Raw genomic sequence first — 60,948 nt, forward strand, 5'->3', positions numbered from 1 at the left:
AGTAAGAACAAGGCGTGAAGATTTGTTCTGCCAGAATTAGGATAGTGCAACATTAGTGAAAAAATAGAAAAATTCCATAATAGGAAGCAAAAGAAAGAGCTCAGAAACCACCTCGCATCAGATGGCAAAGGTAGTCGTAAGGGGCAGTATACAAAAGCAGTCTTTTCAATGAATAGTTCTGGGAAATTGAGTATCCTGATGGAAAAAAAATCAAACCTCATGCTATACACAAAACACAATTTCGGAGGGATTCTGGAAACAGAGAAATAGCTCCTATAAGACCAACCAGCCCACAGATAATAACCATAAACTTGAGACAAATTATAAAAGACAACTTCTCTGAATGCCTGGGGAAAAAAATCAAAAGCAAACAGAAACACTTGGAAAAGGGGTACGGCACTAGCTATTTCCCATTTTTACAGCTTTTTGCCTGTAGAATCTCTTGCATGTGTACAATAGACAGGAAGAAGAATGCCTCTGGAGGCCCTTACACATGGTTAAAAACTAGAAACAACCAGGGGCACCCGGTGGCTCAGTGGGTTAAGCGTCTGACTTCCGCTCAGGCCATGATCTCTCGTTTGTGGATTCTAGACACCCTCCCACCCCCGTGGGGCTCCATGCTGGCAGTGCAGAACCTGCTTGGGTTTCTCTGCCTCTCTCTGCCCCTCCTTCCCTCTCTCTCTCTCTCTCTCAAAATCAATACACTTAAAAAACAAACAAACTGGAAACAACCCACATGCTCATCACCAAGAGAGTATAAGCAAATACATGTGGTATATTTCCACCACTGAATATTACATGGCAGCTAGGATGAATAAACTCCACGATATGCAGTAATATTAAATTCAAACAATGTAACTAAATGAAAAAAGTTCATTAATAAATATTATATAAACAATTAAAATAAAAACATAATTTTAAAGGACACCTATAAATGAAAAAACTATATAGCTAATTTTTTTTAAAAAGTCAAAGGAATGAAAACAATTACGTCCTGTTAGGGGAGGCAAGTATATTGTTCACTGGGGAGATCATTTGGTTTGATATAGGTTTACTGGAAGATTTTATTTTGAGCAGTGGATCCCTTGTTACATTATTAAACAAACAAACTATTGGGGGAGCAATTCATGGGAGCTTGTCGTAAATCCAGAACTGTGCTTATACCCACTTTGTGTCCTTGGAGTTTACAAAAGGTGAAGAGGCATGAGGGAAGGAGGGAGGTGGATGGACAAGAAACATCCCTTATGCTGAGGAAATGTAAAGACAGGCTCGATATCATGGGTATGAGACTCCCTCTTAGGGGCCCTGGGCTGTCTGAGTGAGGGTGGAAACTGAGTTCTCGATGCTTGCAGTGGGAGGCCGGCAGAGGGAGGGCAGGTGGATTGCAGCTGAGACCCGATCTGTGTTGATAAGCACCGAGCCCGGACTTTGAGACACTACCTCTGGTGATGGGGTGCTGTTGTGGGTTTGGAACGTCGTGCTGGGGAGATTGCCATTGGGCACTCCCTCAGAAGGGGTGTGGGGCACAGAGTGAGTCACAGAAGGCCTGAGGAGGTAGGTGGAATTAAGAATCTGTGCCAGGAAGGGGCTGAGTCTTGTGTCGGGTCTCACGGTGGTGGTGGTGGTGAGGAACGTCAGCTTAATTCAAAGGTCATTTCTTCCACTTTGGGTTGTGTGACTTTGGGCATGTCATTCATCTACTCTAAGGCTCAGTTCCCAACTTGCAAAGTGAGGTAGCTCTTACCTCATAGAGTTCTCCAAACAAACGAAAGGAGATAATGTATGTAAAAGGTACAATATCTTAAGAACTGAATAAATGATAGGTATAAAAGAATCAAATCAGACCCATCCTTAAATGGGAGACCGAATCTGAGGAGGGCAAGGCAGGGTCATCTGGAAGCTGGAAGGGGGGACGGTAAGACAAGAGGGAGTTTGCAGAGCCAGAAGCATGGCTTATTCACCACCCTGCTGGAAGACTGAAGGGGTCCTCCCTCTCTCAGCTTTGTTCTTGCTCAAGATCAACCAGAGCGTGTATGGTGATGAAATTTACAAGAAACCCCACCACACCAGAACCCAGGCTCCTCAGTAGAAAACTACGGGTTGGAAGGATTTTTCGTTACACAGGCCACATGACACGATGAATGTCCTCGTTCATTTCTGGTGTTGTTTCTAGGCTGGCTCCCTCACACTTAAAAAAACCTCTTATCCTTGGAGAGGTAAATCTCTCCATTGCTTTTAAGGAATTCTTGGGATCTGAATCAGTATTTTCTGAAGTTGTCTGTCTTGGATTATTTGCATTGTCTTTTTTTCCCTTAGGTGCTTTTGGCGGGGTCCTCCAAAGGAGGAGGGGGAGAGAGAGTGAGAGAGAGCTGTTTTTTATTTTGTGTTTCTTGTTCTGTCATCTAGGTAAAGCTCCTTTTTGAAAATGCAGTGTGAGCACTGCTAAGGAGGGATGAGGAAAGGTGTCTCCAGAATTGATCTGTGTAGTGCCGGTTTCTAAGGCAGGAGCGGTGAGAATCGAGGGACAGAAAGGTCAAAATGATGAAAATGTAGCAGTCACCAGTGAAAAGTGACTTGTGCAGTTTTGGCTCCTGCCTTGTCGGCTTCAACTCCCCTTTTGTCTCCTCGGCTCTCTGTGGACCCCATGTTTGGGGCGTTCCCCCTTTTGGGGGCTGATGGGAAAAGAGCAGGGGGGGTGGGGGGGGAAGTCAGAGGAGTGGGACTAGAGAACTGTGACAACAGCCTAAGTAAGGTAGCTTTTGCCACAGTTTGCTTGTTTCCTCCTCAACCAGACAAACAGGCTGTATTACCTTTCTACACAGGTATGAGAGCTCGTGAATGCTGTCATTACACTTGCTTAAGACCAGACCCCCAAAGCTCTCTGTCGCTGCTAGTGTTCCAGGTGCAAAGACTTGGCCTGTGCACTTTGAAGGCGTCATCTTTACTGCCCAGCCACTTTTCTTTGGCTCACCTGGTGGTGCCCCACCTCCATGGTGCTAGGAAAATGTGTTGGTGAGCCAGCCGGGTGAAAATCCAGGATGGGAGCAGAGCAGAGACAGAAAGGATGGAGGAAAATGATAGAGTTCATTCTGATCCCTTGTCTTCCTTTGGGACCCAAATATTCTCCCCTCTTTTGTGGAAGAGAAAGAGAGAAAAGGCCAGTCATGTCTGGTGTTGCCAAGGTATTTTTTTTTTAATTCCCCAACAACCTCATTGCTGCCTCCTAGTGAAAGCTTTAGAACTGAACAGAGACCATTTACTGGGGAGCCTTTAAGGGGGAAAAGAAGAAACTGAATTCACACAAACTCACAAACTTTTTTGGAGAGGTTGTCTGTCTCTCTGTTTCTGATTCGATATATTTGTGATCACGGGTATTACGTGGCCGCAGGGAAAATACAGAGCCCACACAGACTCTGCTGATCAAGGTATACAGTTCTCTGGTTGCTCCCAATCAAAAGCTGACAATATAAAGCCCATCGAACTTATAATTCTCTTTCAATTTATTTTGCCTCCCCTATTCACTCAGACAGACTATCAGACAGACTATTCTCTTTCCTATACCTTGGTATTTTTCACCTGCAGGTAAAAAGCAAACAAACACAAGAACAAAAATATAACCTCATATCAATTCAAGCATAAGATCTGTGAACTTTAAAATTGGATGTGCATTTTGGCACGTAAGAAAGAGAATGGCATGAAAACTCTGTGAAAAGCTTGGCCAGATTCAGACAAGAGTACCACACTGCCTTCCTGTCACTCCCGGCTTACTGTGAGGGCCCTGGGTTGGTTGGGAAGGGTGTAGGCCAAGAATATTGATCCCCTAAAAACTGAAAATGGAAAGCAAATCTCTCCTGTTTTGAAATGTGTGAAATTTTACTTGGTGACAAGACAAACAGCCATTTTCTTTTTAGGTGTGGAAAGCACCTTTGTTTTCTACAGTTCAACATTCTTGGACTTAGGGACTTTCAGATGTGGTTCGTGTACTATCACTAAACAGGCAACACTGCAGTTTCTAAAACCATGTCCAAGGAGGCTTATGTATTTTATTTTTTATGAGGTATTGAACATATAAGCATATATTTCAATCACATGTACAAATATTTTTCCCACGGTAATAATTCATTACAATGGATTTTTAACTTTAAATTTGAAAAGAGTAGATTATAATTTACCTCGCCAATATACTTTTCTCAATCCTTATCTGTACGTGTCAAGATAATTTTCACGATTAGACTGAACTTCATTCACAATGTTTAGTGAATGACGTTTTTCGTATCTTGCATACCCGCACATATGTTCTTTCATATGACAGTGTATAATGTTTTCATCCTGAACCCACTACACAAGTTGGGTTGAAAGCTCAGGGATGAGAATTCTGTAGTTTAGCATCACAAAACAGTATATTTAATATTCTAGTCCATGTAATTACACCGGCCGGTGTTTTAACGTAACTTTACACAGAGTCTCTGAATGACAGAGTGGCTTTATGGAGACTGTAAAGGAATATGGTTCTACAGAAATCTGTCCAGTTGTTTGAGCAGCACAAGGACATAATACAAAGTAAACATTTGTAAATGTGATATTGTAAGACAAATACAGACCCTCCCCACCTCACTGCCATTTACATGTCTCTATGGCACAGCAACTAAAATTAAAGCAATAACCACTATTCTTAAAATGAGCAATAAAACAAGCCTAACTTTTAAAATAAATCTGATGGCCCCAAACATTTTTTATTTAAGTTCGTAAAAACAATCGAAGCTTTGTGTCTGTGTGTCTGTGTATGGGATGAACATACATTGCAGGGAAGTTTTAAAGTGTTAACTGCGGATAGAACCCCCTACTTGCACACACCACATGGCTAGGTCAGATCCTAACTGCCGAAGAAAGCAGGCAAGCGAGTTCTCCCTGAAGGACAGGCCAACTTGTGAATAAAACCTCCAGACTGATCACACTATGAGTGTGCTGCAGCATACCAAGAAGTGATAAAAATATGCAAACAAAATCATGCTATTTTTGCATCGTGTCAATTATAAGGAAACTCTTTCTTTCTAAGGACACTGACCACATTAAAGCTATTCCAGTACAGAGTGATTGGTACATTTTACTTTATTCTTTCGGAGACACATTTTTACACTTCCGGATTTTGAACACCTTCACCCTATCTGTGCATTTAAGTGAGACAGTGTAAGTTAACTGTACCTGAAAGAGATCAGCATATAGATGGCTCTGTCGACCAGAACAGAAACAAAACAAAACACCCAGAATTTTCAAAGAGCTAAACAGTCAGCCAAGGATGCCTATTTTCAGCCTGGGCGAGCTCCTTTTCGAAAAGGTTGCCAAGAGCACGCTCAGTTCCTCCTCAGTTATTTTTCACTTCACTACCTCTGACTGGGTGCATCACCAGCGCAAGAAAATGCGAGAAGCATCTGTTGCAAGTAACATCTGGACCTCCAAGGAAAATGAGCACTTTCTTCCTAGGAAAAATCTCCAACATTTTCTAGGTACGTCCCCTCTTCCGCCGTAGTTCGAGAGGCTCTTCTCGTGCGCGCCTTTCTCCAGGCAGAGGATCCCAGAGCCGCGACCAGTGCCAGGGTAGCCGGGATGACACCAGGGGTTGCCAAACACCAAACAGTGCGCAGAATCCGCGGCGCGCTCCTAGCTCTCCGCTCGCCTCAACCTGCTCTCAAGTGAAAAGGGGTGGGAGGAGGAGTATGGAGGGGGGCGGAGGGGATCCGGTTTAATTCGCGGTCCTGGGGGTGTGGGAGCGGGAGGAGGCTCCGCTGGTCCCTCCTCCCTCCTGGAGTCTTGGGCTCCACCTCCTCCGCATGCCCCCAGATATACACACACTCAGTCACCGCTGGACATGCACACCCAGCGCCGGCTCCGGGCGTGTGCACACGCAGGTAGCCACACTTACCTGAGCCCGTGCACGGGGCTCGAGCCGCCTCGGGAGCGGCGGAGTGGCGGCCTGGGCCAGGAAGGGGCCCACAGTGCTACGGGAGTGGGGGAAGCGGGAGCAGCCCCAGCGCGGACCTGCGAATAGAGGTGATGGCGCGTTTTTCTTAAATCCCCTCCTCCAGCACCTCCGCCCAGCGCCTGCTCGGCTCTGGCAGGAGAAGCCGGGAGAGAGGGGCCCTGGGCGCGGCGCACAGGCGGGCGCACGCTCCGAGGCGAGCGCGCGGAGAGGGGCGCGGCGGCGCCGGCGCAGGAAACTTGGGAGAAGTTAGTTGCAAGTGCCGGGCGGCGGCCGAGAGGAGCCAAGAGCGGACGCAGCCGGAGCCCGGCCCGCAGCGCCGAGGCAGCGCCGCGCTCCACGCCCGGCGCGCTCCGGGAGCCTGAGCCAGCCGGTGCCCCTGGAGGAGCTCAGAGCGAGCTGAGCCGGCATGGCCCGGGGGACTACGGGAAAACGCGGCAGCTCAGCGAGCCGGGAGGATTTCCCCTGAGGCCCGGCGACCCCAGGCTTGCTCAAGCCTGCAGCCTCCTTCCCGGACCTGCAGCCGGAGAGGAAGACCCGCGAAGCAGGTGCTGGGGAGGCAGGCAGCTCTCCCTCCAAACCCCCCGGCCGCTTGGGGGGGGAGGGGTTCCCACCAGCGAGCCCTGCCCAGAGTCTGGAAGACCGGCTGGTGCTGCTGTATTTGTATTTATACCCATTGCTGCGCTCTGCGTTCCCTTGCTGTTCCCGGACCTCCTCAGCACCCCCCTCCTCTTCCTCCTCCCGGGCCACCTCCCCTCCTCCCCCACCCTCATCCGCTACTGTCAAATGAGAAAGTCACCGAGGAGAACCCAAACACTCCAGCCGCCGAGAGCCCCCTTTGGCACTTGGCAGCACGCGGCGGCAGACTCCTCGACTCAACTTGGTGGGGTCTTCGCGATGCAACTTTGCGAGCTGCTGTGCATTTAAGAGAGAAAAGACCGAGGAGGAGGAGAGTTCTGCGGGGCAGCGACTACCTGCGGGGAGTTCGCGAGCAAACGCAGCCAGGGAGAAAGGACAAAAAGAAAGCAAAGGGCAAACTGCCACCGTGGGGTGGGGGCACCGCCGAGAAGTTACTGTGCCCCCGCGAGGATTTTCCGCAGCTCGGCCGAAGAGACCAGGGCGGCCCGGGGCGCGGCGCGGCCCTGGGCTCGGCCCCTAGCCCCCTCTTCCCGGGCGGGAGCGACGCCGGGGCGCGAAGTGGGGTGCAGTGAGCGCGGGCAGGCCGAACGGGTCCCCGTGGACAGCCAACATTGATTTCCTCCGGGCGGAGGGCGACGGCCCGGGCGGCGGCGGCGGGCTGCAGCCGCGGCACGGCGAGAGCATGTCCAAGCCGGTGGACCACGTCAAGCGGCCCATGAACGCCTTCATGGTGTGGTCGCGGGCTCAGCGGCGCAAGATGGCCCAGGAAAACCCCAAGATGCACAACTCGGAGATCAGCAAGCGCCTGGGCGCCGAGTGGAAGCTGCTCACCGAGTCGGAGAAGCGGCCGTTCATCGACGAGGCGAAGCGCCTGCGCGCCATGCACATGAAGGAGCACCCTGACTACAAGTACCGGCCGCGGCGCAAGCCCAAGACGCTGCTCAAGAAGGACAAGTTCGCCTTCCCGGTGCCCTACGGCCTGGGCGGCGTGGCCGACGCCGAGCACCCGGCGCTCAAGGCGGGCGCCGGGCTGCACGCGGGCGCGGGCGGCGGCCTGGTGCCTGAATCGCTGCTCGCCAATCCCGAGAAGGCGGCCGCCGCCGCTGCCGCCGCCGCCGCGCGCGTCTTCTTCCCGCAGTCGGCCGCCGCCGCTGCCGCCGCCGCCGCCGCCGCCGCCGCCGGCAGCCCCTACTCGCTACTCGACTTGGGCTCCAAGATGGCAGAGATCTCATCGTCGTCGTCCGGCCTCCCGTACGCGTCGTCGCTGGGCTACCCGACCGCGGGCGCCGGCGCCTTCCATGGCGCGGCGGCGGCGGCTGCAGCGGCGGCCGCGGCCGCCGGGGGGCACACGCACTCGCACCCCAGCCCGGGCAACCCGGGCTACATGATCCCGTGCAACTGCAGCGCGTGGCCCAGCCCCGGGCTGCAGCCGCCGCTCGCCTACATCCTGCTGCCGGGCATGGGCAAGCCTCAGCTGGACCCCTACCCCGCGGCCTACGCCGCCGCGCTATGACCCCCGCGGGGCCGCCTCGCGAGGACCGGTGTGCACACGTGTACATATGTATAGGTACGAGCTCCGCGGCCTCCCCGTGCGCCCTCCCGCGACGGGGGCCCCGGTTTGTATGTACATAAGATGTATAGGTGCAGGCAGAGGCAGAGATGCCAGTCGGGGCGCGAGTGGCAGAGCGCGGGAGTGCTCGGGCGAGTGTGCGTGTGGATTCACAGGATCATTTCAGACCCGCACTTCGGCAGCCAACTCTAAGGAGGGCGGTCGTATCCGACAGCAGTTGATGTTTGCTTTGCACTTCGGAACCTGTTGCGTTTGGGCCCACAGAGGTGGAGGAGTAACTGTTTTTGACAAGTTGGGCTTTCCAGTTTTGTTTGTTGGAAGTTTATTGTCGGTTTTGTTTTTGTTTCTCATCTTTTTTTTTTTTTTTTTTTTTTTCCCCTCCTGGTCTGTGTCGCATGCACTCTGTTCAAGTGTTAGGTCTGAAATGGCTAGCACGAGGGAAAAGCTGATGTGTCATGAGTTTCTCGGAGCGAGATGACTCTGAGCAGCCTTGCTCCCTATTTGTACTATTTGACTTCGCAAATCTCTGTTCTCTCAAGCAGAACCCCCAGACGGGATCCATTCTTGACCAGTGACCGGCTCGAATATGGCCTTTTGTATGTGAGATGATCACGCTTTCTTTTGTTTATCACGTCATATGCAAATGAGAGCGAGAGCTCTTAAAAGCAAGGAATGCAAACAAGAAATGTGTATGAGATGAAAAGTTGTCAGTTGGATTTTAGCCCTTAAAAAAAAAAAAAGACTGCTAGGTTTCCCTGAATCCACTTGCTTGGATTTCTGACACAGTTTACAGAAAGATAAAAGGCACTGTTCCTATTATCCCCTTATGGCTGAGTTCACCTTAAGATTGTAAATGTGTATATGTCCGTGAAAACACTGAGTCTGAAAATGTGTTGTTGGCGTTGCCCTAAATTTGAGTCGGTTTTAGACTCTAAAGCATTTTGAGCAAATGTCAAAGTTAACTTTTAAAAATTGCGGGACTATTTCTAGAATCGCAATTTTATCTTAAGAATAAATCAGACTTTTTTGTCTGAGTGGTAATTATATATTTATTATTTAGCAAAACTGAAAAAAGAAAAAGACACCAGAATTGTTTTGACAGATGTCTCTCATTTTCAGCTAGCATTTCTTCACCAACTTGAACCGCTTAAATGTGTTTTGGAGTTTCCTCCCTAATTAGCTTATTTTTTAGATTACCTGCAATTCATTTGCAAATTATGATAAAACACATTTTAGAGAAAAGAACCTCAATTATAGCTTTTTGTTCCTTTTTTAAATGTATATATTTTGACTAATGTTTGTGAATGAAGTTGGCTAACATGTATTTAGTTTCATTTTGACTTTATGTAATATAAAGTTTTAAAAAGTTTAAGTATTGGTTTTAACCTTTATGTGTAAATGGTTTTCTTGTGTGATCTTCTAATTTAATATTAGACGTCTAAACTATATCTGTAAATTAGAATCTGACTATCACTCTGTTCATTTTTTTTGAACAAAGAGTTTAAATAAAGCCTGAACCAGGGAAAAGAGAAAATCCTCTATTTCTTGTTGAGTTCCTAACAAGATTTTTATCTGAATTGCCCTTACGTGCCTGGTCCAGGTGAAGTGTAAGGTATCCTGCAAAGGCAGCCTTTGTTTCACTTTTGAATAGATTTACTAGGAAATCTAAATCAAGCCATTGTTATTCAGAGCCAAAAACCTGATTTATCACATTTTTAATCGTGAATAGGAAAGAAGATAAAAAAAAAAAAACCCAAGTAGTTGTATTATCTTGGGGAAAAAAAAGCATTCATGAAGCAGTAGAACAGAGCCCATTGAAAACATCCAGACCGTTCAAAGCATTTCACTAGTTTCCAGTAACATTTTAAGAGGGGAAAGTTGCCTGACCACTTTATCTTGTTAGTAGGAGAGCCCCACCGCTTAAGTCAGTGTAATTTGTTCCTGTATCTTTGGCATATTCCTTGTTTACACCTTAAGATTTTATTTGGAAAGGTAATCACTACGCACGACAGTGTACAACTTTTGGCCTCTTTAGGGCTTTATTCTGTCATACTAAATTGCTTTAAAGTAGAAGTATAACAAATTCTGATTCAGAGGGTTGAATTTCCAGGGCTAGACAAGTTTCCACTGGAGAAAGGCTTGAAATCATAAAGGATTTTCATTTTAGAAAAGAAATTATAGGGCACCAGGAAGAATATCAGAGGAAAAAAAACATTAACCGTAAGGTGATCTTGATTTTCCGCCCACCGGGATAGAAATTCTCAAGATACAGGACTCAACTAGTCCTAAACTAGTTTCCCCATTGACAGAGACCATCTCTGGGAGCTGCACGTCTTTATAAGCGACCCGACTCTTTTAAGTCATTGTTTTCCCCCAACGGAATAATATTTTAAAAACCATGCAAAGTTTTGGAAATGTGAGAAACAGGCTCTCCTGGTTTGACCCTGATTTACTAATTAAAACGATCCCTCTCCTGTTATTCCCTGAGCTCTTTGCAATATTATAAGTTAATTCATATGGTTCTGAGCGATTATGCAAAACTAATTTGGACTGTCCAGGGGTAATTATCCCTGACACGGTTAATTAAATCCTTTCAAGGCTTCGTCTTTCCCTTTTGTAGCAGCCCATCACTTCTCAACACGGAACTTCCTGCGGCTTGCTGGAAATCACCCCAGCCCTAAATCTTAGTTACCTCCCTGAGCCTTCCAGCTCGGCCCCACCGGCCCGAAGATTCCCCGCCCCCTCCCACCCCTCCCTTTTTCCCAAAGATCAGCTTGTTCTGGGAGGAAGGCTCCTGAGTGTTGGTGAATGAGAAGAGGTCTGGAAAGATGAGTGAAGGGAGGGGGGTGGGGAGTTGCCGGGGGAGGGGGGGGCGGTGAGCACATCACCAACAGATTGTGCGGCTGTGGGGTTGAGTATGTCCACAGGCCCCGCGGGGGTGACTAGTTTATCACCCCTCCGACTCCAGTGCTCTTGCTAACAAGTTGCGCCTGGAGAAAGCCTCCCTCCAAGTTAGCCTGTGCAGAAGTAAGTGGGAGCGACTCTGCGGCAAGAGAGTGGAGAAGGGGCTAGGTGTGTGTGTGTAAGAGTCAAAGTCGCCCACAAATACAGCGCTGGGACTAGGCAAAGAGCTGATGCAGACTTGAGATCTATCTCTCGCTCTTCATCCATCTCCTCTCCCCTTCCTTCCTTTCCTTCCCTTCCTTCCTTCCTTCCTTCCTTCCTTCCTTCCTTCCTTCCTTCCTTCCTTCCTTCCTTCCTTCCTTCCTTCCTCCCTCCCTCCCTACATTTTCCTTTCCTTTTAAGGCTTCAGAAAACCACAACGACATTTTTTAGGTAGTCACGGTTGCCCAAAGGCTGTAAACAAGCCTCACATCGGAGGGGCCAGACGTGCTGCCTTCGGGCTTTGCACAAACAGGTGGAATTTATTCTGTTCCAGCATGAAGAAGCAGAGCTGGGGGACGCCGCCGTGCGAGAGATGGCTTCCGGGAAGCAGTGGAGGTGGCCGCTGTTGTCACTTCTATTGACAATTTCCTCTCCCCCTCACTCCCCCGCCCACGCAAGAAGCAAGAACAAAACAGCGTGCGCCCCTTCTCAGCCCCCGACTCCGGGCGGCCTCCGCGAGGGGCGCAGAAGCTGGAGAGAAGGTCCGACCCGCTCCCCGGAGCAGATAGGGACCCGCGCGCCAGCCAATCAGAGCGCCGCTCGGCGCGGGCGCTCCCCGCCGCCGCCGCCGCCGCCGCCCCCTGCGGGCGAGGGAAGTTCCCCGCAACTCGCGGGCCTCCGCGTCGGTGTCTTTCTTGAGTCCACAGCCCCGCGCAGGCAGAGAGAGCGCCGTCCAAACTTTATTAATCTCTCCCCCGTTCTTTCTCCCTCAGCCCAGTGCATCTCAAAGGTCAGCCCTCTTCTTTTAAAAGACTGATATTATTAATTCACTGACAATCCCCCCCCCCATTTCTTTTTTCTCTCTTGCAGGGGGAAAAAGGGCGGGGGGGGGGGAGAGAAGGCATAGTGAAAGAGCTTTTTTTTTTTTTTACATCTTTTTTTTTTTTTTTTTTTTTTTTGTCCTTCAGTGGGAGCGTTTAGACAGTCGAGGAGGTTTTGTCCGGGAACAAAACGCAGGGTTGGGAGGTTTTGTGAGAGTGTTGTTTGTTGAAGTGGAGCTAAGAAAAAGCGGCGGCTTTCTCCTCATTGTGAAGAAACCAATCAGTGGTATTTGGAAAACTGTTAGCATTGTGCACTTCTTCTGTGTCCATTGTGAGGCGTTTCTTTTCACAAGGTTTTTTTTTCAGCCGATCCAGCTGGCCGGAATGAATAGCGGCGCAATGTGTACACGCTTTGTCCCTCCGGCCTTCAAGTAGCCCCCATTGAATAGACTAAGTTGACACTGCGTGACAGTGAAACAACATAATAAAAAATACATGAGCCCCTGAATAGGAGCAGGCGCATAAATAAATAAAATGGGTGACCAAAACTGGATAAACTGAATGACAAAACGGTGAAAGGGGAACAAAAAGATATTTAACACGCTAGATTAGCATTAGAATGCGATCTACAAGGCAGAACAATTGATGAATAGGTTTACCGGCCAAGAAAGAAATGGACTAAATGCCCTTTGAATAGATATGCTTTTTGCAAGGGCTTTGAATAGATATGCTTTTTGCAAGGGTTGAATGGGAAAAGGTAAAGATGAAGCTATGCAAATGAGCGGGGGAACTTTTTATATATATTCTTTAAACACACACACACACACACACACACACACACACACACACACAGACACCGCGGGAGGAGAGTGCTGCCTCGGGATGTTTATAGAAGCAATAATTGCCATTATTAGCATTGTCTATAGCAGATAGAAAGTGAACAGGTTGGGATAATATAGGGTAGCAGTAATTATTCTTCTAATTAATGGTCCTTTGGTACTTGAAAAAAGAAAAAAGGAAGGGAGAAGTAGAAGTTATGCAGAAGTTAGGTTTCCTTGTGTCCGTTTGCCCAGCGTTGGAATCTGTAGAACAGCAAGTCTGGCGATCCCAAGGTGTGTGCTGATCTTAGAACATTCCGGGGAGCCAATCCTTAGGCTCTGGGTTTGGGGCCTGATTTACATTAATGCTGCGTTTTTGAGAGTCTAATACAGTGTCTGGTACATGGTAGGTGCTGAATGAAGAATTGTGGAATGAAGGAATCTAAATTTCATGGGGGAAGCCGCGCCTCCTGTGGATGTGGGGGGAGGGGAAATACCAAGGTCGCTTTGCCTTTCACCGCCCCCTACCATCCCCGCCCCCTTTATCTCAGGGAGTGGTCCAGGAGGGAAGATCGCCCCCACTTTTCTGAGGGTTCTTCCTTCCTTTGTCCATCTGGGCTGCTGGAAAAGACCTAAAAACCGAACAAGAGAGGAACAACTACTGCCCCCCCATTCCTGTCCTCACCTCTAAATCCACCCCAAAGCCAGAGCTTTTGAGGCGCCCCAGCAGGCCGCATAGAAACATTGTACCCACCCCTTTAAAGAATTAGAATACACTTAAAGCATGGCTTTCTCTTAATTTTCTCCCCTTGCCCCCCCCCTCTTGTCTGTACGTCTTTGACCCAATTCCACAGGACTAGGGAACCTTCTGGCTGAATTGCCGGCGGAGGCAGGGCGCGAACCCGCAGAGATCTGGGCAGTCCTTGGATTCCTTGTGTTGCCCTGGAGGCAGACGTCGGGAGAACCCTTTACAGCAGACGAAGTCCATTATTTTCGATAGTTGACCGCCAGGCCCACCGGGCCGCTGGGCCACCCAGCCGTCGAGCTTTCCAGTTGCTTTCTGAGTTGCCCCTAACTTATATGAACAATGCAAATTATAGACAGAGCTGACAGGTCCCTGCAAACGCGTGGAAACTCCGAGGGCCCTCGGAGCAGCAGCTCTCCCGACCTCCCCGACGGCTGGCGGGAAACTGGGTTTTGAGAAGCAGTGACAATTGCTTCTGAATTGTGGTGACAATGGGAGGAGGGAGAATCCCAAACTCTAAAAGCAGGGTTTTTTTTTCCTTCTTCTTTTTTAAAGAAGCAATTGAGCCTTACCAAGTGAGGGGGGCCGCGCGGAAGCCTCGCATATTTTAAAGTGTAACCCGAGCCTTCACGGTTTCAGCTTCACTTAAAACATGCAAATTCTTAGAAACTGACAAATCTGAAAAACTTGCAGTGAGCTCTATCCGGGATAAACCCGTTCAAAGTCACTTTAAGGTGATAAAATTCACAGCGATTCGGGGTGATGCGCATTTGAGGGGGAGGCAGCGACCTGTTGGATTGGGGTTCCAGGTTCCAGGTGGCCGCTGGGCCTCCGGCGACCGCCTCGACGCAAAGCGGGGAAGTGGTAGCCACAGGGCAACCGGTAAAGGCATCTTCGCTTTGGTGACCCCCACCGCCCGGTCCCACTCCTCACCCCAGCCCCTTCAGTGCATGCTTTGTCAGGTAGCCTCCGTCACTGTCGCCGCGGCCGCCCCATCATTCACACTTGACTGAAGGAAATAAAATCGGCTTCGGCTTTTTAATTCCTTTTGAAGATGTTTCCACCTGATTTCTACCTCCTTTGGGCTCTTCGCTTGATTGGGGGAGGGGTTATTTAGGGACTTCTTGACAAACAGCACAAGTTTGGGTACTAATTGTAAACACCCCGTTGCTCTCTTTGAATGTATTTATTATCATATTAGCCGAGTACTTGGAGACACACGGCCTATTACTCATTTCCAGCCTCTAGGCAAAGAATTCTCCTACTGAGATCGACCAGTAAAACCAGATTTCTTGAGGGAAATTACGAGGACGTCTTCAGAGTCTCTTCACGGAATGATATTACTGGATTGTCAATTTCACTTGAACAGCCTCCTCCCTACCCGGCCCAGCCTTACTGTTTTATTTCGGGATCACCCCAAGGTAATTAGCCACTCGCAGAAAGCTTGGAATCTCAAAGGGAGAGGCGCAGCCTAGGATAACAGAGACCAAGTGAGGCTTTTCAGATTCGGTTGGCTCCACTGGGGCTCCCTTTTTCATAAGGTCAGGAGTAGAGAGAAGTCTGTTTGCAAGAGGGAATACCTTTAAAAGGGCTCTCAGGAACCCAGGATGTGTGTGTCGGGGGAAGGAGGGGAGGGGGCAAGCTTCCCAGAATATTATCCCCATGACACCGCAGGAAACCCAGTCTGTCCTCTCCAGAGTTCCCCGCAGGTACCGCCAGTGAGTTCAGGGGACTTTACAGCGCTTTCCCCATTTGCTCATTTTATGTTCAAAAGTTCGGGCGGGCGCGCGCGCGCGCGCGCACACACACACACACACACACACCTGCTTTGGAGTGGACCCGGGTTCATTTACCGCCATATATAACGTAAAGCCCGGGTGTGGGAATAGCCGCCGAGATTCCGACAGACTGAAGTCCATGCGAGCGTGCGTCGAGTCGGAAGAAATTGCGTGGAATTATGACTGCGCCCAAAAAACACACGCGAATTCTTCCCACCAACGTTTTCGCGAGCGCTCCCCCTCACTCTCTCCTGCCTAGCTGAAATTTTGGTAAGGCTGTTTGCTTTAAACTGGATCACTTGAATGGTGGCCTACATGGCCTCACCTTGCCAGCATAGACCGGCTCAGTGGCGAGGAGAGAGAGAGCCTGGGAGAGCAGATAGAGAACCTTTTCAGGGAGGCGTAGGAAAAGTGGGTGCTGAGCGAAACGGAAGGTAGAGAGAGAAGGTGAAAGAAAAAGGACATAGGGATGAGAAAACGAATAGAACTGCAGCACTATTGACACTCCCTCTTGCCTTCGGGTTCAACACCTGGGAAAGGTGCAGCCGAGGGCGGGTGAGGGACAGGACCTGCCCAACAGCAGGAACCCCAGACTTCCAGACGCCCCCCCCCCCCAACCCAGACTCCTCTGCAAGGTCCCTGCCGCTTCAGCCCCTACTGAGAAGAGTGGTCCGGTTGGGGAGGGCAGGAGTGGGAGGCGATGATCACGCGGGCTCTGACACGTTCCGCGTGGAACTGAGGGATCCCGAAGCGAGGAAGGGCCCTGAAGCCCCCCCACCCCCACCCGTCCTCAGCCCCTGCAACGCCTGCTCTGCGGTTGGAGCCGCCTTAGAAAGAGGAGTCTCTGGAATTGGGGCCAGCCTCTCCTCCACGAATTTAATCCCTGCAGACCCACAGTGGAAAACGCATTCTGTGCTGCCTGAAACTTACTTACGAAAAATAAACAGCAATTATGATAGCACTTTAGAAGCGGGGTGGGTGCAAGCGTGGGACGTGGAGCTAAAGCTCTTGTTTTTCCCTGGGAAATCTGCCCTTATAGACCTTTAGGACAACCTGGGAGCTCTTCCCAGCTTCCAGCGAGCCTGGGGGCATAAATAAGGCCCTTAGCTAATCGCCCCAATCCCGCTTCTCAGCCACCGCCTCACTTGGGGGCCGCTTGGGAACTGGGCTATGGGACAAAAGCGTAGGCTGCTTTGCCCCAGACCAGGGCTTCCTCGCGCTTCTGGAGCCCAAGCCCAAGTTGGCTGTTCTTCCTTTCCAGGGACTCGGTTTTCTCCTGCAAACCTAGACTTGAGTAAGTAGTTAGAGCGGTTGATGAATATGTATTCGAACGGACTGTTTAAGGCCGCGTGAATAAACATGAGCCCGCGGCAGCAGCGCCCTTCACCTCTCTGGGAGGCGGGGAGACTGCACTCGCGAGTCTCGAATGCCTGATACCACCGGGACGGGGGTCGGCCGCAGCAGAGCTGAGTCTCTCTGAGCCCCCACACCGGCTACACCCCCTCCCCTCCCCCCCCCACATGAATTCCAGAACGCACAGCGGGTGGCACAGGTCAGCGCGCACCCACTCCCCGGGGTCTTTGGAGACCGTTTCCTTTCTCGAAAGCTGCCTTGAGTTTTGTTACTGAGGTGCAGACTTTGGGAACCTAGCGGGTGGGAGAGGCGCTCTTCTCCCTCTCCAACTTTTGGGCTCGCATTACTCAACGCGAGTCTCTGCTCTGCGCAAAACTAGAGAACCCTGAACTTGTCCCCGGGTCTGACGGAGGGAGGTCGTGACCCACCTGGGGGAGAAGAAAACGTCGAGTTTCGGGTTCCAGGGAGGGGACTGCCCTCGCCGAAGGCAGAAGGCGTTTGTTTTCCGATGTGGTCGGGCAGAGGGGAGGCCGCGGGGAACAACTACCCACCTACCACCTTTCCAAAGCCCCCGCCACCTCCCGCTGGGAAAAGTCGCCCTCGGGCCTCTTTGTCTCCCTGGAGCCGGGGCGTCTGCGTCTTTGGAGGCTGTGAGGAATAACAAAGCTGAATGTACACGCAGGCCTCGGCAGCTTCACCACCCGCACCCGCCAAAGGCCCCCACGTCTCTGTTTTCTCCGATGCACGCACTGGGCGACAGGCCTGGGCCGGGCCAGAATCCGGTGCCGGCGGCGGGAGCGCAGCCCGGGAGCTCAGCAGGAGGCAGAGGCTTAGCTTGCCCCTGGCCCGGGCCCTGGAGGACCAGTCGAGATCCAAGCCTCCTCCGACCCTGAGGCCTTCCTCAAGCCTCAGACTCCCTCAGCCTCGGAAATGCCAGCGCCCCACGTTCGCCCTCCACTTCAGTGTGAGAGGAGGAAAGTGGGCTTCCGCACCCCCCACACCGTGCGCCCCGGGACAGCGACCCTTCCCACAGCAAAGAAGCGCTGGGAGGTGGCAAGCGATCCGCATCCCCAGGCCGCGGGGTTCAGTGGCTAGCGCACTCCTTGGAGTTATTTTTGCTAGCGCTTGTCAGAGGCCAAGAAAATGCGGTCTTTGAGATAAAGAGGAGGGTTTGTCTTCCAGCTGAAGCTCTGGGGACTAGATCCAGGCCGTGTTTCTACCCTGATCGCACCCCGGAGGCTTACTCAAAAAGGGTTCCCTGAAAATAAAGACTTGTCCGCTGCAGTAGGCTTGGGGCATCGCTCCAGGCCAGGTCACCTTCATGGGTGAGGCGGTATAAAGGCCGCTCTAGGACACGACTGCAAGCTCTTCCTGCAGGAAGAACAGGGCTGGTAGTTGTAGAAGCAGAGGGCAAGCCTTGGGGAAGGTTTGGAGAATTCCAAATGGTTCCGTTTGCTTTCGGCTGGGGAAATACCCTCACAAGAGGGTCAGGAGTGGGCGAAGAGAAGGTACTCGGGGTTCTGGACTAAAAGATGGGGGCAAAGCTGGACAGAACACATCTGGGATAAATTTCATCCATATAATAGCAAGGCAGAGAACACTAAGTCATTTGGAGATGGGGATGAGCCAATCATAAGAACTGCTCTTCCTGAGCTCCTAATTTGTGCCAGGAGCACCCCATCAGGCGCCTAAGAAGCATCGTTCACATTGTACCCTGTGTGAATGGCGCCCCCCTTTGCAACAGTAAGATTTCCCTTCTGACATCCTGGAAAAATCCACAGAAGTCCCTTGATGATTTACTGTTTCTGATGTACTCTGCTCTCCAAGCTGAAATTCACTTTATCATGACTGTGGGCAGATGGGTCTGGGATGCTGTTAGTCAAGCTAGAAAAGTTCGTCTCCTATTCATTATAGCATTATACACAGTAGCGGAGATAGGGAAGAATGTAAACATCTGTGAATACATGAATGGATAAAGAAGATGTGTACATACATACACACACACATACATATATACCACAGTGTGTGTGTGTGTGTGTGTGTGTGTGTGTGTATCACATCTTCTTTATCCATTCATCTAATCACAGATGTTTACATTCTTCTCTATCTCCGCTATTGTAAATAATGCTACACACACACACACACACACACACACACACACACACACATACACACACACTGGACTACTACTCAGCCATAAAAAAGAATGAATTCTTGCCATTTGTGACAACATGGATGGACCTAGAGGGTACTATGCTAAGTGAAATAAGTCAGACCAAAAAGGAAAAATACTGTATGATTCATTTATACATGGAATCTAAAAAATAAAACAAGCAAACAAAACAAAAACAGACTCATAGATACAGAAAACAAACTGGTGGTTGCCAGAAGGGAGTTGTGTGGTGGGGGGGAATGGGCAACATAGGTGAAAGGGATAAGAGGTACAAACGTCCAGTTATAAAGTAAATAAGACACTGGGATATGATGCACAGCACAGGGACTATAGTCAATAATATTGTAACAACTTTGGTGATAAGGTAACTACACTTACTGTGATGACCATTTTATAACATATATAAACATTAAATCACTATGTTGTACACCTAAAACAATATTGTACGTCAATTATTCTTCAATTTACAAAAAGAAAGAAAGAAAAATTTGTCTCACTTTTCTGCTTCAACAAAACAAGCCACTAAAAAGCCTTTTCCCTTGAACTACAAATGTTGAAAGGCAAAGTCTTCTGGCTTAATAGGGCTTTTGAAAAGTGAGAGAAACCCATGCGTGAAAACCCAGCTGGTGAGTGAATTCCTCAGACGGAGCCACATCTTTTCTCTCACTTCCTTGTTTCCTTCTCCTACTCATGCTTCCTTGTGGGTCTTCTGACATTTTTATGAGTCAAAGAATAAAACTGCTAGTAAACCCTGGTAGTGTGCTTTAAATGCACCACTGTTAAGGATTTGAGAGGGTAGAGCTGTGTCAGTCTAGATTTAGAATCCTGGCTATGCTGAAGGCTCCGACAGAGGAAGAAAGGAAAGCAAAGCCTGGATCTTCGTGTGATCTCCTACCATTCTACCAGGTATTCGGTTGCTAATGAGCAGATACCGCACTGAACCCCCACAGCGACCTACCTACCTACCAATTTCACACCCACAAATGCTGCCTTCTTTCCTGTGACTACAAATGGACAACCACTGCTCACAGCAAGGGCCAGCCTCTCCACTTGGGCATTAGACCCCATCTCCTTTCTGGTAGGTGACCTCTCAGATGCCCCCGAATGACCCCCACTTCCTGGAATTCATGCCTTTGTGTCAACCTCTCCTTTTGAGTGTGGGCTGGACCTAGTGATTTGCTTCTAACCAAAAAGTGATGGGATGGCATTTCCTAATTAAATTATAGAAATGATGACTCCCTCTCCCCCCCTTTCTCTCTCGGCTCTTGCTCTGGGGGAAGTCAGCTGCCATTTTGTGAGATGCTCCATAGAGAGCCCCACCTGGCAAGGATTGGATGGTCCTCTAACCAAAGGCCAACAAGGACCTGAAGCCTGCCACCAATAGAGCAAGTAACATGGAAATGGATCCTGACCCAGTGGAGCCTTGAGACAGGGCAGCTGGGGCTGACTCTTGATTGTGGTCTTGGGAAAGATCCTGAGCCAGAGGTCCTCAACAAGGCACCCCTGGATCTCTAAGCCACAGAAATCATGAGATAATCAATGTTTATTGTTTGAAGCCATTAAGTTTGAGGATGATTTGTTATGGTGCAAGAGATAACTAATATACCATGTGACATATGTAAGGATATGGCTCCAGAAAATCTCTCCCCTTTCTCTTGCAATAGCAAAATTTTCCCTCCCTACTTAATCATTCTTGCCAGCATAAAAATAAATGCTATGCTCTCTTTCTTTTTATTTATTTATTTTGAGAGAAAGAGAGAGAGAGAGAGGTAGAGAAAGCACGAGTGGAGGAGGGGCAGAGAGAGGAGGAGGAGGAGGAGGAGGAGGAGGAGGAGGAGGAGGAGAGAGAGAGAGAGAATCCCAAGCAGGTGCTGCACTGTCAGTGAGGAGCCTGATGTGGGGCTCGAACCCACTAACTGTGAGATCATGACCTGAACGGAAGTCAAGAGTCAGACACTTAACCAACTGAGCTACCCAGGTGCCACAAATGTTATTCTCTCTTAAAACAAACAAACAAAAAAACCTCTCGTGACTCCATTTTCCCCTCTAGCTACCATTCCACTTCTCTGCGCCCCTTTATAGTGAATTTGTTAAAACAACAACAACAACAAATGATGTCTATATTCCCTATTTCTATTTCCCTGTTTCCTCTTTTCCTTAAACTCCTTCCAGTCAGAGTTTGTCCCCTCCCCCAACACCACCCATCAAAACCTGTTCTGACCCGGGTCACTGATGACTTCATAAATCAAATGGTCAGTTCTCATCGACAGCATTTGAGAGAGTTGGTCACTCCTCCTGGGAGCTATGTGGCGGCTAAGCAACCACACTCACCTGGTTCTTCTGCTACATCACTGGACCCTCTCTCCTAGTCTGCCTTCCTGATTTCACTTCTCTCCAACCTCTTGTCAAGTTTTATCAGATAAGATACGGATTCATTTCATATTCTCATCTCATAGCTGAATGTTTGTGTCCTTCTGCCCCAAATTCATGTCAGAATCTGAGGCGCAGTGTGATGTTATTTGGAGGTGGGGATTTTGAGAAGGGATTAGGTCATGAAGGTGGAGTGGGATTAATGCCAAGAGACTCCAGAGAGCTCCCTTGCCCTTTCTGCCATTGGAGAACACAGCCAGAAGACAGCCGTCTGTGACTCAAGCAGCAGGCCCTCACCAGACAGAGTCGGTCCCGGACTTCCCGACCTCTAGAACTCTGAGGAATACGTTTCTGTTGTTTATAAGCCACCCAGCCTACGGTATTCTGTTTTAGTAGCTGGAATGGACTAGGACTTTCTCCAACCTTCAAATGAATTGCAATTGTCTTGGGAAATTATTTTAACAGTGTAGGAAACCACTGTAATGTAAATTACGTATCTTCATAACCAGCAATATGGGTTTATCAGTTAGTATGAGCCAGAGTAAGCGGAAGTAACCTATAAACCCTGAATCTCAGTGGTTTACAAAACAAAAGTTTATTTTCAGTCTGACTCAGGTTAGTAGGGGGAGTGTGCTCATCCAGGCTGATAGAGATTCTTTTGTTTTTTAATTTTTTTAAATTTTACTAAATTTTTTTTGTAATGCTTATTTATTTTTGAGAGAGAGAGAGAGAGAGAGAGCAAGGGAGGAGCAGAGAGAGAGGGAGACACAGAATCTGAGCTGTCAGCACAGAGCCGGACGCGGGGCTCAAACCCATGAACAGTGAAATCATGACCTGAACCAAAGTCAAGAGTCAGACACTTAACCAACTGAGCCACCCAGGTGCCCCCAGGCTGATAGAGATTCTATGTTAATAGACCTCTATTTTGCTGACTGCTTCAGCAGGGGAATACAGCATAACAACCATACACGGGCTCTTAAAGCTCCTCACTAAAAATTATGCACATCACTTCTTGCGTCTGTTTAGTCAAAGTAAGTCTTGTGGCCATACCAAACCTCAAAAGGGGCACAGAAATACCATCCCGACCACGTGCCCAGAAGGTGGAGAGCCAGAAATATTTGATGAACTCAGTATTGACCATCTCAATAGGTTTTATGTTAAACATCCTCAATCTTAAAAGAAAACATTACCAACTGGGCTCCTTTGTATTAAGAGACAATGTTATCTGGAAGAAAATGTGGCTAAAGCGCCCCTGACTTAACCAGTGGTCTTTTTACCTCCCGTAATTGAAAAGAGTTCCTATGGCTTTGCAGGTGCAGCCAAATTTGGGAAAGCCATGTGATGCTTGCTGCTCTGCCTTTCATCTCAGGCTTTGATAAAAAATGTCCATCTCCTCTCTGAATTCACAGCTTGCCAGGCGGTCTGTTGCAGTGGAGGATTTCTGGAAGGTCCATAACCCCACTGAGGGATTTGAAACTGTACTTCAGCAGTACAGCTCAAGAGTTTCTTATTTCCTGAATTTATGCACCCCTCCCCCCCAAAAAAAGCCAGACTCTTCCTTCCATCTTTCCAATCTTGTCTCTACCCACTCCACATAAGCACTCATACATTCATCCTGATACACACGCCCCATCGAATGACTCTCTTTCGGGACCTGGTGTTGTAATTCTACATTTGTCCCCCCCTCCAAAGTCCTTCCCATCATTCAAAGATCTACTCAAATTTCATCTTTTTCTAGATCTCACACCCTGCCAAGTTCTGATGCCATTTGGCTTTTTTCCCCTTCTGTTTCTCATTGTATTTTTGTTGTTGCTGTTTTTGTTCTATTAGGCACTTCCTGGCTTCATTGAATTGAATAATTCTCTGTATGTGTGTGTATCAACACAACTGTGTGAAAAGAAGAGTATCTTACTTAGCTTTGTATATCAAAATGGCCCCCTCTCCTTTCCCCAGTGCCTGGCCTAGACTCTGGTCCTCAGTAAATGTTTGTAATAATATACTCTCTGTGTTGGAATATCTTCTTTCTGAACCTACCAACAATTGGAAACGCTTCTAGCTTTAATCAACTTTCTTTTCTCTTCTGATCTTATTATGTGTGGTCTCACTGTGAGTGTTTCAGTTAGTTCAACTCTAAATGCCAGATTTACTTCCAAGAAGCCTAAATCTTAACATTTAAATATGAGATTATATCTTCTGGGCTCATATCTTGTCTGTATCTTGTGGGATAAAGGGCTGAAGGAAGGAGATCGTTGAACACCCAATATGAGAAGAACCTTTCTGTATTAGTTGGGGTTATTAATGTGAGTTGTTATAACAAAAAAAAAACAAACCAAAATCTCAGTGGCTCAACACAATTTTTCATGCATATCATAGTCCAAGGCAGGACATGTGGCTCCTCTTTAAGTAGTGACTTGGGACCCAAACTTCTTCCATGTTGTAGTGAGGCCATCACCTAGGGCCTTCTGGATTCTCTGCATTCAGCTGACTGACAGGCCCAGACAGCCCATGGAACTTGCAGGGGTTTTATGCCCATGCCTGGAAACAGGAGGCATCACTTTAGCCTATAATTCTCTGGCTAACACCTCCACCTAGTAATAAGGATTGCTGGGAAATCGATTCCACTGGTGTACCAAGACAAAGAAGAGAGGATTGGTAAACATCTACCTTGTTACTTTCAAAGGACCTACAAAGTTATTTCTTCACTGTGCAATATTGAGACATTGTTCCAACACTTTCTTGAACAGGGAGATTTGAATCCATGTAAAGGGGGCACGGGGAGCTTCCCTGTAACCACGCTGAATTTCTAGTCCTCTCCTTTGTCTATAAATCCCAGAATTTACTCTCAAAGCCACCCCTCCCCCCAACAACAACGACAACAACAACAAAAAGAATAAAGAGATAGGTATGCAGTCTCTTCCATCAGGTTATTCTCTTCTCTCCCTGAACCCAGGCTACAGGAAACGTTCTCAGAGAATGTTTTTCAACCTTAACAGAGCATTAGGGTCAATGTGAGCTTCTGAACCATTCCATTGAACATTACTCCCTCCTCCTAGAAACACTTCCTTCCCTCAGCCTCCAGGATCCCACTCTTTCTTGACTTTCCTCCTGTCTATCCCATCCTATCTCCTTTTTCTGTTTTTTCTTCTTTCCACTAGCCTTAAATAGTAGGGTGCTCCAGGGCTCAGCCCTGGAAACTTGTCTCATCTCTGTCCAAGCTCATTCCCTTGATGATTGTATTAGTTTTCTATTTATGGCATAATACGTTACCACAAACCAAGTGGCTTACATGGACATCCCTTGTCGACTCACAGTTCTGTAGGTCAGAAGTCAATGCGTGGTGTGGATGGGTCCTCTGCTCAGGGTCTCAGAAACGGAAGTCAGCGGGTCAGCTGGGCTGCATTCTCATCTGCAGGTTCTGGAGAAGACCTGCTTTCCAAGCTCAGTCACGCTCAGCTTTAGAGTTCAGTTCCACAAGATTGTAGGACTGAGGCCCCCATTCTCCCTCTGGTTTTCAGCTGGGAACTGCCCTTGGCTCCTACAGGCTGCCTACGTTCCTTGCCATGTGGCTCCCATCCTCCAGCTTCAAAGCTAGAGATGGAGACTTTCTTATGCATGTAATCCCTCTTGCTTCAAATTCCTCTCCTCTCCCGTCTCTGCCCTCTAGAGCCAGATTCAGAGGGCTCATGGAATTAGGTCAGGTGCACTTGATTATCCCCTTTGACTAAATCGAAGTCAGCTGATTAGTAACAACTATGGACTGAATGTTGGTATCTGCTCCCCATTCATATGCTGAGCCCCTAACCCCTAGCCAGTGTGATGGTATTTGGAGATGGGACCTTTGGGAGGTAATTAGGGTTTGAAGAGGTCATGAGGGTGGGGCCTTCATGATGGGTTTAGTGCCCTTGTAACAAGACATGCCAGGGGGCTTCCTCTTTGTGCCCTCCCACCCCATCCCTCAGCTGCTCTCTTTCTCTCTCGCTACCAGGCAGGGACACAGCAAGGCAGTGGCCATCTGTAAACCAGGAAGAGACTTCTCCCTGGTAACTGACCATGCTGGCACCCTGGTCTCAGACTTCTATCCTCCCAGTCAGTGGGATTTTGTTACGGCAGCCCTAGCAGACCTATACAGTAACCTTAGTTATACCTGCAAAATCCCCTTTGCCATATACTGTAATGTAATCATAGGAGAAAAATCTCACTATGTTCACAGAATCCACCCCTAGTTAAGGGGAAGAGATTCTAAAATCTCTGGAGAGGGTGATAATGTTAGAGTGGTGTTCGCCTCAATAATCCCACTTAGTCTCATGGCTTTAAATATCATCTATATGCTCATGATTCTCAAATTTATTTCTCCAGTGTAGACCTGTCTCCAAACCTAGACTTTCTATCTACCTCCTAGACGTTTCCACTTGGATGTTTTCCAGGCGCCTCGAACTTCACATAGATGCCACCAAATTCTCCGTCTTCCCGCGCAGACCTGCTCCTCACATAATCTTTCGACCTCAGGTACTGGCAGCACAATCTTTCCTACAGTTCAGGTGAAACCCCTTGAGGCATTCCTGATTCCTCCCTTTCTCTGTGCTGCAGCCATCAGGAAGTCCTCTGGAGTCTAGCTTCAAGGGCCCACGCCGTCAGAATCTCTCATATGAATTACTGCAACAATCCCTGTTCCAGTTCCTATTGCTGCCTAAACAAATCACCGCAGATGTAACAACTTCAAACAACACCGACTTCCTATCTTGCAAATGTGAAGGTCAGAGGTCCCGGGGCTCTGGCCAGATTCTCTGCTCAGGGTCTCGGTGAGACCAGGATCAAGGTGTCCATTGGCTTGGGCTTTAATCTGGAGCCTCTGAGGGGAAAATCCTCTTCTAGCTTCCTTCAGGTCCTTGTCAGGACTCAGATGCTTTTCATGGTTTCCTCTTCCTGCCTTCTCTTTCTGCCACCTTCCTCTTACTCCAGCTGAAGAAAGCTCTCTGCTTTTAAGGGCCTTTGTGTTTAGATTGGGCCCATCAGGACAATCCAGAATAATCTCTCTATTTTAAGTCCATAACCTTAATTGCATCTGCAAAACTCCCTTGGCTATGTAATGTAACCATTCACACATTCCAGGGATAAGGGTGTGAACAGGGTGCAGGGATCATCCCACCTGCCCCAGCCTCCTAAACTGGCCTCCCCACTCACGCCCTGTTCCCCTGCAGGCCATTCTCAACTCGGCAGACAGACCTGCAGTGACTTTCCATCTCACTTAGAGCAAGTCCACATCTTCACTATACCCCGTATGCCTACTGAGTTTGGATGCCCCTCACCTTTCCGACCTCCTGCTCACACACCAAGCATGCTCCCTCTTCCAGCATTTGCTTTTGCTCTTCCTCGCCCCACACTCTCTTCCCTTCAGTACCTCCATGGCTCACTCCCTCACCTCCTTGAAGTCCAGGCCAAGATCCTACCTTCTCAGCCAGGCCTTTCCTGACCACCTGCTTAAAACCGCAGCCTCTGTACTCCCCAGGACTCCTTTAGTCCTTTTCCAGGCTTTAGTTTTTTTCTCCATAGCACTTTTCGCTCCCGAATGTAATACATATTTTATCTGTATTTGTTTACTGGATGCACCAAAGCAAGCTGCACAGAGATTTTTGCTCATTCTGTTCGCTGCTTTATCTCCAGTGCCCAGAACAGTGTCAGACGCGCAGAGGCACCCAGGAAATGTTTGTCAGATGATCGAATCCATGAGTATGAAATGGACATCCTGGCCTGCCCTACATGGAGGAGATGTTGGGTTGGGACCAGCAGAAAGGAGTTGGACCTTCCATCCCGTGGAGTGCCCTCTACTCGTCAGACAAAACTGTAAGTGCCACGAAGACCAGGCTGGTGTCGCATCAGAGGACCTGGCATGCAGCAGATTCTTGGTAAATGTTTGCTGAATACAGTTGATGTCGCTGTGCTGGATTCTGCACATACATGATCTCATCTCACCCCCTACGACCTGTAAATTGTGAATTTCATTTTACCACTTTGACCCTTCTCACAGTGAGCCAAGGGAGACGTTACAGTGTGAGAGCACACTGCGAGGTGTCACAGTATTTCTGGAGAGGAGTTTCGGTCACCCAGTCCACCCTGTACATCCCAGGCTGTATCCCTCTCCACAAATGTGCACACTTTTGAAAGTGTTAGGCCGTGGGAGGACAGCGTGCTGCAGTGATAAGCATGTGGGGTCAGCCCTGGAGAGGTCTGACCGTCATCTGGCCACTGACCGGCTGTGCGACCCTGGAGTAGTTACATAATCTTGCTAAGCCTCCCTTTCGTTGTCTTTAAAAATAGGGCCAATCATCTCACCTTGTAGGGATATTGCGGGGATTAACTGAGATCATGCAGGTGCAAATACCCAGCAGAATGCTCGCTACAATGATAAGAGTTTCCCTCCTTCCTTTTTGAGAGCCCGAATCCACCTCTCGGACGTCTACCCTTTCACGGGAGCCTTGCTCTTGGGAGCAGCGGAGAATGAAACACCTCTCCCTTCCAAACAGCTTTCAAGGCAGTTATCTTGTTCTCCCTCAATCTTCTCTTTCTAAAGGTGAAAATGCTCAGTTCATTCGACCATTCCTTATGAAACCGGTTTTGATTTCTAAGTGGGCACTAGCTTGACAACACAGCTTCCGAAATGTGCTGTCTGGGGAGGACTTCTCCGAGAACCGAGCTCGAGTACTTTTGTTGTGTTTAGTTCCTATCGTACCCCCAGCGCCTGGAGAAGTGCCAGCACATAGTGGGTCCTCAATAAACACGTGTCTATTTAAACAAGGAGTCTACAGAGGTGCTCCGTATTGCTTTTTGTGGGGCTCACACTGCTTTTAATGTCAGCTCTCCTCACATCTCAATGGTCCCGAGTGAAGTAAAAATCCACTTCAAACTAGCTTTTTTTTTTCAACGTTTTTTTTTTTTTAATTTATTTTTGGGACAGAGAGAGACAGAGCATGAACGGGGGAGGGGCAGAGAGAGAGGGAGACACAGAATCGGAAACAGGCTCCAGGCTCCGAGCCATCAGCCCAGAGCCTGACGCGGGGCTCGAACTCACGAACCGCGAGATCGTGACCTGGCTGAAGTCGGACGCTTAACCGACTGCGCCACCCAGGCGCCCCCACTTCAAACTAGCTTTTAAAGATAATTGCTTGGACAATATCCTCACAGTCTCTCAACTAGAAAATTTGAAGTTGGTACCATGTGATGCCCAGGCACCCTTCCAATTCTGGGTTTTGTTCCCTCTTTTTTCTTCTAATAAAAAAAAGAGGTATAATTCACAGAACATGACACTCCCCATCTAAAGTGTAGTTCAGTGGTATTTACTGTACTCATGAAGTTGTGTCTCCATCCCCACCACCTAATTCCAGAACATTCCCAACACCTCAAAGAGAAACTCCACACCTATTAGTAGTCAGTCTTAATTCCCTCCTCCTTCCATCCCTTGGCAACCACTAATCTACTTTCTGCTGCCATGAATCTGCTTATTCTGTCCATTTCCTATAAATGCAAACATCCAGGATGTGGCCTTTTGTGTCTGACTTACCTCACTTAACACAATGATTTCAAGGTTCATCCCGGTAGTAGCACACATTCGTTTTGATGACTGAACAATATTCCATTGTACGGATATGGATACACTGTATTTCATTTCTCCATTCATCTGTTGGGTTATTTCCACTTCTTGGCTAATAGGAATAACGCTTCTACAAACATGTATGTACAAGTTTGTGTGACACATGTTTTCAATTATCTTGGGTGTACATCTGGGAGTGGAATCGACGAGTGATTGGGCGACTCTCTGACCTTCTGAGGATGGCTGCACCATTTCACATTCCCACCCAAAAATGTCTTTGGTTGTGTGAAGGTTCACACACATTCACACACATTTGGTTGTGTGAAGGTTCCGATTTCTCCACATCCTTGCCAGTACTTGTTATTTTTAGTTTCTTTGATTCCAGCTGTCCCAGGGAGTGTGAAATGGTATCTCGCTGTGGCATTCGATTTACTTGTCTCTTTTAAGTCAGGAAGTTTAAAGATACTCCCTCCAAATATTCCTAGCATCCTGTTTGTCTTAATATTAGTCATATACTTGTTGAACAATTATTAAAATTAATTTATGTTCTCAACTTGGACCACTTGTTAAATTTTTTTTAATGTTTATTTATTTTTGAGAGAGACAGAGTGCAAGCGGGGGCGGCAGAGAGAGAGAGGGAGACACAGAATCTGAAGCAGGTTCCAGGCTCTGAGCTGTCAGCACAGAGCCCGACTCGGGGCTCGAACTCACAGACCGGGAGATCATGACTTGAGCCCAAGTTAGGCGCTTAACTGACTGAGCCACCCAGGTGCCCAGCTTGCACCACCTCTTGGTGTAACAAGTTTGTTCAATGTACAAATGTCATTAAAAAAACAAAACAAAACAAAAAACAAAGGATCAGTTCAACTTTTACAAGTTGTGCCTTAGTCCTAATCATCTATTGGTTGAGGGCTCTCATACTCAACCTCTCCTCACTCTTCAAGCTTCTGTGGATATACTTCATCCCCTCACCCCCCAGGGTCCGTCTTCTGAGAGTTCAGAGTTTATCAGCTTGCTGCAAGCTCTGGCAACAGAGAGAGGTTCTAGGTCAGAACCACCGTGCCAGGAGAGCAAAGAGGTGCTGGGACATTTCAACCCCACGTCGCTTCTTGTAGAAATAAAAGTCAAGCCTCTATCCAAGAGCAAGACTGGAAAAGATACCTAAAAATCCTGAGCCACAATTTCACAGCCTGCATAGATCAACCAAAGACCACATACACTTAATGTGACACAATGGCTTTCACCGGGACAACTGTGCCCCCCCCAGGGAGCATCTGGCAATGTCTCAAGACATTTTTGGTTGTCTACTGGCATCTAGTAGGTAGAGGACAGGGACACTGCTGAACATCCTACAGTGCCCAAGACAGCTTCCAATAGCAAACTTTCTGGCTCCAAATGTCAACATGCAAAATTAAGAAACCCTTGTGTAATAGGTTACTAAAAAGGACTTTTCCTATCTTTTGTCTTCAGCATATTTCACAGACTTTGGTTGAAACTATCTGGTTCCACCTCTCTAGCTGAGCCCCCAGGTGACAGTGGAGAATAAATAGTTAGGTTTTCTATACTCTTATTAAAAGAGTGCTCAAAATCTCACCAGTGATTGCAGTGAGCCATGTATAAAAAATATATTTATAGTATCCAGAAGGTAAGTGGAGAGATGGCATATAAATATAGATATATATAATACATGCACACATGTATCCATATATGGGCGTGTATATATTATCACCTATGAAAAACTCATTGTCATATAAAGAAGGGTATCTAGACAAAAGAGAAGGAAAATATTATAAATGGTTAATTATTTATTTTTTGAGAGAGAGAGAGAGAGGAGGGTGGGGGCGGGGGCAGAGAGAGGGAGACAGCAAATCCCAAGCAGGCTCTGCGCTGACCCAGGGCTCAAGCCCACAATCCATGAGACCATGACCTAAGCAGAAAACCAAGAGTTGGCTGCTTAATTGACTGAGCCACCCAGGTACCCCAAGAAGGAAAATATTATACAGGTGCTTCTGGCAGTAAATTAAGAAAAATATTGCTATTTGTCAGATTTTCATTTATTTTAAATTTTTAAAAATGTTTATTTATTTTGAGAGAGAGAGAGAGAGACAGAGACAGAGACAGAGAGACAGAGACAGAGCACTAGCAGGGGAGGGGCAGAGAGAGATGGAAACACAGAATCCGAAGTAGGTTCCGAGTGCTGACAGCTCAGAGCCTGACGTGGGGTACAGACTCATGGACTGCGAGATCATGACTTGAGCTGAAGTTGGATGCTCAACCAACTGAGCCACCCAGGCGCCCCATTATTTGTTTATTTTTTATTCGCGCGCGCGCGCGCGCGCGCGCGTGTGTGTGTGTGTGTGTGTGTATGTGTTTTAAGTAATCTCTATGCCCAACATAGGACTTGAACTCACAACCCTGAAATCTAGAATCACATGCTTTACCAACTGAGCTAGCTAGGCACCCCTTGTCAGACTTAAAATGTGTAACTTATTTTGTAATTTCTCATTCTAAAGAGATTTATACATTTATACCTCATTTTTATTAATTCTGTATTATTTTTCTATGAGAGAGCCCCCAGGCTGTAGACCCTTCAGGTCCTAAAGTCAACCTTCTGAGTCCACGATCTTAACCACTACAACCTTCTGCCTTTCTCCACCCACAAGGCACAGACCTGGTTATCATTAAACTTGATCTGCCCCTGCCTGAGCCCATCCCAAATAAGCTTTGTCCTCACCCGTCCACAGATGCTACTCTAGGGATTACCCACAACTTGGCAAACCCAATCCATGGACAGTTCTCAGTCACAGTATTACCCAATCCTCTGCAGCATCTTACACAGTCGATTGCTCCCTCCTCCTTGAAACTCCTCTCTTGGCTGTCATGACACCACACCCAGAAGGTTTCCTCCCTCCCTCTCTGCCTTCCCTGTCCAGCTCGTCTCTCGCCCAGTGCCATGGCTTGAAATGCCAAATACATCCGGCGGCCCTCAAATCGCCAGCACGGATGTTTCCCCAGAACTCAGACTCGTTCTTCCACCGCTCTGCCTGACCTTTCTCTTTCCTTGTGCATCTAATATGCATCTTAAGCATCGTGTCCAAAACAGAACCTGCGATCCTCCCCCACCTCGACCTGCTCTTCCCTGCAGTCCTTCCCAGGGCAGTAGATGAGACCTCCGTCTACGGTACCTGACTGCTCAAGCCCAAATCTGAGGAGCCGTCCTTTTAATCTCTAGATCCAACTCCACTAACAGCTTCTGTTGCCTCTTCTTGCCAAACATATCCAGCCTCTCTCCTTGTCTCCCCAGCACCACTCTCCTCGTTCCTGGCTCACTGCTGTGGCCTTGGAGCTGGTCTCCCTGCTTCCATTCTTGCCCTGCTGCAATCCACGCTCTATACCACACAGTCAGGGGAGCTCAGGTCATGTCGTTCCCCTGTTCCTCTGTTGGAAACCTTCTGGTGGCTTCCCTTATATTTAGAATAAAATACCCTGGCCTGATTTCATCCCATCTCCTGCTTATCTGCAACCCTCCAGCCACATTGGCCTTTCTTTGACTTGAACACACCAAGCTCATTCTGGCTTAGGATTTGTATTGCTGTTCCCTCTGCCTGGAAACCCCTTCCCCGTGATCTCTTCATGGTGACTCCCTGCCATTCTGGTCACCTCTTCAGAGAGGCTGTGCTAAGCAGCCATCCTGTCACTCTACCACATAAACCTATTTTGTTTTTTTTCCTAAACCTATTTCGATTCTCCTCATTGCACTTACTACTCTCTGTTACATCCTAATTTATCTGTTTATTGCCTTTCCTCTTACTACAATAGAGGCTCCATGAGAGCAGGCACGGTGTTGTTCACCTCTGCACTAGAGGATTCAATAAACATAATAGTGAATGGCTGGGTGAATCCCTGTTTTACAGATGGGAAAACTGAGGCACAGAGAGTTAAGTCTCTAGGCCAAGGTAACACAGGGATAGCGTAGAGTCAAGGTTTGAACCCAGGCAGTCAGTCTTCAGAGTCTGTGACCTTAACCATCATAGCACCCTACCTTTCTCCACCCACCAGGCACACATCTGCTGGTGATTGACTAGAGACCAGAAAGGCAAGAGGACGCAGGGCGGCTACTCTGTCTTGTATCCAAGGGCGACACCTCCTGGGATGCAAGGAGATAGAACAACCTCATGGGTCCATTCTTAAATACTAGAAGGTGAAATATGAGCGGATTTCCAGAACCCATCACTGGGTCTTCAAGTCAAGCCTGCAGCTGACTTTGACCAACTTGCTCCTAAAGTCTTCCCAGGGCCCCTGAGCAGACCTGAAATTCACCCTCTCTTCACTCAAACCCAACACAAAGCAAAAGAGAGTCCACTTCGCAGCAGCGGTGTGGTCGCTTTTAGGAGTAAGCGGGGTGCACCCGGAGGCTGCCAATTTGGTATTTCCAAATTAATGAAGGCCCCTCGTGAGATGACTGTGAATGGACTCCGAAGTTACCTGTCATTCCCCGCTGTGCCCTCCCTGTCCTGTCGGGAAAGGGATTCCCTTCTCCTGCAAGCAGTTCACACTTTTTTTAAAAAATTTTTTTTAATGTTTTTGATTTATTTTTGAGACAGAGAGAGACAGAGTGCAAGTGGGGGAGGGGCAGAGAGAGAGGGAGACACAGAATCTGAAACAGGCTCCAGGCTCTGAGCTGTCAGCACAGAGCCCGACATGGGGCTCGAACCCACGAACCGTGAGATCATGACCTGAGCCGAAGTCGGATGCTTAACCGACTGAGCCACCCAGGCACCCCAAGCAGTTCACACTTTTACACCATGGTCTCCAGGTTCCTGAGTCTGAGGTCATTTGTTTTTGCTGTATTTGATGAAATATTGTGTTCTATTCTTCCCAGGGCCTAAGTCACTTCCTGAAGTTAAATTTGCCTGGGGAGTGGCCCTCTTGTGCAATTAATGTATAGGGAATGAACTTGTTGTTAATTCAAGCGTTTAACAGTATCTTCAGCCCACCCCTCCCTCCACTGCCCTCCCCCCACAGTGACTGGTGGGTTACTTGGTTTTTTCTTTCCCCTGATACCTAATAAAGTAGAATGAATACCTTCCACGTATTGTAGACACAATACGTGTCTACACGTGTCTTCCCCGTGTTTCTTGTTCCGTGTATGACCACAGCAGAAGGAGAACGAAAGGGTTATATAGATCCTTGAACCTGAGTATTTTCAAGCTCATCGCTTGGAGAAATTACTAATCACTTTCACAAAGGTTATTCCTTTGGAATCATGTGATTTAAAAACACATTCCTCCCTTTCAGATGTAATTTCTGTGAAATGATAATAATTCAGCAGTTAGTACAAAGAGCAGTAAAGTCATATATCAAGATCACATTCCAGCCCTCTACCATTTCTATTTCTGACACATAAAAAAGGGCAACATATTAATACTAGAGAAATTCAGAATTTATTTTCAACTAAGAATGACTGAAAAAAGATTACTTTTTGACCTTTGTCTTTCTTTGCTAAGGAGAGCTAAGACCAAATTGTCAACCTTGGTTACCTTGAATAAATCAAGATTAAATTTCTTTATATAATGTCTTCTTATATGTTGCTTAGAAATGATTATTAATTAGCACGCTAAAGCATACACAGATGTATGTATTTTGATACCAGAATTTAAGTTATTATTTAAATATGGAAAAAGCTGAATCTTAGGTATATCAGAAAATTGGGGATTAAATCAAGTGTGTGTATGGGTGGCTCAGTCGGGTTCAGTGTCCAACTTTGACTTTGGCTCAGGTCATGATCTCGAGGTTCGTGAGTTTGAGCCCCACATTGCTGTTTCTGCTGTCTGTGGAGCCCACTTCGGATCCTCTGTCCCCTCTCTCTCTGCTCCTTCACCGTTTGTGTGCATGCATGGGCACGTGCACACTCTCCCTCTCTCTCTCTCAAAAATAAAATAAAATAAAATAAAATTTAAAAAATAAATTAACTAAACGTGTGTGTGTGTGTGTGTGTGTGTGTGTGTGTGTGTGTGTTACTCCCTATTTATTGAGGTTTGGAGCATCTAGCAGACATTTACTGATAAGGACTTCCCAAAATCAAGGGCTGAGACCATTGCTGGGGAGGTCAGAGGCAGTGTTTCCCTGGAGTTCAGAGAGTTCAGACCTATGGAAATGTGCACAGTGTGCAAGTATATTCATCTTAACCAACACTCATAGGATCTCAGAGTTGGGAGGACCCTTAAAAGTTATTTAATCCCTTCTCCTTGCATTCAAAAAAAGATTCTTATCTTACAAGGGGTGGAGGAGGAAGGAGTTCCTCCTTAACCCGACCCAGTCTGGCTGGGTTGTGTGGTAAACTTTTGATTGCTTAATATTTTGTATCTATGAACAAAGAAGTTTGATCATTAATAAAGCAGAATTTCCATATGGGGTTCTGCGTTAATTGCTTGGATTTAACGCATAAGTTTGAGGAATTTAAATGTTTGCTAAATTCAGATGCTTCTCGAGTAAGAAGGGCTTGGAGGGTGGGAGATGTTAGTGCCCAAGAGATCTCAACATTCCCTTCCAGAGTTCCCAGGGCTCTTGGGCAGTTGAGCTCAGGCTTCAGTTAAAAGCTCTTGTCTTGTAGGAGAGGAACACTCCTGAGTCCATCTAGAAATGGCTCAAGGTGCTGGCCACTTCTCCTGGAGTAGTGGAGCTTACCTCTGGACAAGGGCAGGCATAAGCTCTGCTGATGGAATCAACAACAGGAGATGGGATTTTAAGCTCTTTGTGGCCAGGTGACAACCAGATATGGTAGTTATGACAGCCCTGACAGATGAGACACCCCCCACACCCACACCCACACACATTTAAAACACCGTGGAGCTCCTAAATTCACAGATGACAACAGAGCCTTCAGATCCCCCTGGAAGTCTCATGGAAGGGCAAGGACTACTGACATGCATTTGTGAGTTATGATGATTGTTCTAGATTTGGAAGCCAATTGTTTTCCAGTACTTGATTTGCAGGTTAAAAAAAGAAAAAAAAAGGTCTTTCCCGTGATTTTCAGATAATGGCCGATTTGACTGACTTGCTTGGTCTCTTGAATTTCATCGCAAAACTCAAACGATAATCACTAACATCCAAGTCATGTGGGGAAGACTTTGGCAGCTGAGTCCACACACCCAACGGCGAAGTCCAAGGCTGTTGTGTTTCCACCATGTTCACATTTTGATTCATAATATTCTGCTGTTTGAAGGAAAGGGTCAGCTGGCATTTATTCTGGTGGAAATCCAAGTGGCCGCATGCCATCGGCTAAGCAGCACACATTAAAGATGCGTGTGCCTCTTCTTGCTGATTCCTTTTGCTAGAAGGATGCACTTTCCTGATAAATGAAATCTGGAAACCTCTCTTCCCTCTAATTTGCATGAGAGAATTAGGCAAAGGGCCTACGAGGATTAGGAAGGCTCTCGCACCATTCATCTGGAGTCCCGTCGCAGTCACAAAGCTCCACGTAGATAGTGCAATCACCACCACATTCAACATGGAAATTATTCTGTAATTGAACTTTATTAGACACTAAGGCTGAGCCTCCCCGAAGGAAGAAATTTGAACATTTGGGAATGTTATCTGGGAAATTTAGCTTTAAAAAATATTCATTTGAAATATTTGGCTGATTTATTAAAAAAGTACTTTTTCCAGAAGTTTAAAATATTCAAAGAATGACCTGGATTCTTCCTTCCTGTTGATATGTTGTAGGACTCATCCTAAAATATGCACATTCTTAGTCATTGTGTTTCAGTTCTTTCGCGGGAAAGAAGTTAGATTGACTTATAAAAGAGAGAGGTCTAGGTCCCCAGCCTGGCTGCTCTCTAGAGTCTCCATCTTGCATTTCCACCTAACTGCTGGACATCTGAACTTGGATGCTTTGTAGTTACCCCAGAGCCCAGCTAACTCCATGCTCCAATCTCCCCCTTTGCTCCCAAATGACTCACCTCCCTGATTCCCCTCACTGTCTCTGGTACCTACGCTCACTGCCACGTTCCTTGCCTTTGTCCCGAATATCTGTGAGTCTCCAAGGCTTGCTGGGCATTCCCTTGCACTATCTCTCACATTCCACCTCTCCTTTCAATTCCCATTGCCCCCAGACCCCCGCCGCTTCAAGCCTGGATGATTATAATAGTCTCCTAACTAATCGCTTACTTGTTTCTCCCCTCCAATTCACTGCTGCCACGGTAATCTCCCTAAAACACCATTTAATCATGCCAAACCCTTAATTAAAAATCTTCATTATCTCTTCATTACCACCAGGATAAAGTCCAAGCGCCTTAGTTTCCTTCCACTATCTGGCCTCAATCCACATTTCCAGTTTATTGCCCACTATTTCCCCACAGTTTTCGTAGACTGCGCTAAAACCTGTCTAAATGACACCTTTCGTCCACCTGGAATGGTTTTTCCAGGCCTCTAAACTGGGATTTCTGTTCATTCTTTGAGGCCCACGTCAAATCCTTCTGTCTCTTGTGGGGCAACTGTGTCCTCCTCAGAGCTTCTAGGACAATGTCCAGTATCAAGCCCATTCGGAGTCATTACTCAATTTTTGAAGTGTTTGTGTTTTCTGACTACTTGGACTCTATGTGTCTTAAGATCAGGAACTTCTCCAGATACATGTTTATATCTCCTTCTCACTATAATCACCACCACCATTCATTGCCTGCCATCCCCAGTAAATACCAATTACGATATGATTTGGTTATAAGATGTTTGGAGTTTGATGGCCAAAGGGAATAACTGGTGTGGTGTGTCCATTGTGGTCCTTTTTATTTGGGACAACCCATATGGGTGATTGGCATGACAGATTATAAAGGGAATTCATTTTGTATGAACAGGTACTCAGTTAAATTCACCCAATCCCAAAGAGATCTAATTAAAGAAGGAGAATTGCTGGGGAAAAGCATGTGTGGTGAAAGACTGTACTTCTCAGTACCCATAAGGACTAAGGAATACGACGAAGGAAAAATCCTTATGCACAGCCGTTGGACGGGAGAGACTGAAGGGAAAGCAGGCACACTGGTGTTAGCGTCTAAGTTCTAATTTGCATCTAAGTGTTCAGAAATGTGTAGCTCTGCCCTTGTTTGCTTTGATGCTAGACTCACCCAGGAGTAAGCAGAGAATACCTGGGTGGAGAAGTATCAGGTGATTCTCCTGATTCTCTTCTGCATTTTAATTCTGATTAGAATATAGGAACCTTGTCCTGAAAAGACTTTTGTGGTTTAAAAAAGACAACCAGATAGTGTCTTTCCTGCTCTCTGCTAGCCTCGAGTGCATTTCACCTCAAGGACCTTTCCCTCTTCTGCTTCATCTCAATTCACTGTGTTCCTACAGGAGTTCAGTGCTCTCCTCGTCCCCTGGAGTTCTGAGATCGGGCACTTATAATCTCACATGCCATCATTGCAAGAGTGAAAATCTTCCTTAGCGTCATTTGAGTAGAGGATACTTCTTCCTGTCTTCCCCTACTTTCCTCCCACTTTGGGGGGTGGGGGGGAGCTTCATAAGTAAAGCAACATCAGATAGTCAATGATGCGTTTTCTTTTATCTTTTCCTATCTTTTTTGCCCCTTCTTGTTAATTTTTTTTTCCACTGGGAAACAGTGAATCTGGGCCACCTGTGCATTGGCATTATTAGAAGCCAGGGGCACAAATGATCATCACGATTGATGGCATGACCCCGGGCACCAGCTAGTGGTTTCCCATGTTACCTATTCCCTACTGTCGAGCTGTCATTCGAAGAAGCCCCCAAAGATTAGCTGATGTCCTCTAGCCTGATCGTCCCATCGTTCCCAAAGGGTCTTCTGTAACAGGCTTTTGTTTTTCCTAATATAATCATTAAAAGCAATATTTCAGTCAATGAGAACTGAGGTCACCCTATGTGTGCAAGACATTGTTTTCAAAAGCTTGAAATCATTCTGAGCAGGTGAACTGACACTCACATGACTCGAGGTTGCTCCTAGGTTAAGGTGACATATGAATGCTTACAAATTACAAATACAATAGAGTATGTGGCTTAAGTAAGTAATCTGAATTAGAAGGTGACTTAAAGAGGTACATTTGGGCACAATTTTGATGCCCATTGTATCAAAAAGTGGAAGAGAGTGGTGAACAAAAAGACATGGACCTGTTATCAGAGTAATGGGAGGATGAGGGGGTTTGATTAAGAAAGAGAGTTCAGGGACGCCTGGGTGGCGCAGTCGGTTAAGCGTCTGACTTCAGCCAGGTCACGATCTCGCGGTCCGTGAGTTCGAGCCCCGCGTCAGGCTCTGGGCTGATGGCTTGGAGCCTGGAGCCTGCTTCCGATTCTGTGTCTCCCTCTCTCTCTGCCCCTCCCCCGTTCATGCTCTGTCTCTCTCTGTCCCAAAAATAAATTAAAAACGTTGAAAAAAATTTTTTTAAAAGAAAGAGAGTTCAGGGATGCCTGGGTGGCTCAGTTGGTTAAGTGTCCGACTTGGGCTCGAGTCACGATCTCGTGGTCTGTGAGTTCAAGTCCCATGTTGGGATCTGTGCTGACAGCTCAAGGCCTGGATCCTGCTTCAGATTCTGTCTCCCTCTCTCTCTCTGCCCCTCCCCCACTCATGCTCTGTCTCTCTCTCAAAAATAAATAAACATTAAAAAAAATTGAAAAAAGAAGAAAAGAAAGAGAGGTCAGACTGGAAGTTTATTATCCCAATGGGTTTGAAACACATAGTCTCATCTATCTTTGCATCTACGACAACCAGGATAGTGCAAGGCACATAGTAGGTGGGAGATTAGTACGTATGAATTAATGCATAAAAAATTAATGGTTGCAGGATCAATATATCAAATAAAAAGTTAGCTAGTATATTTTTAATTTTCTTCAATCTGGGTTTAAATTTTTTTTTTCTTCCCCTATTGCCTGATGGACTTCTTGACTTTCTGACAGAGTTGATCAATAAATGGAAATCCCTAGATTATTATTTTATGCACATCTGTAATGTTTTACTTGGCCTCATGCTGGGTGTGAGGCTCAGACAGGAAAAAGCACTTTGATCCCTTCTTAGTAGAGAGGCCATGTCAACACCTAAGGAAGATAATACCACCAAAGCATGTTTAAAAGCTTTTTGTTATTGGATGGACATTAAGGTCATCAGGGAAAGGGTGAGGGCATCTTGCAGATCATTGACGTGCCACAGGGAACTTCTCTCAAGTTCTGGTTCAACTGGGAAGTTGAATTTTCCCAGGGTTTTTGCCCAGGTCAAAGTAACACTTGCAATGACCTTTTCTTGCCTGAGTACAAACCTAACATAACGTACCTCTCAGTCTAAAGAGGAAACCACACAACAATTTCACTCCAATTGGAAGGTCGTATATTGCGCAGAGCAGAAATATGAGTAGGGCAATCATTTTTTAGAGAAGAGAAAATATGGAGGCCTTTCCCTCCGCGTGAACTTGGAGGTCTCCTTGGTAACTGTGTGCTAATTGGTGAACCGTGCATCTGCAGACAGCGGGGCGGGGCAACTCCCTGCCGGACCTCCAGGCACAGGAGCGCCACCTAGTGAGGAAATTCCCCTTCAAAACTTTCTGAATAAAACAACCCCAACTGTATTCATGTAACTTCTCTTTGAAAAATGATTAAGTTCACATAGATAAGTATTTAATTTTAACTATTTTAACAAAGAATTTTAACTTAGGAGTTAAGAGACAAGAGCTAGTCAAGTAAACAGAGAAAATTCAAAGGTCCAACCAATACTTTATCACAATTTAAGATTTCTTTCCACCTTGTATATTTTCAAAGTGCTGATACGTTATTTTTCAAATACAAAGAACATCTGCAAAACTTCTGGAGGAAAACAAAAGGGATATGTACGGAGGGCTGGGAATAGTGTGCAGGGGGACAGAAACAATACCTTTCACTCTATACCGAGTTATATTATTTTCAGACCAGGTGAATGTGCTGCTCATCCAAAAATTATATTTAAAAAGAGCCTTTGGCACATATTCATGTTGCAAAGAGCTGTGAAGTGTCGGCAAAAACAATATCACCAAGTTACATTAAATTTGCTAATTTACAAAGAAAAATGGTGCTTCGTCTCCACATGGTTAAAGAATGTTCTCCAAGTGAAAGTATTTGTCTGCTAAATGTAGACTGGTGTATATATAAACTTCATCTCTCTCACACACACACGCAAACACACACACAAACAGTGTGCACACACTTCTCCTCTGAGTTTCCTACATGTTACATAGGCAGACATCTCAATTATTGAATTAAAAGAGAAAACAGACACTCACGTCAATGGTACTCAACTTCTTTGAACAAGGTCTACTGATAACTTTACCCAATTTGATCCTTGGACATACCAAGTGAAAAAGCAAATGGATATTAAATGTTACAAAGCAAACCTCATAGGACATGTCCTTTAGGATGCCACAAGGGCGGAAACGAGTCTTCTATTTATCTTCTGAGGCTTGGAGAGAAAAGATGCATGGAATCCTGCACCCAATGCAGCGACAGTCGCCAAAAAGACCAAGACCCAGGATCGTCAGGCCGGCCTGGTCAATGTTCCCGTGACACCAGGCCACCTGCCCGTGTGTTCAGGAGTGGCAGACTGCCATATTGCCTTCCATCACACTTCAAAAACTATGATAATTTGCTTTGACGTTATTTTATAACCAGGCAGAACTGGATAAAAAATGTGAAAAATATCATGTAGCTTTGGAGGGTTTTTTTTTTTTTTTTTTTTGCCTCTGCGGTTGAATTTTTTTCTGCCCACAGACCACTTTACCGTTAGGTAAAAGACCCTGGAAACTCCACAACTGTTTCCACGGAATTGAAACAAAGTGATACACAAGCAAACTAGACAGCTTTTTGCTGAGCAAGTGGATGCGATTTTTTTCAAGTTCACTTTGAAATTTCAAACCAGACCCTCAGGGAATAAAAACCCCATCACTACCATATTTAACTGTTTTGAATTTTGGGTCAATACTGAGGAGGAAATACATTTCTGCCATATTTAAAGCATAATAATAGAAAATAAAAGTACAGGTTTAGGGTTCTGTATATCTTAGATATACAAACCACAGACTGTGACCTAAATAGAATCTAATATTTTTTCTAAAACGATTTTATTAAAAAAGTAAAAATAAAAAAAAAAGATTTTATTTTTAATCTCTACACACAACATGGGGCTAGAACTCACAACCCTGAGATCAAGAGTTGTGCACTCTACTGACTGAGCCAGCCAGGCACCCTTGCAATCTAACCTTAATAGTGTTCATTGGTGTACCTGATGTCAAGTGTTATCTTTTATTTTCTATAGTTTTTATAGAGAAATAACAGACAATATTAAGATAACTTCAGCGATTATTAGGTGACACGTGTTTATAATTTTTCCTTACTTAGAGTCCCTTAAAACATTACATTGTATAGAGTCTGACAGCTAAGAAAAAGTTCAAGTGAGGGTGTCTGAAGATTTTTAGATATATACATTTCTATCTTTCACTGGATAAGCTTGTAATTTTAGCAAAGAAGTATAAAACAGGGTGGAATCAGTGATGAGGCCATTATCCTGTAAAAATAGACTAAGATGAGAGATTTGTATTTATCTGACAGCTGGTTTTAGCATTATAGGAAAAAAAAAGGAAAAATATGTACAATTGCAACTGCTGAATGATATCCAATTTATAACTAGTCACATGGTTACCAAGCTAAAAAGCAGTGAAATTGAACCATCCTCCAGTAAATTAAACTCATGCCAATATCCCATCTAAACTGTTAGCCCAACCGTTCTCTTCATTTCATCCGAGTTGGCCCAACCCTAACCTGTCCATTGTGAAATTGTTCTTGGAGCGACAACTACAATCCAACATTTAGTAACGGATTATTAAGTAGGGGAAAAACACAAAATGCACATCAGTCAGAACTTGATCTTGGATCCTCAATTAGAAAATATTTGCCTTGCCAGAGCTATAAGTAGTATGAGAAAAATCTTTGGTGTTTTTGTTTATATATGATTTTGAAGTTATTTTCTCTAAAAGTGCCTATTTGGTTGCTTAGTTCTTTACAGCTGGGGAGAACCTAACGTTCTCCATGGAATTTTAAAATTGTTTGCTTTCTCCAAATTACTGTATGTTACAAGATATCTTTTACATAGACTAGATGGGTTTCTGTGTCCGCATGAACGGACTATTTGCAGCTTATTCTTCGATTAACAGATAGTAATGCTGATTGTTTCAATGTGACCATTGTAACAGCTGAATTGTAGCTAATCAATTCTTCAAAATTCTTTCTTAGAACAAACAGCAGATCTATTAGCAAAATTATTTGAATTAGGTTAAGCTTATTAGACACTTATGAGCTCAATATATAATTCTTTGAACATATACTTTATAACATGTAATTACACACTACAAGATTATATATATTTGAACATATATGTAATTCTTTGAACATATACTTTATAATGTAAACACAACATCTACTTTATAACATGTAATTACATACTATATGATCTGAGGTGCTTTAACACTACCCTCAACATATTGTGTGAAAATTCCATAAACTTCCCGAGGAATCTCATTTTTCTCCATAAACCTATTTAAATCATTAGCTAGTCTACCAAATAAATTAACTAGAAATAAAGCAAGATAAGGGATTCTTAGCAAAATTTTCCCTTTCTCATTCATTCATTCATTCATTCATTCGATGAACCAATATTGAATATCTAGTAAGTGCCAGGCACCAGGTATTATAACAGCAAACAACAGAGACCTACACGGCCCTTGGCCTCATGGGGAAGATGAACTAGAATCAAATAAACACAAAAATGAAAACATAGTTACAAGTGATGTGGAGGAAATAAGGGAGAAGAATGGGGTGGTCTGAAAGAATAATGCAATAATTTACATTGGGCCTTCAAGGGGCATCTTTGAGGAAGTGACATTTAAGTCACCGGAACAATAAACCTGAGGCAGCCAGGTGATGAGGAAGGTGGGGTAGGATTTCCAGATAAACAACAAATAATGTTTTAGTGTAAGTTTGCAAGATTTGGGACATACTTCCACTAAGAAACTGCTTGTTGCCCCTCTGAAATTAGAATGTTTCGTTGAGCTATAACTGGCATAAAACATTATGTTTGAGTTTCAGGTGTACAACATAATGATCCAATATCTGTATAATTGTGAAAAGATCACAAAAAATCTAGTTAACATCCATCATTGGATACAGTTACCATTTTTCCCCCTTGTGATGAGAACTGTTAAGATCTGTTTTTTTTTTTAGCAGCTTTCAAACATGTAAAAACGGTATTATTCACTACGGCCACCATGCTGTACCTTCTGTCCCCAGGGCATTACATATTTTATAACCGGAAGTTTGTACTTTTTGACTACCTACACCTATTTTGTCCATCCGCTACCCCTGCCTCTGGCAACCACCCATCTGTTCTCTGTATCTATGAGTTGTATTGTTTCTCTGAAATTTGAGTGTAACTAGCCAGCCTGCGTTTCGCCTAGTGACCCCAGGTAGGCACAAGCCCAAAGCAAGTGGGAAAGCTCTGAGGTGCGCCCCCCCCACCCCCCGCCCCTTTGGACGGCCCCTTTGGACGAGGGGCGGTGGCTCGTGATGGAAGGGGAAGCGGCTGCGCTGCGGCTGGACAACTGGGAGCCCAGCGTGTCTGCACGACCTTGACTTGCAGGTGTTAGTCTTTCATGCCTTGAGTTTGCTTAAAGCAAACTTTTGCAGCACTCCAGTTGGGAACTCGTTGCAATTCAATATGATGATTTCCCAATCAATATAGAAACCTGAGAAACATTCTCAGCAAATACAGGAACTGTACGCTCCAGAAAGATGTGCTTATTTTCTTGAAAGACTAGCTTACATAGGACTTTGGTGGATAAAGCATGCACGTGTTCAGTCTCTGCTTTCCACTTGGCTGTTTCATCCCGAATTGGCGCAGTCTGTTGTGGTGCGCGTAGGGGTCCTGGAAGATGCTTGCTGTCTGCGGAGGCATTGTCCTGGCAGACCGAGGTGCCCTGCAGAGGGATGGGACTCAACTCTTGCCTCTTGAAAGCTGCCCATTTCAGCCCCCTGAGGTAGTCTCCTCACACAAGCCTCTCAGGTAGCACAGAGAATTTAGTCTTTTCACATCTTTGAGTCAAGGAAAGATACTGGCTGCTGTTTGATAATTTTCTGTTTGGTGTTAGAAAGCATATTACCCTACAGCCTCCCCTGCCGGGTTTCCCCCACCCCCCAGGAGTGTGTACAGACGTCAAAAAAGTTTACCTTATGTTCCAAATTCAGTAACACTTAGCTGGTAGCTTTTTGTTCACATGTAATTAAGGAATATGGCAAAGTCTTTTGCCCCATCCCTGAAGTAATCTAGGAAATAACAGAAGAAAATCAAACCATCTCTAGTCTGCAAATAGAATGGGGGTGCCTGGGTGCCTCTTCTTGGGATTCTCTCTCTCCCTCTCTCTCTCCCTCTCTGCCACTACCCTGCTCATGCTTGCTCTCCTCTCTCTCTCTCTCTCTCTCTCTCTTTCTCAAAATAAGTAACTAAACATTTGAAAACAAAAAGAACTAAAATAGAATAAAGTTAACTATAGGTGCTACAGAGTCACATATATTGGCAAGTTGGCTTCTCATATACGTGCACGTGTGCCCCTTCTGTACACATACTGATAAAGGTCCCACTGTGCACCCCACCAAGTATTTTCTAGCACTTTCAAACAAAAGGTCAAATACAGCCTTATGCAATTCACGATAGAACTCATTCACTGAGGGTCTATCATCTTAACGACCAAGCACTGTAACAAATTCCAGGGGTACTTATTAAATCATATTTAGAAATAAAGATGAAGCAATCCTGGAAATTCAAAGAGTCCCTGAAGAACAGAGTGTGGATAGTTACAAACTAAGGGTTGCAAATCTCATTTATTTTTAAGATCACCAAGCGTGCCTTTCTCCAAATACATGTAAGGCCTAGTATCTCTAAATTGCCTTTAGCAAAAGAAAAAGGATAAACACGCATGAAGTAATGCACAAAAGGAAATCTGCATTCTGTATTCCTTTTGGGAGGTATGTTAGTTTCCTAAGACTTCTGTAACAAAGTACCGCAGACTGGTAGCTTTGTGTCAGGCCTGGAGGCTGGCAGTCCAGATCAAGGTGTCCACAGGGTTAGTTTCTTCTAAGGCTGCGATAAAGGATCTGTCCCCACCTCTCCCAGGCCTCTGGTGGTTTTCTGGCAACTTTTGGCACTCTCAGCTTGCAGAAGCGTCACCCAAATCTCCTGTCTACACACGGTGCTCTCCCTGTGTCTTCACATCTTCTTCCCTCTGACTGTGTCTATCTCTGTCCAAATTTCTCCCCTCTAGAAGGAAGCAATCAGATTAGAATAAAGCCCCCCCTACCGACCTCATCTTAACTTGATCATCTGAAAAGATCCTATTTCCAAATCAGGTCACGTTCACAGGCACTGGGAGTTAGGACTTCAGCATCTTTTGGGTAACCCAATTGAACTCAGAATAGGGGCGACTGAACCAATAGTGCAAATTCGTCTGCATTTAAAAACGGAAGCCCTTTGCTAAGCTGGTTTTCCTAACCTTGATTTTATTTATTTATTTATTTATTTATTTATTTATTTATTTATTGTAAAGTTTATTTATTTATTTTGAGAGAAAGACAGAGTACAAGCAGGGGAGGGTCAGAGAGAGAGGGAGAGAGAGAGAGAGAGAGAGAGAGAGAGAGAGAATCCTAAGCAGGCTCCACAGTGACAGCACAGAGACTGATGAGGGGCTCCAACTCACCAACCATGAGATCATGACCTGAGCTGAAACCAAGAGTCAGACACTTAACCCACTGAGCCACCTAGGTGCCCTGTAACCTCAATTTTATTTAATGAAGAGTTGATGTGTGAGACTGAAACCATTCAACCTGGACACGGGAGGGCATGTCACACGGGTAACACAAGATACTATGAGAGCAGACAGTCATGGGGGGAGCGGTAACAACTCATTTTCCTGACCCACCGACCAAAAATAAAGATCAAAAGCTCCCAAAAGATTGACTTACAACGTTACTAGTGAAATCTGATTTTGACACATCATGATCCCTCATAAAGACAGATCGCCTAGTTACACAGTGAAAAGGGGCACAGGGCTAAGTAAGAGACAGAGTCTGCCTTCCAGGCATGGCCTCCCCCAGATCGCTGGTGGTTCGGAGCAGATAATTAACTTTCTTAGTCTCAGTAGCCTCATGAGGGGGTTGGACGAGCGATCCATAATCCCTTCACAGACCTATGCCTTAGTCACCATGGGACACTTGAAGATGTGGTGAGGTGTGTTCATGCATCCCTCAGGTGGGGAAAGAAGTAGCTCTTTCTCTCTTTCTTTCTTACATTTTTTTAATGTTTATTTTTGACAGAGAGAGAGAGAGAGAGAGAGAGAGAGATCAAATGCAAGAAAGAGCAGGGAAGGGGCAGAGACAGAGGGAGACACAGAATCTAAAGCAGGCTCCAGGCTCTGAGCTGTCAGCACAGAGCCTGATGTGGGGCTCGAACTCACTAACCGTGAGATGCTTAACCAACTGAGCCACCCAGGAGCCCCAGAAGTAGCTCTTTCTAATGCCCCAGAGTAAGATCCTCAGGCCCAAATCCGTGCTGTCTGTATACCCCACTGATTTAACTGAGCCCTGCCAACAAATGTTACTTTTGCTTTCATACGCAGTGGACTGTGGGGTCTTGGAAATATCAAGGCCCACTCACAGGAAATGAAGAACTTAGAGCAGCTCTTGCCAGGCCCCACGTCTAGGTACTTTGTTTTCTTTTAATAACTTCCTCTGTACTCACAAGCACGAGGGAGCCACGGTGTAGCCACCATGCTACAAAGGACATGAGAGCGAAGGCCTTTGCCTTTGCGGGACGTGTTGGTCTATGTGGAAGGTTAACCAAAGTCCTACCTGAACCTAAAGGAATGTGAACACATTGGTAAGTTTCCCCGTAAGGATGGAGAAAGAGCCGACGCAGAGAGGGGTCAGGTCTGCGGACACTGGTCACCTTCCCTCGGGTGATTTAGAAGTGCCTGATGGCAGGGCTGAGACCCTGAGTTTTGTCTTCTCAGAACAAGAATCATACAAAGTAGTTCATGGTGCGTGAGGGTCTTTGTGACCATGAACACTCTCATGTTCGGCCGTAAGCCGAACTACTGCTCTAATGGGTTTTCACAAGGATCCTAGTTCATATAGAATGGAAAGCCTGTTGAGAGCCTCAGAAAAGTATCCCAAACCTGGTTTCCTTTTGAATCCTTGACTGCGTCCTGCAAATACACAGAACAGAACTGGACCCATACACACCTGCGAAGGGTGTTGGCACAACGTCTTCTTCCCAACATCTCAGCCAGGCTAGTGCTAGGATTTTTGTAAACATATCCAGAAAACTGTGTCTTTTCACCTGTATCTGCCCCACACATCCTTTACAGAGGGACGGTAAATCAGGCTTCTGGAGGGCTACAGCTCCAAAGGGTGGGAGTGAAGTTAGATTTGGTTTGGTAAATGCCTCCACCTTCCCACAGGGGTTATATAAGAGACCCGCTTTTTTTTTTTTTTTTTTTTTCTTTTTTCTGGCAATATCTCTTGGAAGAAAGCCTTTTTTGGAAACTCTTACATCAGAAGCAGTAACTGCTATTTTCCTACGTATAGTAACACATTTGAAGGGGCCTTCTTTTTGGCCAACAGTCATAAAGCTTCCAGATTTCCATGGCGGGATATGAGTCTTCTTAGGCTGGATGTTTAAACTGGATGCTTCAGTACAAGAATGGAGGAGTGGTTTTTTTCTTGAGAACAGGTTGTTGGTCTTGGTGAGTGAGACTGCTGGAATGGAGTCACTCCTCAAATCAGTAAGGCCGAGATTGGCCAATGATTTGCCCCTTGTCAGTAAGAGCATTCATTGGTGCTGCTGTCAAGACTTTTCCGGCACATGGCACACTGCAGAAATCGGAGTGTTGAGCGTATGTGCATCTTTACAGAGGCACATCCAATAATGTTGATAGAAAGTCACAGGGTGTGGGGGAAAAAAATCTGCTGGGGGAATCACTGCAGTTTCTTTTCATTGAAAATCTTGATCGAATGCCGAGCAATATTGTGGCAGATGTGATTTTGGATTTGCAGTGGGGCTTCAGGCTGAACAGGCCTAAAACAGAGCCACTCAGAGGAGTCCTTTACGAACCTCTGCAAATATAAATCCCTAGCCCCTTATTCCGGACAAGCTGGTGATGTGCTTTCTTTTTCAGTTGTCTTGAATTACTTTCCGCTGCACGTGTGTGCAAGTTACCACCTACGCTTTCTCACTCACTCGGCTCAGCACCGTCAGCAAGGACAGTCCCCGATTACAAACGCACTTAGAGGGTGATTTATGCGTGGAGATAGCAGCATACTCAATGTTGCTGAGGGAGGAAAAACTCCTGATCCTTAAAGGCAATGATAATGATGTGGGTGTAAAGAGAAGTCAGGGTGAAAGAGGAAATAGGCCTTTATCACCAGCAGATCTTTCCCGTCCAAGATAAAGGGAATCCTTCGGACTGGCCGGTTGAATCAGTTGCCCTCCTGGCTGCATCCCACCTCCTTTCATGGTCCCATTTATCTCGTCACCTGATATCGTCTGTGCCTTAAAAACTCCCGTCACAATAGAGACTTCAAATAGGTGGGGAGGAGAATTAAGAGCTTAAAGACATCTGGTGATAGGCAACTTGGATTTAGGCTTGGACGTTATAGGATCTCCATTTTAAAACATCAAAATGTTCATTTTGTGCGGTGTGAAATGTGACTTTCAAAGATGACCCTAATCTCAGGGGAGAGATAGTCTGTCGACATATGTGAATTTCACCAGACAGCCTGTTTTTGCTTCCCTGTGAGAAATTAAAGTAGATATGCTAAAAGGTTGTACCTCTTTCAAAGCTGATTCTCCCTGCAAGAAAGTGTTGAACTGCAGTTGGCGATGGAAGGGGCCGATAAGGCGTCTAGTCAGTCACTGCCTCCGTGGGTGGCTGCTCTTTTGACATATCTGAATTCGGAGTGAGGGGCTGTTTGTAACAAAGACTCACATACAAAATTTACATGGTCAGAAAGGTTTGTAATATAACGAACGCCCTTATCATCGCTAGGATCTTTACAACAGCTTGGATGACTTTTTAATTGTGGCTTAATACAGTTAATTATGGCAACTCTTCCCCATTTTCCAGGATAATGAATTAATATTACAGATCATTAATGCTACTAAATTGGCATAATAATATACTAGATTGAACGTCGCAGTTATGTTAAGACCTGCTTTATAATTTGGTTCTTTTGTTATTTGCCTTAAATAGAAACAGCATGCATGATGCTTGCCTCTGAACAGTGGGCTTCATGTGACCACTTGTGTCCTTTTCCTTAATAAATTATTGATACATAAAATCCCAAATGGAAGACTTCTTCGTCTTCAGACTGTATGTGAAGCCAACATTTTCTTTCTAATATCCACTTCATCAGTATAAAAGTTAGAAAGCTCTCTGACTCTTGAGCCAGGTTTTATAATTAGACAAGACTGCATTTTACATCTGCAAAATACTCATGCTTAGTGGGGAAAAAAATGAGAAACGCGATATGTTCCATTCTATTGCAATGGTTATACCATTTTAATCTCTTAAGTTCAATATATATCCTCTAGCAGGCTATACTTCTAGGATTTCATTTTTAGATCCTTAAGGCTGCATATATCTGTCAAACCGACATAATGAATTTAAAGTGCTAATGCCAGAAGACCAGAAAAACATTGAAATATATCCTTGGTTGATTAAATTACCACCTCCAGCTACTTTACATCCTTATGTCCAAATAGATTTTCTTTTTACTTACCAAGTGCCGGATCTGGAAGATGTGGAAGATGTAATTTTATGGTAAAAACATGCACATGTCTTTAGACAAGAGCATTTTATTTAAGCATCTTTTTAAAGTCTGTCCGGTATTTCTGTGATAGGACTTGAAATTTGATTACGGGTCCTTTCAATTACGCTCAACCTGCAGGTTAACTGGTAACTTTCAAGTGTATTCTTGGAATGGAATTCGTGTTTAATATCTGGAGTACTAGTATTCAAATGCGCATGATAACAATATTAGAAATATGTGAACTTGCTTTGCAAAAATAGAAAGACAGCAACGGATCCTAATCTTCATGTTAGAAATTGTTTCTTCAGGAACTGCCTAGATTGACCAACTGACAACTTAAGGTAGCCAAAATGACTCAGTCCTTCCTCCTAAATGGGGTTGCTTAGTCATCTAACTAGTCTGTCACAAAAGGGAGACCGGGTGGAAAATCTTATTCTTACTTGTCAAAGGTGCAGTCAAAATAATCCTAGAAATAAAAATGCTATGGATCTCAGTAAGGAGAAAATACTGGTTTTCCTTTCAACTTTTGCTCCTGGAATTTAAGGTAGAATTGAAGCTGAAAGAGAGTCATGTTTTCTATATGCCTGTCATCGAAGACTTAGAGTACACTGCCTTAAACAACTCCACACACCTTCCTGTGGGCTCCTATCACATGGTCTGGTTCGTACACACTTACACACCCAGGCACACTCAATTACACAATCACAACTCTCAAATATACACATATTTCAGTGATCACCCGCACACAAAGGAAACATAGAAGCAAATGCGGCTGCAGTGTATGGGGTTCATTTTCTATCAGAAGATGGCCCGCTACGAGCATCCGCATTCGCATCTGCTACAAGACACCCTTCCCTGGCCATCAGGCACTGGGAGGACCGATTCTGACCACATGTTCACCATCCACACCCGTCCAAATCTGACCGAGGGTGGGAGAGGATGGTTCTTCCATCTCAAGGTTAAGTTTCTGGAACCTTGCAGAAACAACATGCAACGCAAAGACAGTGGGTATCAGTGCTTAGACATCAGGGTGCCGTCACGTCTGGGGGTGAAACTAAAGACTGCAATGAACGTGAAATCAAATGACGAGTATCAGAGGAAACAGGAGCAGGGACCGAAGGCAAGAGAGCAGATTTGTAGTGCTTTGAAATGAAACGTTATAATCCCTCCGACAATCCTGTTGACTATGAGCTATAGCACTAGGAGTACAACGCAGGAAAAAGATACATTGTGGGATAAACAGCTTCTTCTAAGGTAAAACTGAATGGCCAAAATAGATGAATAAAGACACACAATGGAGAGAGAAAAGAGAAATGAGTCAGTGGCAATATAAGCAAAAGGTAAAAGTGAACAGAGGACAGAAAGGCAGAACAGAAAAAAAATGTAAATGAGTGAGACAAAAAAGCCAAAAGACGAAAAAGAAAAAGAGAACGAGAGGGGGGAAAGAAGTAATATTTTCCTTGATAAAAATGCACAAAAGGGAAGATGAACTTTGTTCTTTTTCTCTTTCTACTCTCCTCTCTTTTTCTGCTTTTCGCCTCGCAGCACGCCAGCCTAAGCTGAGAGCTGTAATGTCATTAAATTGCAAATGCTTTTTCATTTCCGACACACACTGTTTACTTATCTGGCAAAAACATATGTTGGAAGGAATCCGTTAAATTCTGCCCATTGCCTTGGGTAAAAGTGCAATGGAAACGGACCCACCGAGCGTCCTCTTTCTTCTTCTTTAGCACTCCCCTTATCTACAAGACGGCTTCGCAGAAAACTGGCTAGTTCAATGAAAAATGAAGATACAGCGGGAGATTAGGGGAGAACACTGAGCACAAAATTCCTGGAGAGAGGGTCACTCCATTGCAAATGATTTCACTCCTCTAGATCTGCATAAATTACTATTTTTAAGGCATCTCCAAAGTCTGTATATTTTTCTCACTCTGTCAAACATTTAATTTCACGCCCCGTGTTCTGAATATGCTAAAATGCATATCTCTGATGCACCTTTAAGCCAGAAAAACGAATGCAAAATTGAAGATAAAATGATGTGATTTGCACTACAAGCCTATTACTTGAGGTATTTACATATAGTTTACCTCTGCAGTTCTGAGGATGATTTATTAAAAAAAATCTGGATTAAGCTCATATAAATATGTATAAATCTTTGTTTAGAAAATAGATTTTGCAGCTGTTGTGTCAAAAAAGTTCTTTAAGATTCTGTGAAGAATTTTCCTTTTAGCATGCTTTAAGAGGGAAAAATGGGGGACAGAATTTGACATTCTGCTTGGGGGGGGTAGTATATCCCACCATCCGGCAGTTATAAAGACTCCTTTATTACTCTTCTTTGCCCAAAGCAGCTTGGCCCATCCTCGCTCTTTTATTATACTTATTTAATTTTCTTCTTCTTCTTTTTTTTTCCTTTTTGCTTGGGCCCAAATAATAGTGCCCTGGATTACTAAACTCAAATTAAATATCGCTGTTTAATGACTGAAACAATCGTGAGCCTTTTGGACTCGTCCCCAGCCCCTGCCCTGTGGCCTTTCCCAACTCGCTGTCTTCCAATCAATACATCCTCCAAGAGGCTCCTCACTGACACCAAGCCCTGGACCTACCCGGCGAGAGACTTGTAGCTACCGCCTTGGAAATGATTATTAACACACTGCAAGTAAGAGATCTTCTCCACTGGAGGAGCAATTCTAAAAATACTGGCGTAAAATAAAAGTTATTAAATAAATAAACAAACTGGCGGTTCCTTTAAACAATCCCCACATGTGTGTGTTAGCATCCCCCCAGCTAAAATCTAGAGTTTTGCCTTTTTATCTGAAAAATGCTTCATTTAGTCTGGCCTCTCGAATTCCCCCTGATCCCTGTCCCTCTGTAATCACTGGGTGGGGGTGGGGGGGGGGAATTACTGTTTGCTGTTTTCTTATTTAGCTTTGGGTTTGGGAGAGTTCAGGTAACAAAGTTGACTGGTTCAGAGCTGAGCACACCCCAGACCCTGCACAGACAGCACCCCACTACGTGATGAGGGCTGGGCCCAGCTTCTGCATCGCACGTGCCCAGATGCTGTGGGAACCGTTGCTTCTGGAAGCACGTAGTGGGAACAGCTCTGTCTTCAAAGCCCTCATTAATCCTTTCGCAATTAAAACAAGAAAGGGATGTTTGCAGGCATTTGATCACTTTCGGTGGAGATACGAGTTTGCTTGCAAAAGATTGAATTCCAGTTCTGGTGCACTGCGCCTGCTTCAAGGTGACTAATGACGATTTGAAAGAATGAAACGGCATCGTTCTCAAAAGTTAAAGAGTCATTCTTTTTTGCACAAAATGGCTTAACAATCCCCCCTAGTGGTCTGTTTCCTGTTACTGTGATTTATGAACACTGCTTTCCCAAAGTGCCTGCTCGGTTTGTTATAGGTTCATAGCAAATAACTGCAAAAAAACATAACCCAAACCAAAGGCAGCCGGGAGCTGGGATTCCCTCCTCTCCGACGCCTAGGTGCTGCTTGATTTTCTCCCCCGCACAGAGATAGGACTAAATCCCGCAAAGCCTAGCTTCTGATTTCAAGGGTGTTTCTCTGAACTGATGAACAACCCCAGCTTTCTGGTGCTTACGATCTGGACACTGAAATCAGTGGGTGGACTGACCATCATGGGGGGTAAAATGCACTCAGGCTTTCCAACATTTCCAGTGCTGGGTTTGGATTCCTGAAGGGAAAAGGAATGAATCATAGAAGTGGTCTGTGCCCTTCTTATAGGAAGGTTTGGCTCAGACTGGATTATTTTAATCTTTCAGGAGAATTATCTTTACATGATCAAAAACCCTATTTGTTTTTCAAGAGTCCACAAAGAAAATGCCTCGTCATCACTGCCACCTCGTATTCTAGCCTTTTCTCTACTCTGCACACTAAGGGCGGGAAATCCTGTCTCCTTCAGTGTTTGCAGGTGCCATGAACTCTGGCCTTCTCCTCTGCTTCCTTTTAGACCCCTGTCAGTACATGAAGCTGGCTCGCACTGAGTTGGGGCCACCTAAGTATTTCAAGCTTTGAACACTGAGAGGGAGATATCCCACTCACCTGAAAGCTAGCTTCATTTCCCTTGGCCATGCTGCCATTCATGCTCCTTTCACACTCTATGTAGAAATGGAATCTAGCACATGTTGAGGTCATATAGCATTGCCCCTTGATAGCTCCGATGAGGACAGCATCCAGGTTTCTTATGTTACAGGGATATCTTTGTTCAGGCTGCTATAACAAAATACCATTCACTTGGTCACCTCACAAACAGCAGAAATTTACTGCTCATAGTTCTGGGGGCTCTAAGTCCAAGATCAGGGTGCCAGTGTGGGTGGGTTTCCGTGAAGATCGTCTTCTGACTGCTGGTTTCTCCCTGTGTCTTCACGTGCTGGGAGGAGAGGATCTGTATGGAGTCTCCTTTATAAGAACACTAATCTCATTGATGAGGGCTCTGCCCCCAGGACCCAATCACCTCCCAAAGGCCCCATCCCCAATAGCATCACACTGGCGGATGAGGATTTTAACGTATTTATTTGGGAGAGACACAAACATTCAGAGCATAGCCCTGGAATATAGGGCTATGTTAGATATTTATTAGATACACATTTACAAAAAAATAGTACAAAACAATGCTAAAACCCTAAGCCCCGACTCACAAGAAGCTTACAACATCAGGAAAAATTAACATGTAAAAATGAATCCATTGCCAACCTCCATGCACTCCAGCCTTGGTTTGCAGACTTGTATCTAGACTATTCCCCTCAATAATGCTCGGACCGGCATTCATTTCCCTCCTTTCAGTTTCTTCAGTCTCCCTCCAGGTGCACAAAACCATCATTTCTTGCTAGAAATACTCTGGGAGCCCCAGCACCTCCTTTCATTTACTTGGTAACTCATCTTAGCCCCAGTAGCAAGAATGTTTACCTAACTGTGCGACTTTTCTTCTCAGAAATGTGCTCCAGTTCCTAACTACGTTGTCATGAAACTTCATCTTAGCTTTGAGGCCCCCTAAAAGGACTGGTCTTTTCAAGCAACCATTTAGTAGCGTAATTGTCACCTTCTTCTGTACTCTAGACCATAGTGAGTTCAACCTGTTTGCTCTTCCTTGGACCACAGCTTAGGGTTTTTTTACACCTACACATACCTCTCCTGCACAGACAAATTGACCAAGGAGCTAATGACACTTAGGCCTCAGGGCTCAGCCTGGCATAGGCCATTTCTAAGGGCTCCCACCAAATTTTGTGTCAGTTTTCTTAAGGAGGGTCCCCAAGATTTTATAAGGTTCAGGCCCCACAAAATTAGTACCTCCTCCAGCCCCTTTGTTGTTTTACCCAATGTGGACATCTACTCAGTCCAGAACCTTCTTGGGACTTGCACATATGCCTGTTCATTCTCTCCTTCTCTCTGAACTACATATTGTACTTGTGTGTATTGTCACTTTTAGGAGTTTGAGGATTTCCCCCTGCAATTGTGTTATCTCTCCCATTAGATGACAAAATGATTCTACAGGAGGGACTGTCTCATTTTTATATTCTGTACAGAATCGAAGAGTCTTGGTTTCACATTTTAAGCATACTAAACAAACATTTTGACCAATTGCTTCTGAGGAAGTTTTAAACTGTTTGTAAGTATCTATATTAAAGATTATTAGAGGTGAAAACTATAATTTCTCATTACCAAGGTATTTCTCAGGTCAAAATCAAAATAAGCAAACATTCATGGAGCATATTCACTGTTGTATCTTTAAACCCAGCATGGATAGGTAATAAATACTTCTGGAATTCATCATATGTAAGTCAGGACTGGAGGTAGAGGGTAGAGATTGTTACCCACTGACTTATATCACTAAAGAAACCAGGGCAATTTAACAGGCTTCTAGCATGGGGCTGGATCTAGAAATCAATCTCTTCCTCCATTGGTTCTACGTCTGTGTTGGATTCACTCCAAGCAGGTCTAATCCACACACTGACATGACTTTTAGTACCCCTAAAGCATACATCCCCAGAGTGGGAGAGGAAAAAAAAGCTCCTTTTCCCCAAACTTTCCAACAAAAGTTGCAAAGTCAAGTCTCATTAGGTCGACTCGAGGCACAACTTGTCCCTCCTGACTTGTGCCTGGAAAAAGGACCAGAGCTGGCTGTGTGCCCTCTGGAGAGTGGGAAGGAGGTTAACCTCCATGGAAGCCACAGGGATTGGGAAAACAGTGGGAAGTAGCACCTAGCAGAAAATTGAGGAGGCACTCCCATTTCTTTATAGAAAAATGTGAAGAATAATTAGAAAGTAAGAGAAGTCTCATTTTTATTTACCTTTTATCTTTTTAATTTTTCTTTTTCTTTAAATCTAAGTTAGTTATGTAGAGTGTAATTATGATTTCACCCAGTGCTCATCCCAACAAGCATCCTCCTTAATGCCCCTTGCCTATTTAGCCCATCCGCCTACTCCAAACGCCCTCCAGCAACCTTAAGTTTGTTCTCCGTATTTAAGAGTCTCTTATGATTTGTCTCCCTCTCTGTTTCTATCTTACTTTTGCTTCCCTTCCCGTGTTCATCTGCTGTGTTTCTTAAATTCCACATAGAGTGAAATTATATGATATTTGTCTTTCTCTGACTGACTGATTTCCCTTAACATAATACACTCTAGTTCCATCCATGTTGTTGTAACTGGCAAGGTTTCATTCTTTTTGATCACCGAGTAATATTCCATTGTATATACAGACCACATCTTCTTTATCCATTCATCAGTCGACGGACATTTGGGCTCTTTCCATACTTTGGCTATTGTCGATAGTGCTGCTATAAACATTGGGGTGCATGTGCCCCTTTGAATCAATATTTTTGTCCTTTGGATAAATACCTAGAAGTGTAATTGCTAGGTCATAGGGTAGTTCTGTTTTAAATTTTCTGAGGAACCTCCATACTGTTTTCCAGAGTGGCTGCACCAATTTGCATTCCCACTAGCAGTGCAAAAGGGTTCCTCTTTCTCCACGTCCTTGCCAATGTCTGTCGTTGCCTGTGTTGTTAATTTTAGCCATTCTGACAGGTGTGAGGTAATATGTCATTGTGGTTTTGATTCGATTCTCTCTGGTGATGAGTGATGTTGAGCATCTTTTCATGTGTCTGTTGGCCATCTGGATATCTTCTTTGGAAAAGTGTCTATTCATGTCTTTAAAGCAAGGGAAATCTTTACGATCTGCTGGTTGGAATATGATTTGGTAGAACCACTGTAAAAATAGTTTGGGGTCATGTTGTGAAATTAACATGTGTGTTGTCTGTGACCTGCAGTCTCACTGCTCAAGTGTGTCCCAGAAAACTGCTTTTAAAATAAAAACAGTTTATTTATTTATGAGAGAGAGCAAGAGCGGGGGAGGGATCGAGGGAGGGGGAGAGAGAGAATCCCAAGGGCGCTCCATGCTGTCAGCACAGAGCCCAACTCAGTGCTCCATCACCTGGTTGATGAGATCATGACTTGAGCCAAAATCAAGAGGTGGATGCTTAATTGACTGAGCCACCCAGGCTCCCCCCAGAGAACTGCTTTCACACAGGCACAGTGACGTCCACGGCAGCATTGCACAGAGTTACCGATTTGGAGATGGAAAACGGTGATCATCTATCATGCCAACTCTCCATTTACAAGCTGGAATACGTGTATAAAGAGAAATCTTTCCTTATCTACTAATACAGTTCATATAGGGAAGACAGGGTAAATATTTTATGTCACCTTTTTGCTTTATCAATTTTCAAAATCATGATTTAGCTTCTTTCAATGGCAATCAAGTTTTTGGTATTTCATGTGTTTAACCATGTTTGATGCATTTCAGTCCGTTGAGGTTAACAGTCTTCTTGATGCTTATGTCAGTCCATCTTTGGCCATGGAGAAGCTTTTCATGTTGGTTCTCAAGTCTGTTAGAAATCTTTGATTGTTTTTCTCTTTCTGGTTCAACAAGATGCTCTGGCATCATCTTCTACATTCCCTGTGCCAAACCCAGGGCAGCAGATGCTCCAAGGAGTCTTAGTTCCTTTGAGTGAAACAGGGCATACAGAGAAGGCCTGGAAGTGTTCATGGCTACTGGGCTCACCACCGGTTCTTGGTTTTTCCAATGGACAGCACTAGGAATGTATATATATTAAAGATACATGATATCAAGAGTTCATAGTGATATTTCTAATTTAAATTCAGGGCTATAGGGTTTTACTTAACCTCTTCTATACTACATTGTATCTCTCTTTTCCCATGTTGAGAATGCTACTTCTCAAAGCACTTAATACTTGATTTAAAAAAAAAAAACAACGCAACTTCTTTTGAATAGTTGATCATTTTTACTAATTGATCAACGTAATTGGCAATAATGTTTCGATTTTTCTTATGGTTCTAATTAAGCTCACTCAAAGAAAACTATCTCAAAGATATCACTCTTTTCCTAAAGAAAATTTTAAATCGAAGTATTTTACCTTTACATAGTTCCAACATTATTGGGGTATCCATTTCTCTTGTACTAATGCTAGTAAAATATGTAATATTGGCAATGTTAGTATTTTCCAGTTTTGGGTCTGAGGTCCACAAATTATGACTTTTGAGTAGTCCAATTTAGTCAGATAAGTGCTCTGTTCACAGGTAAGACATGAGCTGCTTTGTCCAAGTGAAACACATGCTACTAAATCAGACCAGTGATTATGTAGTCTTGCACCAAAGAATATCTATGAGAGAGCCTGGTGATGGCTTACAATGACATCAGCGTATAAAAAGATAGGCCCAAACTTTCAGGTCCTCATTAGCACAGTAAAGATGTTATCAACTCTACCAAGCAGGTTAGTGGAGAAGTAGGATAAAATGCCAGTCTAGGATTATATGCCCAGAGGGTGCCTTCCTTCTCCTTTGGGAAAAGTATAAGAATTTGAATACAACTTGTCCAAAGTTACATCATTAAGTGATACAGCTGGAGTGATCCTCGAACAAGAAGAGCCCAATGTCCATACATGTTCTTTCCACCAAAATAAACTGTTGTGATTGTAAAATATGTGTACTAGGGGCGCCTGGGTGGCTCAGGTGGTTGAGCGTCTGACTCTTGATTTCGGCTCAGGTCATGATCTCACTGTTCATGCGATTGAGCCCCACGTCGGGCTCTGTGCTGAGTGCTGACTATGGAGCCTGTTTGGGATTCTCTCTCTCCCTCTCTTTTTGCCCCTCCCCCCAAAATAAATAAATACACTTTAAATAAATAAAATATGTGACCTATACACGTGCCTAGCTCTCTACATACTCATCCTTTACCATATTTGTATATATACTGTACATGTACACACCTGTGTGTATGGGCATAAACTCATATATACACACATATATGCATATGTACACACACACACACAGATACATTCATATATAAATAAGATAAAAGAAAGTAGGTAGAGAGTTAGGCATGTTTATAATTCACAGGTACATCCAGTACATACATATGGCTGACATGGCTTCTTTGGGTAATGAGTCTTACATATTTACGACATGTTTTAACAACTTGCCTTTGAAGTATATGCCTAATAAAGATCATAAAGCCAAGGACCGAGTTTCCTTGCCATCTTGCACCTTATTTAATTCTCAGTTTGTACTCAAGAAATATTAACATTGTGACCATAACATTATAACAGACAAACAGAACAATTCAAAATCAGAAGTCACAAGAAGGGAAAAATTAAACTGGTCATTTATGGAAAACTAAGCCATAGTCATTCCGATCTCATCTCTTCTAACCAAGATAATACTCGGAAAAAAAGAACAAGTAGATTACACACTATAGGAAGTATACTTATGACTGTAATCCTTCTTTATATAGACATGTAATAGAGCAAAATCTCGCTTCTGTAGTATATGTTCCTTAGGCAGGGTTGGGCACCTTAATTTTAGCATTTCAACTGTAACTTTAAATTTCTTACAATTCAAGTATCTACTGAATTCACTTTTAGGCACACACCTATTAGCATTTAAAATAAGGTAGACCTCACATCTAGTAAGTATGAAGACTCATTTGTTGCAGTGTGGCTAAAGCAAATGCCAATAAATTTTGCGTTTCTTGGTAGATGTGAGGGGAGTGAACGAAACTGTACACTTTCAACACACCATCCCACA

General features: G+C 45.1%; 1 protein-coding gene and 1 long non-coding RNA gene across 3 annotated transcripts; both read left to right on the top strand.

The window, feature by feature from the left end:
* Window positions 1-7,272: 7,272 nt before the first annotated feature.
* On the top strand, window positions 7,273-9,727 carry SOX21 (SRY-box transcription factor 21). Its single transcript, XM_058681892.1, has one exon. The coding sequence runs from the start codon at window positions 7,299-7,301 to the stop codon at window positions 8,127-8,129; it is 831 nt and encodes a 276-aa protein (XP_058537875.1). The 5' UTR covers window positions 7,273-7,298; the 3' UTR covers window positions 8,130-9,727.
* An 11,146-nt stretch (window positions 9,728-20,873) lies between these two features.
* On the top strand, window positions 20,874-53,610 carry LOC131483589 (uncharacterized). Of its 2 annotated transcripts, XR_009247788.1 has the most exons (4): window positions 20,874-25,855; window positions 25,937-26,102; window positions 27,011-27,190; window positions 53,263-53,610. It is a non-coding gene; the product is annotated as an uncharacterized LOC131483589 (long non-coding RNA). The 2 variants fall into 2 exon arrangements; XR_009247787.1 differs by lacking the exon at window positions 53,263-53,610 and having other exon boundaries at window positions 20,880-25,855; window positions 27,011-28,221.
* Window positions 53,611-60,948: the final 7,338 nt, after the last annotated feature.

Source organism: Neofelis nebulosa, chromosome 1, assembly GCF_028018385.1.
Source record: "Neofelis nebulosa isolate mNeoNeb1 chromosome 1, mNeoNeb1.pri, whole genome shotgun sequence".
NCBI classification, from domain to species: Eukaryota; Metazoa; Chordata; class Mammalia; order Carnivora; family Felidae; genus Neofelis; species Neofelis nebulosa.

Excerpts from the sequence above, each read along its gene's own strand:
- SOX21 (XM_058681892.1), top strand. The coding sequence starts at position 7,299 with ATGTCCAAGCCGGTGGACCACGTCAAGCGGCCCATGAACGCCTTCATG.